This window comes from Thunnus thynnus, chromosome 4, assembly GCF_963924715.1.
Source record: "Thunnus thynnus chromosome 4, fThuThy2.1, whole genome shotgun sequence".
NCBI lineage: Eukaryota > Metazoa > Chordata > Actinopteri > Scombriformes > Scombridae > Thunnus > Thunnus thynnus.
In genome coordinates, this window is record NC_089520.1 from 9,903,656 (window position 1) to 9,975,744 (window position 72,089).

A 72,089-nucleotide genomic window follows, 5' to 3' on the forward strand; every position below is an offset into this window, starting at 1 on the left:
ATTTTATACTTTATTAAATGTTACATGTGTGCAAGGCATGGGGTGCAATATAAACTGCAGCATCCAACCATGTTTGGCACTGTCCTGTAGACATTAGCTTCCATATTGATTGTTATGTCTGACATCAATCTCTGCTGACTATATGAACAGTAAATTGATACTAATGCTTATTATCTCACAGTAATACAATATAAATCATTGTAAATAACAATTCAGATACCGACCCTGTGGACTTCTGACACACGTTAACTCAAGCGTGACCCGAACAACAGCACATGAACGAACCGTGCTGTTGATGAACAAGGGGGGATTTTGTTACTATCATCTTTTCATTTTATTATTGCATCTTTCAACATCCTACTTCAGATAAATGTACAGAATATATATTTTCTGTATATAAAAGAATAGAATTTGAGGGTAATTGACTCCGCCAGCCTGCCAGCCTGTGTTTCGGTGCAGTGGATGAGCAGTTTGCCATAAGCATGCATTGATGCTCACGGCTGCCCACAGCTACATTGTCCCCGATTCACCTCTCACCCTCTCTGCTTTGAATGATATTTCAGTGCTGCTGCTAAAAATTATGACCAGGCAGTGTGGGTTTTTTAGCATTTTGTCAGGCACAAAAGTGGCAAATACTGATGCTGCATTCATACAGTGTGTGTATTTGTACACAGAGCATAATATTTATTTTGTCATTTATTTATTTCATGTCATTTATTTTGTTCACTGGGGCTGGTTTGAAACAAGCAGCAACTACCACAGCTTGAGGCTGAAGCCAATGCGGAAGTAACTGAAAGTGCAATGTCACCGACAGCTGCTACATGCTCCAATTGACTCCCATTCAAATAGCATCAACTTCTCTCTAGAAATACTAAGTCAATCATGTTTTTCAACAACTATGGTCTTAATCACTAAATTCAGACCCTCTAATGAGTATAAAATAGGATTTGATGTTGGCTGTGTGGGAGTTGATTGACAGCTGTAATTGATAGTTCAGTCACCTATTGATCTTGAAATATTTCAGTAAGGTTCATGTTAATTGATCATGATTCCTGGCCTGGCCTGCGTAATTTAGCTAAAGTAGCTAATGTTATCCCAAGTTACACTGCTCTGTGTTTCAGTCAAACTGACTCCAGTGCTAACCAATGGGTGACATCACACATCAAATGGTTACATATGAAGTCGGGTGATAAAGAATAATTATATCAAAATGGCTAAAAATCTTAACAATATGCATGTTGTCTTCCACAATGTCTTTTTTTCATATTACCAAAGTCAGTTTTTTATTTTATTTTATTGTTCTATATATAATGGCAGTGGCATTAATGAACTTATTAATAATACTAAACAGCCAGCTATTGCTTAGAGCCAAGAATGAATCGTGATCAATAGTTCATGAGAATTGTGTGTCTTTGAAGCCATGTTTGACATGGCGCTTTCAATACATATATATTTTTTGAAATATGTACTTTGTAAATTTACTAGAGAGGGAAAAGGGCCTGACAAAAAGAGGTTTTGTTACAAGCTTGGAGTAGGAGAACATATTGTGAGAATAGGTGTGAAGGTGAAAAGAAAGAAGAGGGGTGAAAAACACCAATCCGGACTCTCAACGAAATCCCTACTTCTCCAAACTCAGACAAAGATTCTGCTTGTCAGTTACACAGACAGAGAGAAGCATGAGGCGTGGCTCCTTTTGAACTTTGCAACCCGACCCCGCCACTGTCCGCTCCTACCTAAACCCTAATCCCACTGTAAACCATCAGGCCATTATTCATTCAAAGTTTCCTCTCTGAGGGTTGGCTTACTTTCAGCTCTGTCCTGCAAGCTTCCTGTGTTTGTAGGTCAGGAACAGACAGTAATCGGAGACAGTAGGCAAATAAATCATTTATTCTTTCACACAATACACCTATTTTATCCATTTCATTATTTATTACCTGGTGATCATTGATCAGTGTCTGACATATAATAGAAGACACTATAATTTAGCATTCACTCTTATTTTTTTATCAGTTACTTAGATAGTGGTATTTTATCTTGTGCTATAAGTCATTTTATGTGAGAAGTAACACTTTTTTAGACTTCTGACACAAAAATCTTGCTTGTTATAGTAAGTCAAATATATACTTTCTCCCCAACATAATGGGACATTTTTTGGCTACATTTAAGATATAGCTGTAATCAATCAATTAAACATTAACGTATATAATATAATTTTTCAGTCACAGAAGCTTAGCCATGCCTGATGACCCTAACACTGTTTAATGGCATTACACTACACGTACTCCAATGATGACATGGATGTCATGATTGATATAATTATTTAACCTATCACAATGGACGATGGATGTGAAAGTCACAGACTGGTTCACAAGGCCACAGTGCTATGGACGTTTTTTTTCTTTTTAACTGCCAGGTCCAGTTAGTTGATACATGGAAACAGAGGCAAGGCAGCCACACTGAGGGCCATGCTTCCCAGCATCCCTCCCTCTCCCTGTTCCCGCCTCGGCGTCCAAGAGCTCGGGCCTCCGGCTGTGTAGCCATGACAACCAAATGAGGTAAATGGTTGCAGGAGAATCCTCATCACGACCACCACCCTCACATGCCTCTTTTAAGTGGTGCACTAACGTTGTATGTGTAAATCTTTCTTGCTTGCTATTCCCCCGTCCAATGTGACGATCCCTGTTTGGAATTGCAAATATCTACACAAATGTTTTTTGGGTTTTTTTTAGCTCATTTTTCTCTGCTGTGTGCCATGATTCTGCTTTCTTTCTAGCCAACATTACATGCCCTGTGGGTGAGGGATGTTTTCATCCTGTGATTCTTTGACTACAAATTTCTTAAAAAAAAAAAAAGAAATTGTTAGACTGCCTCATATACTCACAATAAGACATGACAAGGAGAAATGAATCATCAGCATGAGGGATAAAGAAGCACAAACCTCTGTCAACCAAAATAGTAACTCCTCCATGCAATGCCTATTAGCTAAAGAATTTGGTGGAACTGGATTGTATGTCAATTCCTTTTTGTCTGACTTATCTTTCCATCATATTGCACAGAGATTGTCCAAATGCACACAGCTCAGAATGAACACAATTGTCTGTGAGCACACTGGATACCTTGAAGTCTCAAATTTTTCTAACACCCTTTCCAAAAATAGTCCAGCCATTTGCATACCTGCAGTGTGATAACAGTGCTGCTGTGTGAAACAACACACTGTGCTGTGTTTACAGATGAGCCTCTCTCATTTGCTGCTTTGACAAGACAAAATCTGTCAACTCAGAAAATAAAAAGGGAAGAGGTTCACGGTTATTATTGAGTCATTATCACTTTGCAGTAGGTACTGGTTTGCTACACAGTAATAAATTGCTGTAAAAACACAGCCAAATTCTAACAGTAAGGTACCTGTCTTTCTAAATACGGTAAATACTGTAAATTTTTATGCTTTTTGGAACCAAAATCCAGAACCGACATTAGGTTAGTGTAAGATTTGATGGTAAAATACACTATTTTTATTTTCACCACTGCAGTAATGGAGGGACGGAAGCTAAATGCAACCATCAACATCATGTAATCATTGTTCATCCCCCTTTGTAGAATCAAATCATAAAGTCAGTAACAACATATTGAGAAAACAGAATTACATTTGTGCATCTGGTTACCCAATTAGGGATTATGTTTAATTTTTGGTAACATTAAATTGGTAATCCTAGCAAGCACCTAGCAGGCACAAGAGAGCATTTTCAGGTCGAATGTTTGAATTACTGGTATATAAACATTATTTTCACTGCTGCTTGCAAGTCTAGTTTAAAGATTACATTTGGATGACTGTTTTCTCTTGAGCTACATATCAGTGAATGCTATTGTTAGACCCCGCCTGATCTATACCTACACCTTGTTTATCCCACTCGCATTTCATAATTAATAATAGCCTGCTGTGTTACTTTAGTGTTACTTTATATAGGTTCATCTTAGCTCAACCCAAGTGTGTTTCTATGCTGTGGCTAGGTTGCTGCAAAGATAATGTAGATTGTTGCTGGCAAGCTGTACTAAAACCTTGGACATAATAGGTGATTTCCAGGCAACATTGTTTACTCATACAAGTGTTACATGTTGTTTTCAGGTACTTCATTGTGATTAATGCTGAGAGGGGAAGACAGGAAAGCTCACAGTGAATCCTCGTGACCACTCCTCTGAGGAACTTGACGTCAATTCATAAAGGTATGTTAGGTATCCTTGTTTAAAATGTTTCTCTCTGCCATTCAACTGGCCATTCAATTGAATAAGAATCACATTTCCACTGTTGTTACATTCTCTACATGTAGGCCAGCACTTGATTAAAAGAAAGCATTACTGGTCTTCCACCTTAAATATTATTAGCCGCCCTTGGAGGTTGGTCTAAACAGGTGTACAATACGTATGATGGATGTTGACATACAGAGGCCTATATTGCATTAATAGTAAATGATCATCCTGCTACTTCATCTGATTTCTCACACTTAAATAGAGACCCTTAACAAATACAGACTAGAGGACAGAAAAAAAAATTTTATTTTTATTTATTTTTTTTACCAAACATCAATATACAGCTACACATATGGTCTGTTTGACATTTTGAAATGCATTCATCTGCAGCAACAATGTCACACTCTCCTCCGTCACTTAATTTAAATTTGAGCCATTCTGACATTTATCTGACAAAACATAACATTGATTTTGGTATTTTAAGCTATGTCAAGACAAATTGTATGAAAAGCAGCCACCAGTGTCTCTGCTTTCCAGGATGAGCGATGCCAGAAATGACTTTGGGGACTGGCTGAGTAAATAAATGCTTTATTCTCAAAGGTTTAATAGAAAAATAGACATGAATCTGAACTGTATACTGTAGGTAACTCAACAGTGCATGCTCTAATGTGCTGATATTTGTTACTTAATAAAATGGGTAAGAGAAAGGAAATTGTCATGCGAACATATGCTTCAAGCTAACAGCTAAGCTAACATAAGAATTTGTTAATATACAGTAACTACACAGTAGTTGGACATGATAATGATATGTATAAAAACTCCCCCTCTCTGATTCCTTGACTAAGGTCTGCACCTACAGATATCAGTTAAGAAAGCAGTTTAACATCTGTTAAAGGAGAAAACAACTCAACCTAATGAATCCACTTATGCTATTCTTGTGAGCCGTCAAATGTTTAAGTTTGATTTCTGAATATGTGAACCTGCTCCTCTCATGGCAACAAATGGAAACCCGCTATTTGGACTTACACTGGTTTTGTACTTTTTGTTAACTTCCTAAATTTTCTTCACATCCTAAATATCACAAAAATATTCAAATTTTCTCTATGTGTGAACTTAAAACTGTAGGAACTCTAACTCTGGATATGAGCAATATTAGGTCTTGTTCGCTATTATTGACCGAGCTGTCATAAGAAATAGGAATGGCAGACTTAAAGTATGAAATTTAGTGGCACTCCTCCTTAGGGCCGTACTTTATCCCATGTTACAATTGACTGTTCACTGAGCCCCACCCTCTTAGTTAGTGTTGCTACACCTGTCATGGATTTCATACACATACGTATGCAGTTTACAGTGATAGCAGTGGCAGATTTACCACTCAAAATCTGTTGCATTTTTTTAAACAGTTGTTCTTAGATTCCACACAGTAGTAATCAAAATCAGGCTTGTTATTAATGGACAATCACTGTTAAGGGGAGGGGTTTAGCCAGCCCATCCTCACAAGAAAAATGACAGTATTTGGTCTAAAATTCAGGCCAGCAAAACGATCTATAGATATGTTTACACCATCTAGTAATAATGACCTGGGGAAGTGTTATAGTTCAGGTAACGTCAATATAAGGTGACTTAATAAGATGATTTTTGCCTTGTGGACTTTGCTGCAGGAGACCACTGTTCCAACTCGTGGCTTGAAACTTCCCATTTCCAACAGCAAGTGTCATGTTTCCAACTGCGAGTCGAGACATTTTTTTAACATAACGTCATGGTCTTTACTGTTACCATGATGATGAAGGTTGTATAACTTTAAGGAAGTATAAACCATGTTTCAAGTGATCATTTTACCCCAAATCATGATCTTTCCATTACCCTAGTCAAGTGGTTTTGTGCCTTAACCTAACCAGATCTTAGCCACATAATTATTTTTTTACAGACTGTAATAGTTTTGGAAAACGGCATAAACATCAGACCAGCATATCTGGGAACTTTGGCTTGCAACACATCCCCACCCCCTTTGGAGGTAAAACAAGTGACAAATGACTCACCCTAGACTTTAATGTAAAATTATTAATTAATTTGTATGTATACATATTTGTATGTATATGTATATTTAATAATTAATTTGATCCATCTTCAGTCATGTCCCATTGGGTCATGTCCTTTCAGGCCGCTAATGTCAGCCTTACAACAAATGACTTTTCAGGCGATTTCACTGTTGTCATCTCGATCATTTGATGAGAGGTGGTCATAAAACTCAGCCCAAGCTGTCTTAAGTCAGTCTTTTTCTCGTCTTGACGTACCGATACAATCGAACATGGTTAATATTATTGGAAGGTAAATGCGCTCTCTCCAGCACCAAACAGTTAACAGCAAACCAGGTAGTCACTGGTAACGGCCAAAAAAACTCTTCAGATACCGTCACACACATAATAGACAGTGAATTAACAGTGTTATGAGTGTGTGTTTAATTCAGCGTGTATCTGATCCACAAACCAACACTTAATTTAGTGAGAAATCTTAATTTTTGAAACAGTTCGCCACTCATTCCCATGGTGCTCTCCCACTAAAATAGCACAGCTAACCAATGGAGGCTGGTAATGAGTTGAGGCAACAAAATGTAAAGTCTGCACAGAAATACTGCTGTATCAAATTTTGCATGTCAAACAATAAAAAAAACCCTCCAGTTTACAATTTCCTTAATTTCCTCAAAGAGCAAAAGACAGTAAAAAAAGAGATCTGTGGCTTCAGGCCATCCACTGAGATTATGAAAATGGTCAGCTGTTGGTCACTTCATCATGGGTTATAGTGACGTTAAAGTCTACAGTTATAATATTAAAAGTCAAAGTCGTGAATGTTGATCCTGCATTGAAAGGAAATCTCAATTTAATGTTAGCTTGTAACAGCTAGCTCGCTAGCACTGGCTGCAGCAAGCTGGCTTGTTTGTTGAAACATAGGTACCAAAAATAACGGCTTTACCTGCTTATTCTCTGAAGTGATTTTATGTCAGTAATCATAATAATCCAAATTCAAAGTGTGCCTAAATGCTGAATTAACCTCTGCTCAGATGAAATTGTGACCTAACATGCTAAGGTAAACATATGGTCTCATTTCTGGTTGCTGGCGTTTCTGTGTGACTGATGTGTTTCTTCTGCTCTCAACCTCGTTAATTTAGATATATTCTTCATTGCAGCGGCTAATTACCCTCTGTACATTTAAATGTACACTAGTACTGCTCAAGCACTCATAGCTTTCTCCTTTTAGCAATTTTCTTGCACGCTATTTAGTTAGCTATAGTTACTTTGGCTTAGCAGTTAGTGATGACACTCATCAACCCCTATTTCTTAACTTTTTTCTATAATAACGATACTGATGATCCTTATTTTATGCTTTTAAATTGGCAAAGACCTCGGAATTTGCATTTACCACCAGTCAAATTAGAGGTACTGTTTTCACCCAAAAAGGGGTGGGGCCATGACGCAAGGGCAAAGTACCCGGATGTGCTGCTCTCATCTAAAGGCCGCTCTGGAGGTTCTCTGTCAATCAAATCAATTTTTATTTATATAGCGCCAAATCACAACAAAAGTCATCTCGGGGGAAATTTTCACATAGAGCAGGTCGAGACCATACACACTTGGCGACAGCGGCAAAGAAAAACTTCCCTTTAACGGGTAGAAACTTCAAGCAGAACCAGGCTCTTGGTGGGCGGCCATTTGCCTTCACCGGTTGGGTTGAGAAAGAGAAAGGAAGAGGGAAAGGGGGGGACAGAGTCTCAACAATCATAACCATAACAATAACAGTCTTTCTTACTACCGCTGCTAGATGGCATAAACATAACTATGGGTCATTTTTTGCCAGTTGAATTTTAGACCTATTCTGTCTTTAATTATGAGGATGCACTGGGTTCAGTCAATTAGCCGTTACAAATGAACATTAATTTCCTGTGGGCATGTGACTTCAAGGTGTCCCACATTACTTGAATTCTGGCAAATACAAGACATCCATACAGTAGATATCTTACACTGTTTAGATGGATGTAACATTTTCAACACAACATGTGACATCACATAATTAATGAAAATATACTGTGACAATACAGGCTGGTACCAATGATATGACACATCCTTTAAAAGAGTGTACAAGGATTGCATTAGTTTCCTGGGAAAGTTGTCATGCTTTTATTGATGCTGCTACTAACGGAAAAATAACAAAATAAGGCCACATTATTTTCTTGTCATTTCTGCAACACGTGCTTGTTCTAAAGGGACACAGGCATTCGGAATTCCTTTTTATCTTTTGTTAACCACACAGAAAGGATGACTCTATTTGCTCTTGGCTCTTTTTCTATCCTTCACTTGTTTGCATTTAGAGGCTTGACATTCTTTCTGCTTCATATCTCAATTTCGCTGAATTATTCATGCTTTACAAGAATGTGAGAAGCAATGTAACATACCTTAGCTTTCAGGGGGAAAAAATACAAATAGTCCTGCTTTGATCATTTAAAATCGTAATGATGGAGGATTTAAACATACAGAATGCAAATAACAATCAGAAACCCATAGAATTTATTATTTATGATATTTATTATTATTATTTATCTATTTAAATCAGACTGTACTGTACTGTGCTGTCGCTCTTGTGAATGCAAATGCTGTTGATACAGTAAGAGTTGTGACTTTTCCTGGATATTAAATCAGTAGCTTTACTAAAAGACACCAGAGGAGCTTTAGTAAGAGGACAACAAGATGACTGTGACTTCATGATGTATTTATTTGTTTAGTGAGTTATCCATTTCTGAGATCCAGATGTCTATTTATTCCTCAAGAAACTTGCCCACCACCCTCATACAGTAGATTGTTATGAAGTGGCCCCACCTGTTATAATATAGGTTAAAGACTGCTGTATGTATAAAGCGAAGTAAGAATGCTGACAAGAAGAAAATGTAAGTCTTTGGAGACCATAACTTTATGACCAAGTACAATATGTGTATACAGAGTGTGATTTGGCTATAGTGCTGTCCTCTGTTAAGGAGCTATCCCTTCCTTACTAAATAATACATCATCCACAATAAAGTCTGTGTATGCAATCTATTCCTCACCTAAACCTAATCTTTGGCAGATGAAGACAAAACCAGTCTACATGTTGTAATTAGGGGTTTGCCAAAATTAGGTCCACCATTTAAAGTGCATTATTTGACACATAGTTCTATGTAGACTCTATTTTAATACCATATTTGCCCTAATTTTCCAAGATTATACTGTAGATAATTTATGGATATCTTTCTACACAGTTCACAGTTATCAATCTAAGGAGAATACAGTATAGTATATTCTCTTGATTTATATGCTTCTTTGACTGTACATTTTTTTATTTTGTACATAAATTTGCGATTATATAATAAATATACTGCTGAAAGAATGTGTAGACTCACTGGAAACTCATCCTGCTTCAGCTACCTAACATTTCGCCATTATACAAATCCTTCTTTTTTGACTGACACGTCTGCTACTGTCTAATTTTATATGCAGAAGGAACAACAGTATTTGCCTTCACTGGTGCTTGTGAACCACTTTTGAATGTTAGTGAGTGAGGCTGTCCAAAAAAGACATTGTAAATGGCAGGATATGCCAGCATATCATGTTATGGGCAGTACTGAGGTCACTGGTCAATGACATCCTTTTTTATGGGATCAAGTATTCTGCCCTACACAGTTAATTCCTCATTTAAAGTCATCTGAAAAGGTCACGCTAACTTTGATGTTACTTTACAATATTTCAGACTCCAGGGTTGGATGTGTTGAGAATTTATTGGCTTGTGTAAGACTAATGTGACAGCACTGCAGCAACACTTCCTTTTTAAAAATCTTTTTCTCTTTCATTATAAAGGTTAGCCTTACTTTATTTATGTAAGCCTATAACATTGAGTCAAGTGCCAATGGCCATAAAAGATGCCCTCTCAGCCAAAAATACTCTCTACAATATCATTTTGCGAGTGGAGCAGGACACTCACTAATTCTTTATTGGGACTTTGGCTCATTCCTTGGGAATGTCCTTTATTACCGTATTTTAGATGTCCATGTGCAAAGAAAGCAACTGCAACCGTACCAGGGCAAGATCCTACCGTAAAACAGTCCTGGATATTCACCAAGGAGGAAGCAGCATAAAACTTGTCACATCTAGCACACACTGTCTGCGGTGTCCTCTTATTGTTTGAAGTACCGGGACCAGATGGGCCCTGAAAAGTAAATCCTTCTCATTCCTCACTCTCTTCCTCATCCCCCTTGGTGCCTTTACTCCAACGCTGGAAGCAATGAACAGTTGAAGCCAGGAAGAAGCTTGTCATGATGGCCACAACAGACACTGAGATGCCAGAGAAAATGATGATGAGCAGGTCTGTTAGAGTCAGGGTGGCCTGGCACTCACGGAAGCTGTCCTTCGAGAGCTGGGTCAGGGACACGCGTCTGCCATCCATGGGGAGGGAGCACTCCATGCCTTCCACTCCTGCATCAAAACAGGAAATAAGATTAGACAGATTTACTAAGGAGGCTGAAGCAGAGGTTCAGTGAATGATGCCATGTTTATGGTCTTCTGGACAAAGATATTCACATTGTAGTCATTCAGAAATTACATCATTTAGCAGAGTAAGCAGACATTATGGTGTATTATTGTGCAGTATGCACAAATGTCAGCAATTATTCTTTCAATTAATAGGTGTATCGTTAACAAATGGATCTCTAGAATCCAAAAGGATATAGACAGATTAAAGGTGTTTGTGATTTTCCCATTAGACTCATGGCTCATACAGCCCACACATCTTACACCTATGAGGGTGGTCTGAAACTATCGTAGAGACAGAGTGCACTTCTTAGTTACCTTGTTTGTAAGCATTCAGCTATTTGATTCAGATAATACTGTGTTGTTGAACATCTAAATTCAACAGGGCAATGTAATGAAAGAGTGGGAGCTGATTTAATAACTGTAAGGTCGATCAGAAGTCTTCGTTTATGAGTTGACGTTGCACTGTGTATACAGTACACCCACCCACAGCATAACTGTAGGTTCACTGTGGGAATAAAGTCGAAATACTAAGATAATGTGAAGCACTGTACAGTATGCTGTTAACTATATATCTATCTACTGTACAGAACACATCATTATTTATTAGTGACGCTCTATTTTTGTTCTTCAGTGTGGTGTAAACTGTTGTGGATGGTGGCTTTTCTTTACAAGCCCTTGCATCTTTGATAAAATTAAATAACAACCATTCAAATAACTTAAATGATTTAATGCCACTTGCAAAAGGCAAACCTCTGAGAATACATTTCTTTATTAAATGTGGCACCTGGTTACATCTCAGAAATCTGCTGATAATATCAGTGAAGGGCATCGTCTGAGACAGGGGCACCTTGACCAAACTCATCTCAAGATATGGCATGATAAATCAGTGAGTGCTGCTCTCCGCGTCTCTGTCATTTTCACATAGTTTATTGTTCAGACATCAGTTAAATGGAAAAGGACACTGACGATGGCTTAATGGATTTCAACGGTACAAGTCTTCCTCTCCAACTTATGATGACTGATGAGAACAGCCCTGGATCATTAAGGTCAGTTTTATCATGTATATGTTAAATACTGGTGACTGATACTGAAACTGCAGTAGAAGGTGTTCAGTTTCACATGCTTAGAGACTCAAGTTGTTGTACTTACAACTTTGTTAACTGTTCAGGTTAATTTTACACTTGTTAATCAGACAAGACAGTTCCAAGTCTATGGATGATACATATCTCATTACTGTCATATCCATAACACTACAAACACTTAAGGCAATAAGATATGCCTTTGTAGTCAGTAAGTTACCTTCATATTGGTGGTGCAGTAGAAAAAACAAGACATATTGATGTGGATGTTAGCTTCTAGGTGGGTAGTATAAAGCCTTGCAATGTGGGTGGCTACTTTCCACTGATATTGCACATGCAAATGCACACACTTGGCAGTACATCAGTTCTGGGTTTTTGCTCAACAGTCAGCACAATTTGCACTATGCTTTGTTATCATATAAATGCACAGCTCGTCTTGGCTACAGTTATGTTCATTTATTAAGCCACTTTAATTCTAAGTGAAATCTGCTATTCTTTGTTGATATTCAATATTTAAAATTTAAATGTGGCATTACCTATTATAGAAATATGAATAATTCAAATTGAACAGAAAACACGATTAACAATGAAATAATAAAAATTCTGAAATGATGTACTTGTGTTTGATAAGTAAAACCTTGCTGTATATTAACAAATAGTTGTAAAGAAAATAACTTGAACCAGCTCAGTGTTATGTAACAATGGAAACAGAAATAATAGAAAAATTAGTGATGGAATGGAGTCCATGCTCCTCCGATTGACTCTCTACAGTATTAATTAGGTTTGTAGCTGAACTCTAAAGGAGCTTGATAAAATTTACTGACACTAATCCCTTAATACAAGATACAGATGCTCACATTTCCTCTAACATTCAATTAGTAGAGGATACAAGACGTCACACACACACACACACACACACACACACACACACACACACACACACACACACATTAAAAAGCCAAAATTACAGGGCAACCAAAAGGCAGCAAGTATGTTGTTGTTTTTAATTGCTTTGAATGTATACAATGGATTTGACACACGTCATCATTAATCTGATGAGGGTCTGTGTGACCAAAAGCATTCGTTAATATTACAGTAATTGTGATGGAGATGAGTGTGTGGATGTTTTGATCTCTTTTGATGTATTATTTTTTGTATCCAGCACCTTTTGGACTTAATGTATGTGTGGTAGTTCTGCAACTTCATGCAAGACTTACAGTGTCTATAACCTGTGTATCATAATTCAGGCTCTTTTATCTATTTTTGTGTCTTGCCCCTATCAGAGCATACACAGGTCCTAACCAGGATTACCACAGTCAGAGAGCATCCAACAAATGTTTTCCGGATAAGCTCTGCAGAAAACTCGAGTAGCCTGGATGATCAGATAAACTGAGTCACAGGCAAACCCAGTAACAAGAATGAGGCTTCAACCTGACAAGGAGCCAATACCAACAATCTAGCCAAGGAGGAGCAGACTGTTTCCTTGCATGTTTAATTCCAAGACATGTCTGAGTGTGTGTGAGAATCACATATCACAACAAATGGATAGCCCGTTGCATGTGAGAAACCTGCTCATTCACATTGTCTGAGCAAAATAAACGTCTACTGGCCTTACAAACAAGTGCACAACATGTTTAGAGGTGGTTAATATTATTGGTGACAATTATGAGCTGGAAATGTTTTATTTTGTCAAAAAAAAATCCAATATTCTCAGAATTGTGTTGCATAACTAACCATATGGCTCACACTTTAATAGCAGCAGTTCAGTTATAAAAGTACAGTTTGACTCAGCAGGGCTTTTAAAGGAGGAATTATTTTACTGTAACATTTCCAACTGTTCTCACTGCATTTTGTGAATGGCAATAATGCGAGCTTGAACTATAAAAACATGCAAGATGTGACTTGTGAAATCCTGTGAAATAAAATTACTATTGCTTTCTTTTAATGGTACACGGCAGCAGATGAGATCCACACACAGTTTACAAGTCCAGGAAGGCAAAAATAGAAAATCCTCTTCAAAACATTTATTGCAGCTCACCACATTTTGCAAAAAAAAGTCCCTGTAATGTGCTTTTGAGATGGATTTTGTACAAAATCTCTTCCAATGCCTGACTGTTAAATGATACAACATAAACACTAGAGAAATAAATGTGCAAATAAAGCATTTAGAGACAGGCAGACACAGACAGAATGCACTGACCTTTTGTGTTATTGTGACACACTTTACTAAAAACCAAGAAAACTTTGAATAAATCTGAAAATCCAATATATTGGAGAAGCTGTCCTGTGTGTTTGTGCCTGAGATAAATGAATCATATTTATATTCACAGTGTACTTATTGCATGGCAAAGTAACCCATCACCCCAGAGACTTAGCCTTTGTCTTTGAGACAGTTCTGTCTGGTCTTGCCTGTCCTAGATGCTTGATTAATAACATCTGAGACTGAAATTATCCTGGTGAACACATGGCCCCTGCAGGAGTTACATGATTATCACATTTATCATCATCATAGCAGAGTTAGTGAACAGGTTAATGGTGGACAGAGACAACAACGTTTGGTTATTTTTATTAGTATTTCCAACAATACTTTTGTTAGTTGTTCTTCATATTAGTCTGAGCATCAAAACCTACTCTGAAGTGTATATGCTTATATATTCTGTCTGCTATTTTAATACAAATATGAATTGCGTGTACCGTATAATAAAGTACTGGATTTGCAAGGAGAGATAGCTTTTGGGTGGACATAGTTGCAGTTAAGATCTAATGTTACACAACATGAAGCACAGACTTATTACACAGCCTGACAAAAAGGAGAATTACTGAACAGCTGCGGCATTTGGCCAAAAGTGGAATCTTCTGGAACAAACATAATGATTTCTCAGTATCGCATGTTTGTTTGTGACAACATGTGCACTTCTTTCACTGAAAGATGGTGTCCAGATTTAAAGTGAATGTGGCCTCAGTTTAGAGATGTAGGAAATCAAAACATTGTTGACTGGGAATAGCTCTCTACATTACAATTCTGTTAACAAATATCAACTACTACACCTTACAAACTCCAAAAGCTTTGAAAATGAAACACTTATGTCAAGTTCACATCATATTATACACACTGATTATGAGCAGCCGAGTGGGAAAGCCTATTCATAATATATAGATGAATTGTTGACAGTTACAATATCTCCCACTTGGCAGACACCACCATCAAACAGTTAACAAATTGGTGCCAAAATGGCTCCAATAAAATCCATCATTAATACTTATTCAACTATAAAGAACAGAGCTATACACTGTTTGTTGGCTTCATATTTCACTTGTTAACAAATAGCTATAAATATGTGTGTGTGCACTCCCAAATCACAATAAAATGAGATTTTCTCATCTTCTCATTCTACTGACATGGCGTGAAAGCAGCATCACCATAGTGAGCAGCTAAAAGTCACTAATTACCAACTGACTAATACTGAAATACTTCAGTAGGCTATGTCATTTTTTGCTGAGATGCTAGCTAGCTAGCCATTGATTAGCTCTAAACAGGATACTTCAGTACCTTTTAGTCATATTTCTATTACAGGTATGGGCCTCCAAATTGCAGTGACAGAAAACAAAAAAGAGATAAATGTAAACTGAAAGACAAATGGTAGTGAATGTTACCTTGTAAAATTGCACACATTTATTTCCTTTAAACAAGCTCCAGGTTTTGCCACCAACAATCAATAACAATAAAAATTTTGGAAGCCACTTTTAATTTAGATACTTGTCAGCTGTTTGCACTCAGTGGGCTGTGTGTAATGGACGTTGTATTGCCGCTTCATCACCACATGTTCACATCACTCGTTTGAACATGTTGCTTATGTGTTAGAGTTTAAACACTGACATTAAAATGTTGCTTAAAATTTCAATACATGACATTCAGCCTATAGATGTGATTTGTGTCGTTTACTCGATAAAGTTGGGGGGAAAAAAAGAAAGCTGACAGCTCACAAAACTCAGATCAAACTGTCAAACTAGGCAGTGTTAATTGAATATGGATCAAGATTCTGTTACTGCATTACCTATTTCTCACCTCAAATGCATATATTTAACATATTTTAGCGTACTTGTTTAGCTGTAATTTGAGAAAGTTTGTGACCTGGCCACCATCTTGGAAACAGACATGGAGGACACGGAGGGACTCACATGCACTAACATGCACGAGCAGTTGGTGCGGCTACCAAAACAAAGAAGAGAGAGGCTCGGATAACAACACACACAGAGGGAGTGTGACTTCATTCACTGCTCAGGTCGCCATTACTTCACTATATCTTTACATAGCACATAGTTGTGACATCCAGCGAGGCTCAATGTCATTTATTGCACCTTTAATTATTATACTGGTAAGATCTAGAGAACGGATTATTAGGGATGGGAATTTTATTTGATGTTGTTGAACTCATTACACAAAGAGATATAAAAGGCAGCGAGATAATAAGAGACAGAACAAAGATAGTTCACTGTATGGGGGTGTGGGAGAGAAACTAACTTTGTTTTGTACTTATTCAGGATTATTCTGTTCAGCAATAATATACTACAGGTCCAGAATAGAGTTTCTAAGTGTCCAAGAATTCTATGAATGAGTCAAATGCAGTCGGTGGCATGCTTTTATGTGTTTAGTAGAGTGTGTTTGTATGAAAAGGGTATATATTAGATGTTCCACTTAAACTTATATTAACAAAAGCTGTACTTACTCAGTGGCAGAGAAAACTGATATTTAACAATCGATTTTCAAAACCTATAACTGAGCAAATGAATAAAGGAAAAAGAAAAATACTGAGAGGTTAAAATATGAATATAATAAGAATAGAATATAATTAAGAATTTAGTAAGATTTTTTATATGCTCAGCAAGAATCATAGTGGATGATATGACTAATTTCATTTTTGATGAAAACTACAGCGGGTTAGCTTTGGAAATGGATAGACTGATAATCATTTTTTAGTCCATAAATGACTTCAAACACTATTATGACCTCACATTAAAGGTGGCTGGTGCAGGCTACTGCACAATAATGCAGCACAAATCATGCCCTTACACTATCAGGTATGTCAGCCCACACAGCTATGTTGCATTCCTGGCACAGACAGTTGATGGATTACATTTAGGATTACAGCCAGCCATGAGGATAGGCTATCTGCTGTCTCAGCCGTGATTGATCCACCTAGCTGTGACAGTCTGATATCGGCAGCTTGTTTCGCCTCCCTCCTTCAACACCACGCTGTCTGTCCAGATTGATCTCTGCACCATGCAAAGGAAAAATCACCGCAATCTTGCATCCTCAGACTCCTATACAAGTTAGTAAGTCTGCATTTGTCCCTAAAACAATGATGTCTAGACACTCTACATAGGAAATCCAGTGGAGATAATGACTCACATAACTGTCCCCTCCCTACTTTATTAAATGAGATGAATGTGCTACTCAAGTCCAATAACTGGTAAATGTAAAAAACAACCAGGCAGATATAATTACAGAGAGATGGAAGAAACATTCAGTTGCAATCACAGAAAAAGGAAATCTGAAGGAAAGATTATGAGAGGTTCATACAAGGAGAGGGCAAGAGTAGGAGCCGGAGAGAGAAACAGTGTGGAGAATGTGTGAAATGAATGCACAAAATGACAAGCATTCATGTGACAGTGGGGTGAGGGTGAATCATTCAGGAGGGGATTCCTCCTGCGTGGAGACTCACTGACATCACTGTACCATGGGTATATTCAAAGTGTTTCATCACAAAAGCACACATGCACAACCAGGATTTTTTTTTTTATATTCACACATACAAGAGATGATAGTTATATGTGAACACTGTTAGATGCCCTTTTAATGCTTTTCTTTCATAATTAAAAGCAGTTTGTGTTCACAGTTTATTATGATGAAACAGCTAAATACATAGGTCAAGTTTGTGTTTCACAGTCGACCACACACAGGCCCGCAGAAAAGTATTAATGCATGATGCTGCACACCGCCGGTGATATAAAGCTTTTGGCTTCTCACCTTTTATTTCTGACACTTGGCAAAATGTCTCTTTCTGCTTCTGTACATGCGGCAGCTGATGCTATCACACTGTGTAATTCTGTCCATCTTTTTCACACTCGGCTCTCCCTTGCCAGCACTATCTCTCTCACATCCCAACTTTAAATAAACATGAAATTAGGCCAAGATAAAAGAAGCTGTCAGCCTGTGGTAATGGAATAGATATTTTTTCATCACATACCCATTAGCAGCAAAGATAGCGAGTAATGTCTAGTTGGGCGCTATATCATCATGCGTGTGCTATGTAGTGCCGGTCAGTGGCATCATAGTTTCAGAGCTGATCATGCCCTTTGGTAACAGGTCTCTGCAGAGCAACTCGATAGGCTACGAAGGAAAATTCAGACTTTGACCCTGTCACATGAACTGCTAGTTTGTAGTGAAACTGTTCAGGTCATGGCTAGTGTTGATAGCAATACCACGATGGACCTCAATCTCCCATGGGAGTTGGCCTGCCCTGCCCTGTAGGCAGCTCTGGCTCCAATTACCCTGGCCAATGTGCCGTAGAACTGTGTCACTCTGAATTATACATGGCCTTTGTTCATCTTTAACCCAAGAGCACTGGAGACAGCAGTGGATCATGTTTACACTCATCCTTCCATTAAAACATTTATTAACCTGATTGGTGGCTAATAGAAACATACAAATAGTCCCCAAAAACTAATGCCAAAGGGAGCAGATAATTATTACATCATGTGTGTCTGTCTGGTTGCTTCTCAGTACAAAAAACACTATTGCACTATATTTCTGTGGAAGATATTGAATCAGTCAGATTCACAACCATGTGGAAAGAAATCTATTTTTTTCTATCCAAAGAAAGAAAAATCAGAATTTTGAGCATTTTCCACCCACTCATCATGATGACCTGCAGTAATCAAAGTTATGCAAACAGAAAAGTGTGCTGCTTTGAGAGATCAAAATCACCGGGGAAATCAAGATGTAAAAAATGGAATGGGAATTGGGTTTACAGCATGGGCTCTGCAGCTGCTACATTATGCAGGCCATCACAGAGCGAACCATAGATATGTCAGGATGACTGAAAATAGCAGCACATTTTTTTTGTCACGATTTATTGACAAATTTTAAATTAGTTTAAGATTATTTATTCTGCCGATGCTTTATTTTACAGTTTGCTGAGAGTGGTAGTTTAGGGTGGTGATATCATCAGCCTTATTGATGATATTGAGCAATCAGCTTGCATATATTAGCTGATTACCAACACCTTTACCTCCTCTTGGTGATGGTTTTAACCTCAATGTTCTGTTTCTCTTTAACAGCTAAAAAAACATACTCAGCATTGTTTTATCACCTTGATACTTAAGGAATTGCTCATATAGGTTATTTTAAACTGAGAAATGTTTCAGAAGCCCTTTACAGAAAAACTATACATTACTTCTATTTGGGGTATGAGAGACCAGTGCTGTAATCAAGCAATTAAATTTAATTTGTTCTACATCTGTGACAGTACATTTTTACGCAGTAGTATCCTTACAAGTCCCAAAAACATGTGTGCAGGAGTCCAGTTGGATTTCTAGTAAACATGCTTACGTCTACTTTGCTCTCGTGCTTTTTGAATATCAGTGGGATTGGTTTTAAGAGAGACCACGCTCACAACTTTTCAGCTCTTTAGCTGATTTGTTTCATGATGAAAGAGACATAAGGATGCAATGAGCAATTTCTGTCTTTATAATTGAGTTTCTCTATGATGAATGAAATATTAAGTTGAAACACCCACACTGATGATGGCTGTTAGAGTTGATACATATTGAAAAGCTTATCAAGTCAACCTCATTCACTAATGACTGTCCATCTGTTATTGTGCAACCACTTCTAATACAGCGATCCGGAGAATAGGTCAACACATTTTTTCTGTGATCGAGAGAGCTCAGTCATTATGTTAATTAGGTCTGGCTCTGTGATGCCTGTATGTTTGCACCAGCTTTTTGTGAATCTAACTCGTTATAATCCTCCCTGCTACTTTGTGTTTGTTCAACAGTAGATTTTATATCCATAAAGTTTCAGTGTGACACAGTGCTGGAAACAGAAACATCCACAGGAAATATCAGTCAGCTGTCAAAACCGACTGCTCTGAGGATGGGTGGTAAACACTTTTTAGATTTTGAAAAAAATCCAAAACTTGGTCGGTTGGTTGGTATAAACTTCTGTCATTGACAGGCAGAATAGTCCTTTAAAAATGTGATTAATACAAATACAAGCACTGACACATCCAAACACAGAACTGCAACCATGATGAATCCAATTTTTTAAACTGTACATTCCTCTATCAGTCATCTTAAATAGCTGTATGTGTCACACTTCGTTTTGACCGTCTTGCAGTAAGAACATTAAAGCATTTTTCTATAAATTATACACAAAGGAAAACAAAGACTTGGAGGATATTTTAAGTTCAGTGAAACAACCTTTTGTCCTCTGACCAGTTACAGAACTAATTTGCATTTCCTTAGAGGAGAGGGAGCTAAGATGACAAACAATTGTTATTCCTTTTGCCAAAACGTTATTTGTCATCCAAACTTCCAGCAGGCTATAATTAGCATTACAAAGTACATTCCAGACAGCTTTTATTGGCCAATAATAAACAAAATTATACTCTAATATCAAAATGTAGAACACTTCATATACCTAATACAGATAAGCATGTATGTATGTGTGTGTTTTTCTCTGGATCATAAAGCAAATACTCAATGATGGGGATGTAAGAGCTGCATATGAGGTAAGATAGATATTACTAACTCAATTTGAGTGCATATGCACTGGGGCCAGTTGGTAGCCATGCCAGCAGCTTGGCCAGGCCTTTGGCTTCTTCTTTGTTGTTGATGTCTGTCTGGCCAGCACTGCTAATGCAATTCATTATGCCTTGCAGTTGACAACACTTAGAACCCGTGATTAATGCATTTGCAGCCTCCTACTAGGGGGAATCAGGTATTCTTGCCAGTTTGTCAACTTTGCTTCCTCACAGGCCCAAACTTATCTGTTTTTGGGGCAAATGCAGAAAGAACGGAGAGGAAAGCGAGAGCAGTATCGATAGCACAGAACACCGTGGCCTAAATGTATATAAGGAGTTTGCTTTTGTGAGTTGTCAGCAGTTTGCGACATCCAGTCTGTGTTTTGGGGGAGTTGAATTAAAGCTTTTGCCAGCTATAAACAATTAGTGTTTGAGTCAGACTTTTACTTTTTTAATTTGAAAATATAAAAATAACAGTTTTTGCTTAAAAAAAAAAAAAAGAAGCACATTTACAATATCACATGTTATGATATCCATAATGTCTAAGACGTTGCATTTGGTTAGATTAACTGTTTTAGTTACTAGCTTTGCCTGAATCTTAGATTTGATTTATGATGCCTGTAATCCTTTTCACACATTGCAGAAGATTTGGGCAACTGCAGTTCAGTCTTTGGACAAATGTTGTAAACAGGTCAACATTTCACACTCCAGCAACCTTGGAACACTGACAGAAATAAATGTGCCCGCTCCTTAACCGCACACATTTATACACAAACACCCTGTATCCGAACATTATGTACTGTAGAATATGCCCTACACACATATGTATATACTATATGTCACATACTGTGTGTCACATCTTAAATTCTCACATAAAGCCAAAATCATGTAATGTGTCAAACCCACACTTTGATGTGAATACGATAACAGCACAAGCTACTAGTCATGTGTGGCTGAAATGTCAGATCTGTTTATTTTTGCCTCCTCGGCTCCCACGTGCTGGCTTGCACAAGATAACTGCTGTCTGTGTCCTCTGTATTGTTAAGGACACCAATAGTACTATACATACAGTTGACCTTCAGCCAAAACATTTATTGTTCCCGCTGAATAAAACATGATTATGATTTGTCTCAGAATAAATGGATTCTGACAGGTGTAGTAGATATTCTGTATGGTCTACTGGATTACATGAACACAGATTTAAACAATTGTGTTTTGTGTGTGTTAACAAGGACATATACTGCAACCACTATCAGAGGCCAGCGACTTTGGCTGTTGAGACCAATCAACTCCATCTAAGTAGATCTTACCCACGATACATCTGAAGGGACATGGTGATATCATTGTCTTGTGTTGTTCCTCAGATGCGCATGCACACATTGAGACTGCCTCACACACACACACACACACACACACACACACACAACCCAAAACTTCAGCCCTGTTACCTAACTCAAAGCTCCAGGCTGAATCACAGTGATAGACAATGTCTATAGTATGGGCCCTCAAAAGACAGAGCAATAAATATTGCTTACTTCCATTGGTGTAGGACACTTTTTTGATAATATTGCTGAATTACAGTGTCCACCAAAATGGCAAGTCTTATATAAATAAGTATTATATAAATATAAGCCTTAAATTGATCTATCTCACTACCACGCAGGATAGAGGACGGTGCTTTGTTTATGTGGTGATATTCCATGTGTAACAAGGAAAACTGCAAGCTAAAATGATTGATATGAGTTGTTGTAATTTCTTGTTCCACATTGGAGGATGCTGCGTTTTGAGTAGGAGTCTCATTCTGAATTTTGACATTAATCAAATTTCAAAACAAATCATCCTTGTAGTCCTCACTTTCACGAGTGCTATTGTCTCATATTACACAATCAGTCTCACACATTATATGCTATGGGGGTGGAGGAAGAAAGGGATAAAATTAGAACGAGGGAGAGGGAGGGGGGGTTCCCTCTTCTACAGGGAAAACATAAATAGACCAGAGTGGTGTTATGGCAATGGATTTGCCATAATACTGTTGTGTATGTTGTGCTCGGATACGCTTTATTTGGGTCAAGCACATGAAAAGAAAATGCTTCCTAGATTTTCTTACTCACCGTTTGGAAGCTTGTGACTGTTCTCCATCAGCCATGAGAACAGGTTGGCAAAGTTGCAGTTGCACACCCAGGGGTTGCCCTCTAGCCTCACCACCCGCAAGGAGGGCAACTGACTCAGTGCCCCCACCTTTAGGGTGGACAGGGCGTTACGCTCCAGTTCCAGTTCTCTTAGAGAGGTGAGGCCCAGGAAAGCATCCTCATTCACCATGCTCAGATATGGGTTGTTGCCAAGGCGTAGTTTGATCAGGCTCCGGGACTCCCCAAATGTCCCCTTAGGGATTTCAGTCAAATTGTTGCTGCCCAGGTCCAGGAAGACCAGCCTGGAGGAGGTGCTGAGAGTCCCCGGTTCTATGTGGGATAGGGAGTTGTTTCGGAGGTCCAGGTAGACCAAGTCACTGTACAGAACCAGGAAGTCCGAGGGGATGCGGGGTATCCAGTTGTCAGCCAGCAAAAGCCTGCGCACATCCAAGGGGATCTCATCGGGTAGACGGGTCAGCCCGCGGCCACTGCAGTCCACAGTGTGAGGATCTGGGCACAGGCAGGTTGCTGGGCAGTTTTCCCCCCGGGTCCATAAGACAGAGGATAGCAAGATGAGGATAAGTTGGAGCAAGCAGACACATGGCAACATGGTCATGGGGGTGAAATGAGTTAGGGGGGAAAGAGTCTCAGGGTATGGACAAATAGGAGAGGAAGGGTGGGGGCAGAGAACAGGGTGAGGGTCAGAGGGCAGGAGATCAGGACAAGGGAGGGGAAGGGGAGAGTGAAAGGGGGCGGACGGGGATCAATCCTCGTGAAGGAACATCCTGCTGTTGTGGAGATGGAAATCTGGAAGGGCTCAGGAATTGGGAGGCGGCAGAGCAGCGGCAAAAACACTTTTCCAGGAGATCATGTAGCAAGCTGCTTGGATTGAATAGCAGACCGCCTGCTTTGAAGAGGCAAAGAGAGGGAGATAGTAAGGAGTAGGGAGCGGGAGAGCAAGAAAGACAGAGCTTAACAGAGAGGGGAGGGTAGCTTAAGAGAGGTAAATAGACACGAGCAAGCTGGGACTGATGAGAAGCCGGGGGCACAGACAAGGGAGAAGGGGGTTGAGGAGGGGGCTCTGTCCGCCACGCTACCCCACAGTTGATCTGGCGGCAGTGACAGACAAAGGCAATAAGGTCTCTGACACAAAAGGATATATGGAGCTGTGATTCAAGCATGACAAGCAAGGAGTAACATCGTTGCATCCCTCCATTAGTCCCAGGTCTCTGTGTAGAAAAGCCTGACGGTCTGAAACGAGAGAGAGAGAAGCCCACAGAACATCGCTCAAGTGTGTGGTAAGGTTATCCCCCCTTATTATTCCCTCTCTGAGCTCCCAATGTCCAGCAACATGCTGTGAAAAGACAGCACAGCTCAATGTTACACTGTCCAGCACGATATCAAGGCTGTGTTGCTGTGCAGAGAGAATCCAAATGTCCAGGCAGGAGCTTCATGCACGTAGATCGCAGTGCTGAGCTGCACACAGCCATGCCAATCCAATGTCTGCCTCTGAATCTACCACGGTTTATCTCATGCCCTCTCCCCTCTCCTTATTTCCAGGGAGGCGTGCCTGAGCCATGCTGTCAACATGTGATGTCACTTCCTATAGTGTAAAGAAATGACTATGAGCTATATCTAGAGGAAAAAAAAAACAGAAACATAGAAGTCATATAGTTATAACACAGCTTTATTTCTGAGTGTGTCCTGAAAAATATTTTTTGGAGGAAATTGTCTTTAGAAATGTTACATTCTTCTTGTTATCTCTGCACCTTTTCACTTGATCTGTAATCTGTTAACAATAACAAGCCCTTAGTTTGACATTAAGCCTCGCTGGTTTGACAGTTTTAGAGAACATCTTGTGAAACAGAGGCAGGATTACACAGCCTCTCTGTCACTGAATCTTCATTAGTTGTCTACAAATAGAAAACTGTGACCTTTTAGAATATGCAGCATTAACCTTCATCCATAAATATTTACTAACTATTGCTGGCATTGTGGGAACTATTTTGTTCCTACAATGCCGGCATTAGCACACTGAGTTCTGGTGTAGGTTAATAATGTTAATGACATTTGATATGCCATCTCTATATGAATCAATTTGCCTTCTCTCATTCATACATTTAGATAACTGCTCTATTTTGGATAATAAAATGGAGGTTCCATGAGTCTCAAACCATAATGGAGAGAAGCCGATTATTTCAGTATGTGTATTGAATTGCCTAAATGGGATTTGCTCCAACAGGTAAATGTAATTAGACCAAGGGTGTTGCAGGGGGGACGGTGAATTAGACCTGTAGATGCAGCAGAAGCGTGAAATTTTGAAAGAAAGTAATGCTGTCATGGATGTTAATTGTGTATTTCCAATTCATTTTCACAATGGACATTTAATACATTAAGACATGTTTGCATACATATTGCACGCACACCTGCACGTCATAATAACCAAGCAGCAGGCTATAACATCTATCTCACTTCATCACAAGTAATCTAATAATACAATTCCTTGCTCGAGGCATCCACTGAAGTCAGATGAGTCTGCAGCATCAACAGTGATGATGACTTTGTGCCACAGGGAAAGGAACAGATTTTTCATCAAAAAAGGGAGATTTTGTCAGCATAGATGAGCTGAAAATCACTAAAAGCTGAGGCAACTTTAATGGTTCCCTGTAAACACATTTCAAATTTACATCTTACTATGATCATTCATTTTGTGGTGCTGCTGTTTTATATGCAGTGTTTAAATATTTGCTGGAAGGTTTGATGCTTTTTTTTTTCCAAAAATCCTTTTCATGCAGTTTCTTACAGAGAAAAGCAGTGATGCAATGGGTTTTCTTTCTGATGTGCCACTGTGAAAAAAAAGCCTCTTATAAAACAGAAAAAATATATAATTATAAATAGCAACTTGAATTTCTGCCTGTCCTCATCATCACTGGTGCTGCTATAGAGACTCAGCTCTGATCAATGTGTTCGCTTTGTTGATTAGCAAAGGTTTATATCTGCAGTAAATCTAATATGAGATATATCTTTTGAATTTGAATCAACATTCTTTGGTTGCTTTTTGTTGTTTGTTTTTCAATATATATCTTTAAATGATGATACACTAAAGTATGGGTCGATGCAGATTATATACTAGTAAAGTATTTGCAAAAAATATATTGTATATATTAGATAGTCTTGGATATATAGATTTTGATGTTACTTATCATATGGCAACATGGCAACATCACCTGGCTTCCTAATCTTTACATATCAAAGCGGGAAATTAATTGTGATTAATAAGATTAATGATGGCTGAATCCAATTGGTTTTATTGCAAATACATAACCCTGCATGATGGGTCACCAATATGGCTTCCTCGGACATTTTGAATGGAAGTAAGCCATTGTTAATGGTATCAGTTACACCTGTGCTTTTCCTGTTTTCCTGCTATCACAAGTCAAAATGTCTCCTTCCTCTTTGGCATGGTTAGGATTAGTGTTGTACATACTAACTTCTCTTTTCATTTCAGACCTGTCGTTCCACACCTGTCCACCAGTTGTCACAGTATCCCGCCTCAGCTAATCACCTGACCCAGTCACCTACCTGCCCAGCTGTTCATTAACAATCAGCTACAACAGAGCGGCTAAATTATCAGTCACTGTCTGCCAGATTGTCTAATGTTTCTTATCACCCCTTTCAGAAAGCAGATTCTCACTATTCTCACTGAGACTCCAGGCTGCCGTGTAGTTCAATACATTCACTGATAAACCTGAGACTTACTGAATTACATTGAATAATTACCATATAAAAGTTAGTTTTCAGTTTCACCTCTCCCGCTGTCTTGATCGCACATACATGTCCTTTCTCTCACCTCTCACTCTCTCTCTCTCTAAATTCTTCGAAGGGTCAGTTAGATTATATTCAAACATTGATATCATTGAGTTAATTTCATTTCCTGGTAGCAACACAAGTTCACCAAAGCAGCGTGAGCACCTGAGCCACATCCAACCAACCCTGGATGGGAGGAGGGTCGTAAAAGAGGGTTGACTGACGTGGGTTGGCTCACACAGATTATGGAGTTTGACACTGTGTCGGCGTGAATGGGGTATTAATGTGCTGGTCTTTAATGTGTCCTTCTGATTCATTAGCCTGGCCTGACTGCCCTCTCATTTCTGATTTAAAGCTGCCTTATGACCTAGTAAAGACTCTTTTTACCACACTTGTTCTGTCTCCTGAGTCTGCTTTTTGGCACCAGATCTGTTATCCAGTGTTACAACACTCTGGGATATAATGTCCATCCTATATCCTATTGCAATAGACTTCTTCACAGCAGACATTTTGGCATATCAAAGCAGAAAAAGAACAGTCTATTAAGGTAGCAATGAGTTTTAACTGATCACTTAAATATGCTAAGGGTGCAAGCAACAGCTGCGGATCGTTGTTTTGCATATTAATTGAATCCTGAACGAAATTAAGAAAATGAAGCTGGACATGCATTATGTTCTACTGTGAGTTTAATCATGTGGTAATGTCCTGTCGTCATCATAGATCTTGTTAAGTGACTAATACTTGAGCTGATATTAGTCATTCAATTGTAGTTGCTGGCTGTTTTTTTTTATTGCTGTATTTTTACTTATGAGGACAGTCATAGCTGCAAGGAAATGCTTTCCTCCAAAAAAGGTGCATATTAAGGAAGATAACACATTTCCCCTGCCCTGTTTCCGTCAGCTGATTAATTGTTAAGCAGCTCAGATGAAATGGACTTAGAGATACTTAAAATGGAGATGGCTCACATTGAAATGCAACTAGAGCACTGCCACTGGCGGATATAATGGCCACTGTGTTGCTGAGGGAAGTGGTGCAGATGTCCAATTCCCAAATATGATCCTGTAAGTCTCTTGACAGCAGTTATTCAGTGTTTAAAGGCCTGAAAATATGTTTGTATGGTGGTGGTAGACCTTTTGGCTAGTTTCTAGCAAGTTCCACTTCGAAAACTTTATTATAAGGTAGACTAAATGTTACACTGCTACGCTAAGCCAGGCTTGTGATAATTCCTAAATATCTAAGGCTAGCAAGCCCATGACCTAGTGCCTGGGGTGTTGCATTAGACATGAAAAATGTGACCTAGATTTACCTGGGTGAATGTGAACTTTCCTACTTAGGGTGTGTGTGTGTGTGTGTTTGTGTGTGGTTGACTCACCACCAGGCCACTGTTTGCTTGCTTCCCGCAACCAGCTCACTCGGACCAGGCGAACTCTCTGGAGTCGTTCTGTTGATCCAGTTTTGATGTGGATGCACTCAACTCAAACCCAAAAACCTCTAGCAACAGATGCCACCCCCCCCCCCCCCCCCCCCACCCCCTCAGTCTTCCTAAACCACGCCCACTTCAAAAAGACATTCACCAAAATAAACTGCTAAAGCTTAACCATCACACTAATCATTTTGTCAACATTGCTTGTATCTATTTTATGACAGATTGCAATCATTCATTTTTACAACACTGGTGGCTGATCATGAATTAAAATGGAAAATATACCCTTCATATGCTCTCTTTATTTTTTAATCATCAAAAATACAAAAAATTTGATTTGATTTTTAGGCATTTTGAGTTTATATGGTAGTGAAAGTAAATATACACACTTGACATGCAGGAAGGGGAGATTAGGATGATATGCAACATAAGCCCCCTCCTGAAATCATACCAGACATATCAATTTATTTTAACATTATTTTCACACTGCTGTCATGTTACCAGACCATCATGTCTGAAATCCGAGAGCAAATATTTGCTTTTCATTAGCTAGTGTGCAAACAACTTTAACATTGTATAGTAAGAATTAGCTAACCAGACTCTCTAAACACTAACTTCAACTGCAGCACAACTTGTCTTAATCCTAAAACAAAGTTGTTTAACTTGCATTACAGTTAGCTAACCTCCTCAGGTGACACTAGTGAAAAGTAGTGTCCAATTTGTTGTCACATTAACAAATTCATTGTGGAGTGACATGACTGTATACTCTATGATGACACTTGTCCATATGAATAAAAATTACCTCCAGGGCGAATGAGGTGCACAAATGCAGCATAAGTACCACACAGTCAAGGCAGCTTTAGTTTTAGTTCAATCAGTTTACTTGTTTAAATTACAAATAAGTGTTTTGTTTTGTTTTTTTCCAAAAAAAAATAGTCAAACCAGATTTTATAGTTTTAGTGGTTTGAATATTTATTTGTAAGCCCTTTTTGGTTTTGGTCAGTCCCCTAAAGTCAAAGTACCACTTTGACTTTGCTTGGCTTCCTGTGACTTTCTGAAATCCATCATGCTTGCACACATGGTTGACCATGGTGGGTGCTGAAGTTATGGGTGTCTCATTAATGTGGCTTTCACCTGGGACACAGCTGACAATAAAGCAGCAGCAATGTGATTCTGCTGCAGTAAACGTTATAAATCTTTTTACCTACAGCAGTTTTATAGCTATGGCCCATTCTGTTGTGGTATCACTGTATGCATGGCGTTATTATTCTGGGTATAAGCCTTGTCCTTGCAATGTCTTTTTTGTTGTTGTTTGTTTATTTGTTTGTTTGTTTTTTCACCAACCTGCTCAGGGACTGTAGATGAAAATGATCACTTGGATAATCTGGCACTTTCAAGTCATAATAATGTCAATTAATTTGCATCCTTGGTGGATGAATGGAAAGATAAAGTAAATAATATTGGGATATCCCAAATATATTCAGTATTAGTCAGTATGTAAACAAACTACAAGCCTTTTAAATGTTTTAGGATTTTCTAAAATATTTATGAAGACAATTAAAGTGAGATTTATTGTTGCATTCACTGGAGCAAAAAGGCACTGAAGAGCATTATGGATTTACAGCTCCTATGCTCCTATGACGGAGAAATAAACACGTACCTTTTTAAATAAGGATCTTGTCATCTAAATCCTGCTTGAATTTGTTTACCTCTACTATATAGGTTCAGGATGAAGAGATATTACTTTGAGAGCAATGTCACCCCACTAATTTAGACAGAGAAGATTTTTTATGTAGATTTAAAATTACTTCGTGGCTCCAAAGCTTCCAGAGGTGGGAAGACTGAAATTTCCCTGTTGGTTTTCCATCACTTTGCTCTCTACTAACCTTGAAAGCCTGTAAAAAAAAAAACAAATATATTGAGAGTCCACTAGAGGAATGGTCAGAGCTTTACTTTCTCAACAGCTGCCTGCACAAATTGATTTTCAAATCTTTCTAGCAATGACAAGCAACTGAAGCGTTAAATGAAGTGTTCTGTAAATGTAACATGAGGGGGAGACGAGCCGGTGTTTGAGGGTTTAGTGACCTTGTCAGTGGAGACAAAACATTAGTCATGGTTAACTGTACTGATGTCTTGCCAGGTTACTTGATGGATTAAAGCACAATCAGAGAAGCATCAAGAATTAACTGCGTGACTTATGAATCAAACTTGCAAACTATGGTTTCTGCAATTGTAACCAGATGAAAAATATCATTAAATAAAAAAAATAATTGAAATTTCAGAAGTTTGCCTCCAATAATACACTGAGAGCAAGTTTTAAACAAACTGATGATTCATATAGATGAAATTAAAAAGATTTTATGTAAAATAAATAAATAAATAAATAAATAAATAAAAGATTTCATGGGGCAGAGGTTTGCTACTGCTGTTGGAGGGTCAGAGTTAGGGCATCTAGGCATCTGAGATTAGGCTGAAAGGTTCTTTTGGCATCATGGTAGCCTTGTGCATAGCATATACCAACATCCCCTTTTTGATTCTGAACAAGGATCTTTGTTGTATGTCATCCTGCTCTCCCTCTCCCATGTCTGTATCTTCTATGTGAACTGTGCAATGAAGACAAAAAAAACGACCCAAAAACCTGTTTGTTTCAAACTCTACTCTTCATGTAACTATTGCTTCAATGGCATTTCCATGACTATACTCAACATGCAGCTACAGTAGTTCTACAGAATCATACTTACACATAGTAAAGCGTTGTTGTGTAGGTTTACAAGAGATACCACCTCACTAATGGGGACTTGTTTACTTCTTCCTACTTCCCTGGATTAGTGTATAAGATCCCACACTGCAAGAGTTTAGATTTTCATTATGACTGTATGCAGTTACACATACAGATATGCCTTCGTATATGTATCATGTCATGCGTCTCAGTAAATCTGAAAATGCTGCTCATTACCATCTCAAAATGTTTTTTACAGAAGGTGATAGTTGCCATCACAGCTTACTCCCTCTCTTACTGCTAAAATTAACCAAGTGTCCAACTGCAGCTGCATATGGAGGCAAATTAAACCCATGCCAGATAGAGATTAGATGAGAAATTGGATAGGCCTGTCTGATTTGCAGTAAATGAAAGAGAGGTTGCAAGAGGAAACACATGGAAGGATTAGTTTAGGTTTATAAGGCAGGGTTCACGAAACTAATCTTCACAGGACTTTTGGCGAGTGAAAAGTTCACTTTATTGCATAACACCTATGGATAAATAGATTGTTGTTATCATAATGGATTTGGTAGTTGCATCAGTGCAGGGATTTCCCTTCCCATTAAATGGGTGACAGATACATTGCATCTCAATATTCATACAGATTAAGCTTGAGATGGCCTTGATGACCAATCATACTTCTCCATTCACATTCATTTGTTAATTATTTCATTTCTGTTCCTTACCCACCTATGGTCTTGGGTCATTGTGAAAGAGGAAGAAGTGTAAGCAAGGAGTGAAATGCTAACAAAATGGAAAGAAGAAAAAAAAAAACAACCCTGCAGGTTATTTTTTATGTGTCACAACCATTATAAGTCAACAGTTGTGCTCCCAGCGCGCTGAGTAAATGTGGGCCCTCAGTAGGTGGGCCTTCCCCATGGATAAGCCAGTGTGAGAGCAGAGGAGCTAAGCACTCTCCTGCTGCAATTAAACAACAGCCCATCAATAAATGATGAATGTCAAACACAGCATGATGTTTGGCCTGGTAAGCAGACTCGTATCCTATGTAGATTCATGGTCACAGCAGGGCAGGAAACAAGGGATGGTATGGTGGAAACACAGTGAGAGGAGACAAGAGGATGTTAAGGGGACCCTGCTGCAAATGTCACTTTGTCCCTTTCAACACTTCTCAGAGTGTGACGGTGGACACTGAAGATGCAGCAGCAGCTGTCATTTCTTAAGCCATCCGCTGACATTTGGGATTCTGGGCAGCTTGCCCTATGCCGGCACAGGAAGCGGGATGGAGGACAGGGGTGTAAGCCAAGGGCATAGTGGAAGGGATGGCTCAAGACGATCGCTGTGGCAAGCATCATCACAGTAGCACCAGAGAGTATAACTGTAATTATACACCGTATTTTCCACTTTAAGGTAGAACTTGAACTCTACAACTTTGCCTGAACTGACCTTACAAAGGGTATTCGAAAGGCCAGAACACCTAAGAACAATTTAACAAAGTATCAACTAATATTTCATGCCCTCCAACGAAATGTGTCACCAAGTCACTTACATAACTGATTCTGTAGCAGCAGAAATCAATGATATTGATATCACAGGACTAACTGGCCTTTCACAACTTTGGGTTCCTTATCGTGTAAACTTTTCCAGCTGGAGATGAGTGAGCTGAGTCAGAGTTACATTGTTTTAAAATCTCTCTGAGTGTGGTCAAAGCCACACTAAATGGGTAGAGTTGCTGCTCACTCCAGCAATAAAAAACATTCTGCCCACTTAGATTACACTCTCACTGTGCAAAACACTGTTGACAGGCAGTCTTTAAAATCTGCTTTTCAAAGTAACGTGAACCTCCAGCCACATGGAGAGGATGTGGGGTATCTAACAAAGCTCATCGTGGGTGAATTTTCCGATACTGACAAATAACGTACATGTACTGTACATGCTGCTCGTATGGGTTCAGTTAAAAGTCCTTCTAAGAAAAACAACAGAATCAGTCGTCTCAGCAAATGCCCCAAAACAACATATGTTTGCATTCAAGTGATAGAGCCCTCTAGCAGCCGTAACAGTAAAGCAGACACAACACAAGAGACAACTGTTTCCCACCAGCAATGGTTTCTTTTAACCATGACCATGACCTAACCTAGTTGTTTTATGTGCCGAAGCCTATCCCAACCTTCATTATAGTGTTGTATGATATGAAGTGATATGTAAGTGATGTACGTCATCCTGTAGATATGGGCGCCGGATCAGAAAACATCTTTATATGTCATTCAGAAGGGCAGTTACAAAATATGTATTTTAATTTGGAGACACATACTTAATATGGTATTTTAACATGAAGATGCATATTTCATTACAAACAGTTCAATGTGCCACATCTCAAAGAATGCAGAGTCAAACAGGTTTGAAGAAGCAGAGTGCGTCTTCATTAGAAACTGAACTATTTGTAACAATTTGTCCTTTTCTGTGAGCGCCGACCTCTGTCTGTGCAGTGGCTGAAGCGCAAGAGATTCCTTCAACTACGCATATTTCATTATTTATTTTATGTATGTTAGAACTTTTACTGACAAATGTGCTTGTAACAATAATGTATTGTTTCTCCCTAAAGAGAAAATATCTTGGAGCACATTTGTCAAGACAAACTCACTTGTTTGCAGAATTTTATAAAAATTAAATGACATTATGTTTAGACGTACATGAAAATGCAACGAACACGAGTTAAATCATATAATTTTGTGTGCAGATTTAAGAGCTTTTAAGACTGTCTGAGTGAGGTTCTGGATGAAGAACTGGATAATGCTTTAGTGCTGTCATTAGAGGGATAGAAAGGTTGTGTGTAACTCTTAATAGGAATTAAGTCCTGTGTACTCTAAATATATTTAATGAGAATATGCACAGAAACTCTCACCATCTGCTCATCTTGTCACTCTCTGCTTTGAAGTGAAAGCACCCATGGGTGTTTACTGTAAATGACTGTCTGATAAACTTTGACATTATTGCTTTCTGATGTGTCTGCAATATGTTGGACTTAAGAGTGACATGATCTCATTTCCCTTTTAGGAGAGCCATTAGGCACCAGTTCATACTGTGCCACTGTATATGAGTGAAATCCATCAGAACCACATGACAAGAGATTCCCAGATCCAGATATATAACGATTATCAGTAGAAACACAGTGACACAGCAGATATCCTCCTGTTCCACCGAATTAAGTTATTTTTAGTAAAGCCCTGCCTCTGGTGTTTGTCAAGTCCATGTGAAAGCACGTAGTTATTAGCCAAAGTAAGTTTAGAGCCTGAATGATAACATGTCCTTTGAGCAGTCACATACAGTTGTAGCTGAGGCACCACAGCTACAAAAACAATCTTCCCTTCGCTTGACATCATGTCTGATGTCATTCTGTGTTTGTCCCACAGTTCAGGACACAAAACATCAACGATGAATTGCGTGACAAGAGGATTTTCAGAGACTGCCAGCTGTATGCCTCTGTGTCATTAAAAAACTAAAAATCTGGAGTGGATGTGTATAAAACACCACAGATATTTGCTGAGACTTCATATTTGTATGTGGCTGTTTAAACTTTTGAGATTTTGATATATGATATAAACAAACCCCTCCTTTTCCCTTCCCTCCTCCATCCAACCCTGAGGTGGGTAAATGTAAAATGTTTACCCATCATAACAGTCTCGGTTTAGGCTATGAAATATTTATTTTGCAGTGTTTTATAACCACAAGAATAAAACAAACCTATATTATATAGTATATGCTACATACCGAAAAAGCTTCTTTCCCATCTAAGAGTCAGTTTTTTCCAAAAATGCAAAACCATGTCAACTTTTACATTTCACAGAATGACAGATAGACCCTTAACGTGGTTGTGTACTTTTTCAGACATACCTGTCAGATGGTAATATATTCCCATTAAAGCCCCTTCCCCTGCACCTTCCTGACATCAGATAAGGGTGGGCTGTGCACGGCCATTTCTGTAACTTTCCGAAACGGACAAGCTGACATTCACACCCTCTTCACACAGTTATTGGCCAGCTGTGCGGAGGTGAGAAAGGGTTTAACACAATTATTTATGTCACCTTTCATGTGAACAGATGAGTGCAACTCTATGAGTGCCTAAAATATGCACTGTTATATTTAAACAATATCGCATCTCCCTCCTCTCTTTGTGACGGTCGGCTTTTCATTCACCTTGGAGTGAAGCCATTTGGAACAACTATTAACACATTTAATTCCTGACATGTTCGGACAACACGTCATAAGAACCAGCTCTGAGCAACCATAAATAAAGCTTTAATCACATTCTCATCCCGGTTAGATTACAAGATTTCATTTCCAGTATAAAACTCTAAAATCTTCCCTGTATATTAGAAAACAATGCTGGTAAAAGTGCATCCTATTAATTAAAGGTACCCTGTAGAGTTTATGACCACTAGAAGCACTATAGAGCAATGTTTTTATCATCTGGTCTGTATTTTGTCAAAAACTAAAAAGATAACAAGACAAAGTGGATGTGTTAAAAATAAATGCAATTAATAAAACAGAATTTGACCAACCTAAACTCTACCTCTAAAAAAAAATAAACTGAAGACTTAACTAACATATCTACAAAACAACATCAAACACCATTACAGTGGGTGCACCAACCAAAAACCTAGTTTGTTGAAAACCTCAACTTGTCCTAATTCTGCCACACACTCCTTAAATTCTACAACAAATGTAAGAAAGGACAACAGAGAAATGTCTCAGGCAGAAGGACAGATTGTCTGGCTTGAGTTCTCCTCTTTTGTAGGGGGTTCTGCTCGGTGATTGGCTCCACAAATTCAAAGCGCCCAATGAAGCGCTGAACCAGGAGCTCACAGTGGAAACTAATCAGCTGATGGGGACCAGACAAAAGAAAAACACAACACAAAGAACTAAAACATTCTTCATTTTACTGGATACCATATGGAGTTTCCACACCTTGAGAACCAATGTTTTGGAGTGTGTCTGCGGTCCTTTTATACAGTGATGTTATGAAATGTCACTGTGAGATTAAAGCTGTCACTGGTCATTGTTGCTTCAGCCACTGTTCCCCTGTCAGCTGTCAGTGGTTTCTGTGCGTCAGGAGGGAACGGGACCATGACTGAAGCCTCACAAACTCATCCAAAGCTCTGTGCACTGGATTGACAGACAGTTGTAAACACCCTCGAGCAACAGCAATGGAGGATGATGTGCAAACATGTGCAGACTTACACAAAAAAAATCACAATCCACTGTCAGCTATCAGTGAAGAGTGCTGATTTGGGACACAAGACGAGTTTTTAAGAATTTACATTTATGAAATCATGGCCGGATTAAAATCACTTTTAATTATTTCACTTGTGCAATTCAAGCATCAATCTTTGGTGTGAAATGCCATATCGTGAGGAATGATTCATTAGAAATTGCAAGCTGTTTTTATTAGGGAATCTGTCAAAAGTTAATTGAACCTAACCTTGGCTGCACACAGGATGCCTTATTACTCGCTATCAATCCATCAAAAGGTCTCAATCCATCATACTTGGCCAGCTGGCTGTTTGAGAGTGAGTGCAAGAAATCAGAATACAGTGGTGTGAAGAGAAACAGCCATATAAACATACAGTAGTAGCTCCATCCTTCTGCTCAGAGGATGAGCTCTGATTAACCGTGGCTTCCTAACTGTGTCATCTCCCAGCATGAGAAAAAGCAGGTGAGAAAAAGAGGAAACAAGGAAGAAAGTGACAGGGACACAAAGAGAGAGAAGTGCTGAGATAAATGTAAACATCTGAGAATGAGAGAGAACAAATCCTAAATATACAGCCCCCATAAAACTGAGAGTAATTCAAACCATGGATGCACAAATTTGTTACAAATGTTCCCTCGCTTTTTTCCTGCTCACGTTGTTTGCCACTTGACGAGGAATGTGCCCTGTCAACCCAGGACTCTCCTCTGACTTGTCAACAACCAAAGCACACCTCCCAAGCCTTGCCAACTGCCAGGGCAAATGAGATGGTCGGTTGATCTTGTGAAGGGTTTGTATTACCCCGCATGCAACAGAGAAGCTCTACTGCCTCTTTCACTGCGCTATTGAGGGAAGTGTTTATGTGCCGATCAGGGTTTAACTGTGCCCTCAAATGCCTGAATTTGTGTAACTTTCTCACCACCAGATTTAGCTGCCATCTGTACGGTGTCAGCAGCTCAGCATCAACATGTTCTGTCATGTCATCGTTAACAGTAGCAAGCATACAGCAAGTTCTTTGGAGTTTAATTGGAAAATGTGTTGCAGTCACCATTTATTTGCTATTTCTAAACATAAATATGTCCACCTATGATGATGAGGATTTGCACTTTTAATTTAACACACTTTTAATAATATTCTTCTTACTAATATTCTTAATATTCTATACATTTCAAAATGCATTTATTACTGATTTAATGGTGCGTTCAGACAGAGTACAAAGCGAATTTTTTCACCTCGCATCATTTGCGTATATTTGAGCGCTGGACCGTATATTTGCCCCAGACAGCAACTGTACATTAGCTGTAAGCTAGCTAGCAAAAGACGGAGCGGTGTGTCTGTGTGTTTGTGTTCAGTTCGGCTTCAGTCCGAACTCAGAACTCACCAGAGACTCCAGTTCTTGCTGTTATTTCTCTCCAGGCTCTCTCATCATAAAGCCTGGGATACAGCAGTTTTTTAGTCAAGATGAAGCAAATTTCTTTCCGTTGACTTTGTATGTAATCACGCCACGTCTAAAAGTTCACTTTGCAGTCTGTCTATGCACAATAAGAAGAAAAGTGAGAAAGTTTGGGGGAATTTCATGCATTTTCACTTAGAGAGTTTTTCTGGCAATAAACGATATAAACGATTGAAAGCAATCAGTCTATGTGGTGCTTTCAGCCTAATTGCTTCCGTGTCTCTAGATTGGATCCAGGACTGGCATCCTACACCTAAAACCCACAAGTAGCAAACTGGCATTGCTTTCTGCCAGTGTCCCTTTTATTATTATTACACCATTCAAATTGATGATTGCAATTTGAGCTTAGTTGCAGAGATATTAACAAAGGGACTCAGCATTAATCTTTATCACAATGAAAATTACATTCGGTACAATGTGATCAAAATCCTTGTTTGGTAACCTCCACCCACACACGCTTTCCTCAGAGACTCATCTAATCTTATTTATCTCTGGTGCAATCCCTTTAATTTTGGGACACAAAGATGAGTGTCCAAGCTACAGTGTCACATCAGTCATTCATTGTCTCTGTCTCTCTCTTTCCTCTCTCTAACTCACATTCACTCTAATATACACACACACACCACACACACCACACACATGCATACACACACACACACACAATAGATTTGCAGAGGAACAGAAACCAAGGACAGCCTCTTACACCCAGCAGCCCTCAGGCTTTGTGGAGCAGTGCTAGTGGAAAGGGCAATGTGACTGGCATTCCAAGTGAAGTCTCTGCCTTTGCCCTCGGTCTGGCTACTGTGAGCATGTTAGAGACAAAAAAAAAAAAAAAAAAAAGATATATAAGTGCTGCTCATGATGGCAAACAATACTACAGGAGGCACAGATGGACCCATGAGGCTAAGATTAAAAGAACATCTGTTTCTCATGTAACTCTCTGGCTAGAAAACAAGACTACTGAACTGCTGTTCTAAGCAAGACTCAGGCCTTCAAACATTATGTAGACAAAAGTTATACATGTTTTACAGGAATATAGACGATGAACACAGTCTTAATATATAATTTGTCTTATACATATTTTGTCCATACATTGTTGTACATCCAGCTACCATGACAGCAGTCAAATTAAATCAAGCTAATAATAGATAGTGTCACTCTGTACAGTAAAAACATTGTTTTGAGAAGCTAATCATTAAATTACTGTATAACAATGTTATATATTACATGGGCATTCGTGTGATAAATCTCTAATGAATAAACTGAGTAAAAATTTTGAGATTTACTTGAAGGAACATTTAAAATATGCCAATTGTGGATATTTGCTGTTGTCTCATTGATAAAACCACAGTCTTATTGTTTTGATTATAGGAAGGTCTATTAGCATTTACATGCAAGAAAAGAAACAAACAAAAGCTGTTAACCTTGAGACTGTCCTCACACTAAAAACACTGGTTGTTTCTTCAAGAATCTTAAAGGATAAAACTGTTGTTATTCTTATTGTCAATTAATCCCATGAAAAGACCAAAACCCAACAATGCATTAGTCTTTCTGTTAATAACTTCCCTACCCTGTCAGTTTTAAGCCCATCGATTCCTTCTGAAGATGGCTCACAAATATAAACCTTCATTTTTTTTAAATAGCAGTACATTTCTTTTAACAGCTATGCACTGTGATTTTTAGCTAACACTACCCAACGATGCCTAAATAGAGCATTTATTGGGGGACTAATTTCAGCTGTGGATTTATACACATATGGTGCTTTAGTGAGTATTTCCAGCAGCAGGATGGTGAAGGACTGACTCAAAATAAACTATAGTGCCCATGTTCATTGGAGTGAAAGAACATGTCACCCATTACAACGATGAGGCTTTTAAATGTGTTTCTAAGTTTTTGAACAGTGGAGCTCTATAGCCCAGAGGAATAAACTACATCATGCTTTGGCTACACACACAAAACTTTTCAGTGTGTGAAGAGACTTGCAAAATGTCAGCCCCAGAGACCTGAGTTTGCATCATATCCCATCTCCTCTGACAACAGTTGACATTGTTTTCTTTTAACCGTGAAAACAACCTTTACCTAACCTTAACCTTAACATTTATTCACCTAAACCTGGTGTGTCGTTGTGTTACCAATGGTAACCTAAGGAGGGATCATTTTGGGATGCTCTGACCTATTTTGTTATTTAGGTATGAGGATTTATTGGAGACTTCCATAATGTTTCTTGTGCTATTCCAGTAGAGTGTTTTCTTCTGTCTGTACAAAGAGTGTTTGTGAATTTAATGTAACTGTAAATAATGCCTTTTTGTGTGTGTGTGTTACAGTATGGAAATAGCTGAGAGAGCTAAATCTGTACAGGTCTGACATGCTTTTTGAAAATGGTCCATTGGTTAAATGATTTGAGAGCGCAGTATACAGTATATACCTCATGAATAATGCAGTAACCTTTTACATCGGCGCGTAGAGAACGGTTTAGCACAAGGTTCATCTGTTTTACTCTGACTGAGGATCTGCTGGGAAAGTGGGTCTAAAATCCTCCATGGGTTGAACACAAAACACTGCAGAGAGCCCATTGTGAAGATGTCACACATTTGGCCCACTCAGTGACGGCAGAAGTCCCCGGGGTTCAGACACATGCAAAAATAGATCTGCTTTGATTGACAGGCTGAAATACAACCAGGGATTTTCATTGAGAGCTGTGATTCACATATTCGCTGAAGAATGTGTGTGAATGTTCTGTGAATATAGGCATTTTTAAAGACAAACACAGTCACAGAAGCTAGCTGTATCACACGTATAGCTTTCATGTGAGGGCACATAAACATGGTAAATGAATTGTAATCTGCTGATGCAGGGACATGGAACGTCACATAAAGCCTAATGACCTTGTCATCTGCCAGAGGGATGGTTTGATTGACGGGCCTTTTCTTTCTGACAGCTGCCTCCCAGAACCCAGCAGCTGAAGTAAAATAATGGCTCTCCTGGATTGGAACAAGAAACGTCCAGGCGTATTTCATCATCACGCAGCAAGTTTTGGGGATGTGAGGACAGTAGTTCACACGTTGCCGGTTTGGACCAGTCACCACTCGCATCACAAGAAACCAGAATTGTGTTTTGACAGGCTAAAGGGAAATCACAGCTATTACATCAGTCAGAGGTCAGCTCCTCCTAGTCATATCTAGCTACATCTTAGGCCAGTGTTAGCTTTGTTTTAACCAAGCCATACATCATCAGCTATGTTTTGATTTCTCACTTAAGCTGCAGATATGAAGCCATTTCCCATGAGCTTGAAGCAGGCCAATCCTATAGTGTTTCAGTTTTTGTCACAGGCCTGTCAGCACAAATGAAATGCCGAGATAACGGTGGTATTTCCAAGCAATTCAAATGTCAATCATCAAGATTTCTCTAAATGGTGTTTTGCAGCACTTAGGCATTCTCAAACATCTTTGGCATGAGACTGTTTTGTCATGTCCACAGCTGCACACCACACATCATCACTAATGTGTCCCCGGCACAAGCTCAGGGGTCAAGAGGTCCAGCTGAGAGATGGCTTGAAATGATGACATCATTAGTTCTGTGCCACTGGGCAGCATGATGGCAGGCAGGGTGGCACTGCAGGGTGGAAGGACAAAAATAACACTAGTGTAAATTTCTGCCTTCTCCTCTCGGCCAACGGAAACATGCTAGCATTCTCCATCTAGCACTTCGCTCTCATGTTGTGTCTGGCAGTGGACACTCAGCCTGATCTCACCAAATATATTTGGTTGTGTCCAAGGGGGATGTTGAAATCCAAGGTTAACAGTGTTTGTGTTGGCAGCTTTATGAGATATTTGCTTCTGTTTCATGTCTGTCCAAAGAAGATGACAGGGCGATCTACGTGAGGGCACTCAGACAGAATACGTAATTTCATTCAAAGGCACATTAACTTTGAGACAGCTAATGAAAGAGATGGAAACAGAGAGACAGACAATTTCAATTGGTGCCAGTTGAAACGGGCGGAGATAGTTGCCAAGGAGATAAGTCCTGTGAGCATGAAGTGTGACTCTGCGTCACTGATTTTTTTATTTTTTGTTTTTTTAATTCCTCCCTCCTGTCCTCGATGTACTTCAGTCATTCCTTCCATGTTGCTACGTCAGACATCATGTTTCAGCGTCACCTCTCACCATCACCAAGGAGACGTAGGTGGGGGCTTTGCCTGTTTGCCTGTTTTCCAAGATCACCATCAAAGTCATAGCTTCATGTGTGATGAGTGGAGGAGAATATTTCTGACTGTCACCAAAGACGTCCCCCTCCTGTTCACAGCTAGTCAGCAAGTGTAAGGATGTTCTGTCAGCACATGCCGCTCTGAGCGTGCACACACACACACACACATACACACAGGCGCGCATGCACACACACGCACGCACACACACACTTTAGGAGGGTGATGACATTTGAGCTTTGCGCGGCATGTCACCATTTACCCAAATCTGCCATGAAAGCCATATTTTGAAGTGGTGGATGGATACGGAGTGACATTTAGAGATTCTGACAGAATTAGTTGATGGGTCTTGCATGAAAACACTTTGTTGAGTTGTGCTCACATACACAGAAACACTTCACAATTGCATGCATAAATAAATATATGCACGTCCTCCCCCCCGCTGTCCTGTGCCGCAGAGTTACGCAAGCAAGGACACAAACTTCTTTGACCCTAGGTTTCCATGAATACTGTCACTGAAAAATCCATATTATATTAAATGGATAATTTCTATTTGAGGAAAGCAAAAAAGCATCAAAACTTAACAATTGAGAGTGAAATTCATATCCATGCAGGTCCACCACATTACAATATCCCCTGTTACATGACCTTGTACTGTAGGTTACAATGCACATGTCTTTTAGTACGTCCTAGTCAATACCATGTTTATATTTATCACAATTGATCTTGGATGTAGTTTTGAACTTGGTGATCAATTTGAACTGTAATATGGTGTTTATTAAAGGGACACTTCCATAAAAAAAAAAGAATGATCAGAATTGAAACACCACAGGCTGAGATCAACTGTCAAGCTTTAAAATCCTGGATCTGACATTTGCCTTAATGCAATTTGATAATGTCTTTCAATAGATCCTCTCTGCCTGTTGACATCTTTTAAACTCCATGAATCTAATTTTCAACGACTCTGAGGCCAAAATTTATGGGAAAAAATGAGTGTTTATGTCACTGGCTTAATGTGGATATAAGCTACTCGACAAACACTATTTGGGACATTAAGATAAAAGACGATGTGAGGTAATACAATAATTAATTAAATAATTAAAATACAGCCACCAAGCATCTGTCACCATATGTATTTACGCTCGTTCAACATGAAAAATGTTAATGAAACAACTCTAAACTATACAGAAATGTGTCTGCGGAAGATGTGGACGATGCAGAGAAACTTTTCCTGTGGACATTGGAGTTGCGACAAAGCTGAAGCCGAAGAAGTGCAGCTCGAACATGTCGCGGCTGGATCCTGTGGACGTTACACTTAACTTTCTGTAACAAAGTTTTGTAGCATCCAAGCTCAGACCAACATTCCTCAGGTGATGTCACTTGAGTAAGTTTCTCAGACATTGCAAAGTTCCTCCAAAGCTTTATAAAAGTGTTTTTTTTTTTTTTACAGGTTGTGTAGTACACAGCGTGACTGGTAAATTGAGTTTAAATTCAAAGTGCAGGTGAAGCACATTTTCAAAGCTGCATTTTTGCACCTAAATGTGTAAAACAGTGATGACCCTCCGCGAGACATTTGCTGATTCCAAACGTACAAACATGTGGTGTGACAGAAAATGTCAAGACACGCGCTGCAGGGACAGGACTGAAAACAAAGGACAGGGAGGGCTGCAGCAGAGAGCCTCATTAGGAGAAAGTCAGTGAACTACAGGATGAGACACTGCACACGACAGGACATGAAACGTCTAACCCCTGCTGCTCTCTCCTCGAAAAGCCCCGTTATTTGAACTCCAATGAAGAAAAAACTCAGTTCAGAGAGACAAATGTCCCCATCAGTTCTCCTCCGATCTAATGGATGTCTCCAAGGGAGCAGCAGCAAGGAGTATCTCAGTCATTCATTCCTCTTTCCCTTATCATTCACAACACCTTCTTGCCTGGCAAATGTCAGTGTGTCATAGCTTAAGACTCTGCAGTGCATGTGTGTGTTGCGTATGTGTGTGAGTGCGTGTGAGTGAGTAGGGGGGCATTGAGAAATCTGAGTGCGAGATGGATTGAAGCGGTGATGTGGAGGCAGCAGGATAGCGAGGGTAGAGAGGACAGCTACCGTGAAACGTCTCCCTCTGCCCCTATTAGTCAAAGCAATTCAATCTATCATCCTCCCCTCTGCTCCTCGCCCCCTCGACTCAGTTGTCACTCTGCCCTCAAGAGTGTGATGGATAGACTCCACTTGCTGTTTATTCCAGCGCCATGAAAGAAGCAGTCACTCCTTCAACAAATATTGTAATTGTTTGTTTTAACTTACTTGGAGTAACAGGCGAGTGGGTTCAGCGCAGCAGCACACATTTAAAAAGTCAGTATTCCTGTTTTTTATAGATTAAAGTACATAGATTGTTTTTCAGAGTATTAATGAGCTGTACAAAACTTTAAAACAAAATTAATTTGCACAGATTTGAATTTATGTGTTCATTTATGAGTCAGTCATTAACTAAAAAATTATTTTTAAGAACTACAAGTTAAAACATTTATCCTTTTAAAGGGTGATCTAACATAGTGGTAGCATTAGTTAAATAAATATACACAACCCAATAAGTACTGATTTGGTAATTTGGTAAATTAAAAAAAAATTTATTAATTTATGTTAAAACTGGGCTAAATCTAGTTGAAAAGTGACCTTTTTTAGACATTCAGGCTACATATAACAATCGCTTCAACAGCATTTAAATGAATACTGAAACAGGTCTAACTTATGGTGTACTGTATTATTCTTATATGCACAAATGATCAATAATCTGGCTCATCAGATAGATTGCGTGTCAGAAATTTTGGTTCCATGTTGCAGTTTAAGCAGTTCTGTGATATCGCTTCTGTCAAAAGATCCATTTCAAACTGAGTTGGTTTTAATATTATAGTAGCACAAACCATATTGTCTGTATCTTCTGATCTGTGGGTTCATATTCGTCCTTTTTGTTTCTTTTCCACACAGTCCAAAGGAAGTAGTCTGTCTAGTTTGAATAAAACTTTATTTAAATGGTCAGAACAACAAAACTGAGGAATCCATGTTTACATTCAGACCTTTTGATTAACCTGTACAGTGTAAGCACTTGCTGAAAGCACAATTAAAACATGTTGAATGATTTAACACAATGTACAAGATTAATAAAACTGTACAGTGCCTGCGCAGCTTAAAAACACATAAGTTATGATCCAAATGTGATGATATATTTTGATGAGCAAATCACCAAATCAATGCAACACGGGAAGTCTTAATTTTAGAAAAATACCAGCAATTATCCGTGTCCTCATAACGATGTATATGGTATCAAATGTACAGTATGTTGCTATCTTTTGCTCTTTGTTAAGCATCATACATTATGTGAGCGCAACAAAGTCGTAACTGAGAGGCTAAAAGTAAAAGATCATGTGTACAACTTATTCAGCTCACATGTTAGCCACCACATACCCATACAGACGAGATCAAAGGCCTTCTGGGCAGTCAGTAAATAATATCCTGCACATCATCACATAATGTCACTCATCTGTAGTCAATCATGAGCAGACGGACCAGTGTGACTGCCATGTTAATAATGTCTTCCAATCAATCATTTGTGGATATGTAGTGATAACTGCTCGCGTAATGTCACATGGGAGGAGATTAAAGGTGAGCTATGACCTTTCCTGGATTACAGACAGACTCGGTGATCTGTTGGGACTCAAGGACACACCTCGCTGCATCTTTAAATATTCCTTCAGTGTCTCTACCTAAGCAGAGAGTGCAGAGGGAGAAGATATTACCTCGCTGCTGCTGCTACTGCCGCTGCTGCCGCTGACATTTATCAGCCTGCTTTGACTGATGTTCCATATGCCCATTGTTTCTCCTCGAAGCCCAATTTCAGTTTCATTTCATTTGTTGACAAATTTCATCAGCTCAGACAAGACAAGCTAGCTGTGAAGTTGTCTGTTTAAACCATTCAGGTAGAAATGTTCGGACTCCCTTTGCTCACTCTCACAAAATAGAGGAAAATTGCAAGTTGTCTAGACAGGATAAGACCTTGGAGGGGTGTTTGTCCTCCGGAGCGTGACATGAACTGACCAGTTGTCAAACACTGCCCCCCTGTGGTGAAATGTGTCCACCGTGCTGCAGAAAATCCACTTAAGGCTCTTATCGTTCTGTTTTCCTCCTCTGCAGTCAGCATATCTATTGTGCATTATCCCATCTATTCATTTAAACTTTATGTTTACTTAAAATATTCAAACCCAAGTCTGCATGCTGCACCCTGATATCAAAAGGAAATATTCAAGATGTTTTTGTCATATTTTTGTACATATTTCCCCACATTCAGCCTGACATATTAGGTATCTTTGAAAACTGTTGGAGCTTCACTAGAATTTAAAATACAGCTCTGTGGGTTTGGACAATGTTTGGCTGCACAGTATGACTTTGTAATGACTGACCCAGCTGCAGGCCACAGCTTGTTTACCAAAAAACAGTTTGTTTGTCTGGAAGTCGGATATTCAGAAAGCTCTCGTCTGAAATTTCTGCCATAAGATAAAAACATTTTTTGTACCTCAAAGCATGAAATTAATGACAAAACACGTCAACCCACAGTAGATGTTTTTTTATCGTGAATATGGCCTGAAGTGCAACATGCTTGAAAGACAGCACAGCAACAGCCATTTCTGGCCTCCACAGGAATTATGTTTGGGTGTAAGAAGTTCTACAGTTTATTGTTGTGTGCTTTACAGATCTGAAATCGATCCACAGGGCGACAAGAATGACCTGCTGCTCCTCATGGTTTCAGCCAAGAATGTGAACAACATTGACAGGTTGTTCAAAGAAGGCTGAAGTGTATCTTTGTTTTTCATGAACCTTTCTAGCAAAGTAAAAATAACCAATTTGATTTCCAACTTTAAAAAATGTTTCTAAGGTAAGCCAGGAAAGCAGCAGAGAGAACGAATAATGAGAAAAGCCTCAAGGCGCTATGTAAATGATCCACCTTGCTGGATTTTCTTCAACAAGCCACAGGCTGGATTTACGGGGTAATCCCCAGAACGCCTGCATGGAGGACAAATGAAGTGAAATTTGGTTCCAGTCAGAATGAAGTGCAGAAGAATCCACCTCGAAATGCATCACAGCATGTGGTTACTTGATAGATGTGTTATTTGGTAAAGGATTTGCTGACTGCTAACGGTAATGTCCTTCACAGAGATGCGCTATTACAAAAACATCTGCCTATATGTAAATTTAGAGCTGCTCTATTCAATAGTTTCATATAAACAATAGATCACCTCTGCGGTTCTTCTCTGTTCTATGGAGCGTTTCATCATCTGTAAGCTCATTGTATTTATGATCTGTATTTTGTTTTACAGTCTGCAATTCTCATCACTTTCATCAGCGTCATTTCCAGCCGCAGCAGACAGCTGTTTTCAGCTAAAAGGCTCTGATAAACCCATTATACACTCCCTGCCCAGAACCAGGCAAGGTTAGGTGCTAAATGGTGAACAGAGTGGAGCATTTAGCAGCTAAAGAGCCAGACGTTCCCTCAGGTGTGTGAGGACAAAACAAGAATAAAAGAAGAGTGAATGTTGGAATTGCATTCATCAGGTGGACACAAACATGACTGCTAATGCTAATGTTGACCTGTGTCTGCTGGATGTGTTTATAAGAACATGTTTGCAATATCAACTTTATATGGTGATAATCTGTCAGTGTTTTTATTATTTTTAATGTGTGATGGTAACACTTACTACTGATTGTGAAGGCCATTTGATATAAACTCTGTCTTTGTTACCAAGGGCAAAGTGACATTCAGGACTGCTGAGTTCTTGTATGTAACTATTTCCATCAGTAGGGGGCTCACTGCACACACAAAAATGCACCCAATGAATTTCTTCCAGCTCCACCCTTACTCACTGTTGACTGAGACCTCTGAGCTCCCTCTGCTGGAGACAAGGGAGAAAGTCTCTGAGGATTTATCAATAACCATTTATACAGGGCAGTGGAGGGCCCATAATCAATAGTCTGGTTTAAATTCCACAAACTTGTTCATTAATATATCAGTTAGATCAGCTCAAAGGACTGAGCTTCACTAATTTCTGCCAATTTCGGTTTGGTGTGCCACTTTCTGCCACAATTTCTGTTTATGGAAATATCATGGTTTATGAGCATTTTTAATTTAATTGACAGATTGTGTGTGTGTGTGTGTGTGTGTGTGTGTGTGTGTGTGTGTGTGTGTGTGTGTGTGTGTGTGTGTGTATGTAGATGTCACATTCCTCAATAATCCCTAAAAATTACTGAATGTTTTCCTACCTGAGAGTGAAGAATTACTAAAACAGCATTTTTCATGTTTTCCACCATGAAAAAAAGCTTCAGATTATAAAAATGATTTGAGATCCTGCTTCTTCTTCTAACCCTTTAACCTTAAATGTTCTACCAGTGAGGAATTGTTTATTAGCAACAAGGACAAGGACTTACCCCAACCTTCATCTTTACCTGTCAGTCACACGTTCACACACTGACATGTGACCTCCACTTTATTGATTGCCTCTTCCTTTATTATCTGTAGCACTTTGTTATGCTTCAATGTCTCTAAAACGAGAGATCTTAAAGGCATTGACTACTAAAATGTTATTCAAAAACTACAACACTTAAATAAAACCTATGCCATTTTTATTGATATTCATTCTTTCCATACCCACTACTCCCATCAAGCATTGAGGTCCTGGAGTCTGCAGTTTTTCATTCCAGCATGTGATTTCACTTGCACACATTCATCCACAGAGGGGACGTGTAATCACTGAAATCAGCTGCTGTGGTGATTGGATGGAATGAAAACCTGTCGACTGTTCGGCTCTCAGCAGCACATGGTGATGAACAACTGCACCACGCTACCCTATGCTCCTATTTCTTGCATCTGTCTTTTCGTATATTGCATCTCCTTGTATGAAATACTGTAGTTTGAAAATGGAAAAAGTTGTATTATTATTTTTTATTATTATTACCAAGATGTACAGAGGAAAGAAAAATACCTCTGCCTTTCTAGTTGATAATGTTTGAATGAGTTGAGCCTGAAAAAGTGTACATCTGGCAATTATACTGAAATGTGTCAATTGTGAGAACAAGAGGAAGAAGCATAATATAATGTTATATTTCCACCACTAGATGTCATGCAAGATCTATTCTTTTTTAAAGCTTTGGAGACTCACCCAAGATTTTTTAATCACACAAACTCAAATTTTTTTGCAAAATATAAACATATAAATCCTAGTTTTTGACAGAGTCTGTAAATAGTTTTTTAAATCATATTTTTTTCAGATGGTTTAAAAGATTTTTTTCAATATAATACAGTAATCTATATAAATACAAATGTGAAAATGTGATATACAGAAGCAGTTTGGTTTAAAGTGCCCTATAGACCAGACACATGCCTCTCTTTCCCCTCTAAGCCACGGTCTCTCTGAGAGTCTTGCCTCCGTGCTTTACACCCTCCCACTGCTGGAGGCAAAGATGGAGCTCAGCCTAAAACCCAGTGAGCGTTTCACTGCGAGAGGGTAAGATATCCCCTTTGGTTCTGCCCGACACGATGTGGCATCTGTGGGTTGTGTAACTCAAGTGGAAGGGAATTAAGAAGAAAAGTGGTTCAGGGACTCTAAAAGCAGTCACCAAGAGTTCACATGTCGCTCTGTATCGCAATGAAAATGTTCAATCTGCACTTTGATGTTTGTGCTCTGCAGCCAGATTAGTTTCTGATGACCATAGTTATTATGAACGTAGACATTTGTAACACAAATGTCATTGTGTCGGTGCATGTTTTACAGACAGGTTATTTGTGCACTTTATTATCACAGAGAGCTGTCATTTCAAACATGAACAATCGTAGTAATCAGTGATTAAGATAATTGTCTTTACAATTAGCTCTACAGGCATATAAAATTAAGGAATTAGGACGCATTTTCCAGTTTTTGAGTGAGAAACTTCTCATTTTCTTATCATTAACACTAGTCACAAAGCTGTCTCCTGTCCTTGAATAAAGGGCTCTGTTTTAAAGTTACTGCGAGCTCCCTGCCAAGCTAGAACAGTGTACAGTTTGGATCAAACATGGTTTTTATTTACAACCAAGGTCCCTGCAAGGTCCACATTAACCTTTCATTCTTATTTACTGTAACTGCTGGGCTGTATTAGGCAGAGCCTGAATCCAGTTAGAGTTGGATGTAATTCTCCGTTCGCCCAAGCCCAGATGTCCAGATTTCTTGGATGCATTAATTCATCAATCCAAGCAAAGGGTCTTTTAGCAGTCTGTGCTGCATTAGCCACTGTCTCGTAACTCTCTTAAAATCTGGCTCCTGGGGTTGAACTTTTAAGCTTCTTGCCAATTAAGGGCAATTGTATGGTAAGCAGATCCATTCCTTCTGTGCCCGGAGGAGTTGCTATGTCTTATTTCATTCTAATTCCACTCTCCATCATGTTTCAGAGCTGGACATGATGGAAATGACTTGTGACAGTTCTGACCCATTTGGAGGACTTTTCTACACAACATGAGCCGGTGAACTCTTCCTCACTCGCTCACATTGGCCCTATAATGTCCTCGGTGGCCACGTTCAGTTTTTCATCTCACAGCCACCGTGATGGAAAATTTGCTGTGACCTCCTGCCTCCAAAACTGTCTGGTGAACGTGGACATTTGCTGCAACACAGACGAGCAACCACAGCACCAACCTTATGGACGGTTGTCAAACCTGAAAAACATATGCTGTAGGTCTAATATATGCCTTTAAGTATATTGGTACAGGCATACTTTATAGATTCTTTCACTTATTTCTTCATTAAAGGTTAATAAATGTGTATTTTTACATAAATAAGTTTGTTTTTTTAATGGTTTATAAATTGTTACTACTTGTTTATTGACGTTAATAAGCATTTATTAATTACACCAGTAATAAGGCATTTGTGAGAGCAGTGTTTAAATTAGAAAGGCTATAAAAAACAAATCATGTTGGTTGGTGTTTATCTTCCTCCAGCAACTTTCCTTTTAGTTTTACCTGTTTTTAAATTCATCAGGACCCCTGCGACACACCAATCCACCATCTAACTTCTGGGAAAGGGCTGCATAACATCTGGACCAAATTCCATCAATTAAAAACTTATTAACATTTCTAACTGCTGACTTTATGTTTTATTAGAAAGTGAAAAACCCGTTATTATCCAGTTACTCATTTTGGTTTGTTTGGTCCAGATGTTTTCCAGAAGTGGTAAAACTGGCGGTAAACCATCATAAATAAGTAATTGGTTTACCACCAATTACTGCTATTTCCCTTCAAACAGTGGGTTTGAGGGTGTTGCTGGAGCATTAATAAACAGCTTAGTGTTTTGGAGATTTTTTCGTGTTTAATTTCCTCCGAGAGATTACGTAGTGGTGTATAAATGGATCGATGGATGGAAATTCTTTGAACGTGTGAAACATTTTCACACATTCTAGAGGATGAATTTAAAAAATACACATCATCTTCATTTCCTGGAATTACATTTCATAAACAAAAGAAAATGCAGGTCATACTAAATTATTTTATTAAAACGGTAAGTAAAATCAGTAAATCATCTTTGAGACACATGTAAAACATTATGACTATAGTTTGTTTGTCATTGATTTTATTCTGTATTTGTTTATAACACACTTCAGGCTCAAAGAAGAGTAAAAATGATATGAACACAGGGCCGTAGCTATGAATTATGAGTCCTATGCGTATTAGACGACTGCAGGCACCTTTACACATCATTCCACAAATAATAAAACATCTTTATCTTCTGACCTACAACTGAAATACACCTTTTATTGGACAGATTCCTAAATGAAAGTTTTTGGCTGCTCCTGGTAGCTGCATGAACCTGAAAATTCTGCTACTGTTTGACATGTAATCAGTCACATAACGCTCCCGTAATCCCCCCTCACACCCTCTTTTCCTCCCTCCATTGTACATTATGATCGTCAGGGCTCAGATGACAACCCTCTCCCAGTTTGTTCCCATGCTTGCCCGTGCTGGGCCCAGAGTCATCAAGGTGTAAGGGGAGGTGAAAGGGTCGGTGGGGGACTTACGGGTGGTCGAGACTAGCAGTAGAAAGCCGTGCCAGCGGGGTCCCCCTCCACTGAACTCCTGAACCCCTCCTCTCCTGCTCATAGGATAAACCTTTTAACACACGCGCCTTTTTCCACCGGGTCACGCTGAGGTCTCCAGCCTTTCACGCGTCGGCCGCTAATGAGGTCTCAAAATCTCAGAGCAAGGTGAAGGGAGCCTGACTTCCACTCAAGAAACTGAGCTGTGGAGAGACGGCAGCACTGTTGGTCAAATCACTTCTGACATAAAACCACAGAACAATGTGCAGAAGTCTGGCTCTGGGGATACACTGAGAGAAGTGATGCTAGCTCAAATGTTCAAATTTGACCTCAAAAATGATCTATGCAAGAAATTGCGTCTGCTTTTTTTTTTTTTTTTTTTGGTAAGTCCAATATTATGTGTACTTTATGCAATGTTGAATTTGTGGAATGTGATGAAATGGATATATACCACTCATTATTTACACTAGGAATTTGTATTTGAAAATTGTGCTGTAAGCAATAATGTTCCACAGTGGGAATTTTTTTTTTTAACCCGACCAGCTTTGATGATAAATCCACTGAGCCGTGCACCATGTTTCAGTATTTTTTTAAATGTTTTTTTTTTTTTATTGTATATACTTACAGAACTTAAAAGAGTTTTGATTATTTCTTAAGTAAATTTTCTAAGCATAATTTGCATATGAGCTGGAAAACATCCTGCTTGATACTGATTGATTTATTTAACATTTTTAAATAAAAAAATATATATAATTCATAGTTTTCATATACTATGGTTCTTAATACTAATAGTAATGATAAAAAAATAAATGGTAGAGTACTATTATATATATATATATATATATACATATATATATATATATATATATATATATACACATACAATATTCAATAATCAGCATCATTATCATCATCACTTAATTTAAAAAACTATTTGCATGCATAAGTGTTGTAGTAAAACTAGAGTATACATCTATTAATTCATTAATAAATTCAGCAAATTACAGTATATTTTTATTTATAGTTGCCTTTCAAGTAATATTTAAATGTCAGGTATTCACGTTTGATATAGTTTATTAGTTGGCCATTTTTTAATCCTGTACAAACAATGAAAAACTTTACTAAATAAACTTTAGTCACCATTACTTTGCTTTATGTCAGAAATAGTGGTTGCCCCATTTCTTTTATGGTTGCAATACTACATAATGAACTCTCGGTAATTTACAGTTAGAATATTAAAAAAATCAAATTAAGAGAGCAGTAATCAAAAACTCATTACTGTTTTATAACAGATCTTATTTTTTTATTGAGGAGAGTCAAGTTGGGCTTTCCATTTTTAGAAAATAAACCAATGACAATATTACAAATAATGAAATTGTTACATCATTCACAGGGTTACAGTCAATATACATTTATACAGAAATACAGGGTCTCCCACATCAGTCACAGTGGTCTGAACCGGCACTGGTCTACAATGTGGGCTTTGACGGACCGGGGGGAACACATGGAGATCCCCCGCCTGAACTAACCAACAGCCAGAATGGTAGTAGGGGGGTCCTGGGGCAGGGAGGGAGGGGGGAAACAAAGGGAACATTGGGTCATAAAGGGGAACACAGGTGGCAGGGTTGCTGTAGTGGTAGAAAAGTTTGTCCAACAGAGGGAAAGACAGGCGAGATCTGAGCAGCAGCCAGTATTTGTCCATCAGCAGCCTGCTGAAGTGTCCTGGACACTGGAGCTCTGCCCGCTGCAGCATTCACAGACTATTTGGACCTGAAAACGTCGATCCCACGGGCTACATTTGACCACCAAAGCAGTAGAGGGCGCTCTGGTGCTTTGTGCTGTAGCCATTAAACAGGAGCCATTTTCTGTCAGCCACAACAGGAGGCAGACCTCTGCTCTGACCATGCTGTAGTTGAGGGGCTACAAAGCTGGCACAGCTCATGTTTATGCACACTATCATGTAACTGTAACACTGAGACTTAACGGTTTTCCTCTGTCCTTCAAAAAATTGGCACACGATGAGGGCAGGGCTGACTGGTTTTACTTTGCTTCACAGATGTAGGAGGAGAAAGTACAGTATGTTTTGCTCAAAGTTGCAGTAGGCAAACGTGTGAAATCGTCATGAGCGTTACAACCACGTGGAATCTACTTCGATTTTCAGAGGAAAACTGTAAAAAGGTCTCTAACTACAGAAGCTGGAATCTGATGGCATATTTTTGGTGCTGTAAAATTTACAATAAAACTACATATGTAAAGTTAAACAATGCATACTGTTTCTGAAAAGTGTAACAGTAGAGAACAACTGCTTTCAGAGGGAAATAAGCAACTGAATTAACAGCACAAATGCCTCTCTGTATTCACAAATCTTGTATTGACAAACAGTGGATTTAAATTTCCCCCGTGATCCAATATTAAAATATATCTGACTGCACTCCTGTACTGTGAAAACCATTGACAGTAATGGATGATAATTTCACTTAAATGCAATATTCAGTCTGATTTAAAGGAGGTGCTAAAAGAATAATCACCATGCTGGGTAAAAATATATATTACAGTAGAAGTATTCCCACCATAAAAAATGTACCAGATGAATTAGTAACTTGGTTTCTATACATTTTTTAATAGTCTAACATTGGACACAAGAGCTTTTTTTTTACAGCTTGGGCCTCGGTTTAAAGTAGCCGGCCTGCTGTCTAAAAGGATGTCAAAATCACTTGAAACACTTGACATAAGTGCAGCAATTTCTTCTCCAATGATCTTTGCTCTTCTTGAACTGCGACAATACTTCTTTTTTTTTGTGCCATCAAAATCATAAGATACATAAATACTTCATGCAGTGCTTTCAAACACTCCACATTCAACCAAAAGGTCTTCTTAAACTCCTTGAGATGAAATGGAAAACAAAACCTTTAAGGGCAGACGTACTTACTTCTAGACGTAGAATAGTGCTGAAGCTGATTTTACGCTGCATACGGTCTTGCCACGAAGAGAATGCTTTTTGTCTAACTCCTTCTGAAGGGTTAGTAGTTCCTTGAACCATAGTTCAGGGATAATTGCTTGATTAATAACTCAAAGTCTTGGCAGCGTCGATGTTGAAGCATCTGAATGAGCTTTAATGGGGCTGGAGCAAAAAACTCCCCAGCCTTGTGTATACTTTAGATTCATTGCTTGAACAACATTAAGTATTTTTCCTGATGACGGAATATTTGCCGTACCATGCAAAGGCATACAGCCTCACTAAATAAAACTGATGAGCTGGTAAGTATTGAGAAATGGAAAAGGAAGACAGTCTAAAGCTCGGTTGAAAAAGCAAACTGCATGTTGGCATCAGTGGCATTTAGGTCACAGCATCCCTTCTCACTCGCTTTTTGCAGTTATGACTAACAGCTCATGATTCTCCTCCTCCAGTTTCATATGTTATAAAAGCTTCCAAGGAGATATTCGTTCTGATGTGTTGCACTGCAGATGAAAATAACCAAGGAGAGGATTATAGAGCAGAAAGAGAATAAAAATCCTTCCACTCCTGGCCCTAAATTCTCTGGGCAGCCAGGGATAATGACAGGTAGGATCACAGGGGTTCGGAAACTTGAAGTTTCCAACATTTTCTAACCGGGGCTTTGGTGCTAAAGCTGTGTAGTGACGCCACAAAAACTCACGTAATGATGTGAGGATTTGGTACAAGCGAACATGGAAGCATTGTCCAATCTGGAGGAATTTTTTTTTTTCTTCACATACTCAGTGGCATGCAGCATCAGGACAAGACATAAAACAACTGCCCCACTGATGAGTGTCAGTTTGCCCACCGCTGTTGATGTCTTTAAACTCTCCAAGACAAGACCAGACAACTGCTGAAAGCCGACTGTGTGGAGATCAGTGGGAGCGGCAGACAGGTGGCTGACAGGCATGTATGTGATCAAGGGAAAGAGAGAGGGAATCAGTGCCTGGACAGAGTGGCTGTGATCGGGGTGCGGCCGCCCCGCTGTGACCGGACACATCTGACCGATGGCTCACAGCTGGACACTCATGTCTGGCTGTCAGGTCTCGGAGCGGAGCCCAGTAGGAGCTCTGCACTGCTGATATCATTTTCTGGCTGTATACATGAACTCCTGCCTGATTCTCCGGGGAATCACAACATTGCTACAAACTCCATCCCCCACCCCTCCCCCATCACCTTTACACCAGGTTACCGACGACAACACAAACAATGATTGACAGCTCTGTACTCATGAGACAGTGTTTTTCACAGGAAACCATACAATAAATGTATATACCGTCTATAAGATGAAATCAAAACCTGTTACAGAAAAATGCTGTTTATCTACATGGTTTTGTGCACCAACATGATTCATGTTTCAAAAAGAAAAAAAAAAAAAAAATCAAAGCATTGATGGAAGATCCAGAGTGTTTGTTGGAGTCAAACAGTAGACTCAGTGCAGAAAAAAATCTAAAAGTAATAATAATAACAATTCAATAATATCCATACAGAAATTGCAATAATATAACACATTGCATTTTTGTTTTCAATTCAACAAACGCCTGATTGTAAAGCCTATTCATGACTGCGTGTGTAAAGTAAGTGTGGTATCAAAACTTTAATACTTTAAACATAAAAATGTTTTTTCAAAAGGAAAACTGGAAGAAGAAGAAACACAGAATATAATGCAGCCACATTATACTCCGTAACGTGTGTCAAATCCAAGCTCTTACCAAACAGACTTCTAGTAATTGCAGCAAATCAAAGCACTGTGAAATTAACCACTCACTCAGCATGCTATCAAACACGAGACCCGACGCTTCAGGAGCGACTGCTTTGTGCACGTGGTATGCGTGTGCAACATGCGCACGTATGCACAGACGGCATTGGAGATGAATAATATGAGGGACGATGCTATCGCAGGAGATTCTGTCTGTATGTGCACGATGATGTAAACAGTAGAACCTGTTTCTTCTTGTCTGAATCTGAGTGGGAAGTTGGTTTACGTTTTTTATTTTTCCCCAAGCTTTTTTTTTTTTTCTCCACAAAATAAGGAAATCCTCCCTGTAGTCAATTCTTCTGCTTCTGAACTGAGTAATTGTTTCTGAGTCATCACGTTACGGCAGGTCGAGTGCATCTGATATGTACAGTACAGGATCATGACTGCGGTGCAAGAAGGGAAGAGTTCTATTTGGCAGGCTGTGAATATTTCACTGTGGAAACAAAATAATCATTTGTCTATAGTGAGAGGAAGCATGGTGAGAGGGAATCTTCATCACAAAAATTTCACACAATATAGAAAATTACTTGCAATGAGAAAAAAAAAAAAAGTTTGTTTTTTTTCTTGAGTGTTGATTTCTTGGTGTGAATTGTCAGTCTGAATGTTTTTGACATCAGTCTATGCCAAAACCATTTCATGGTTTTTTATTTTATTTTTCTCTCCTGGTGAAACAGTTGGGAGTGCAAGTCGGGTCCTTCAGTCTCCTCTGCAGTTTGCCTTTCAAAAAAGGCCACAGAGTACACTGTGTTTCCTCATAATGTTCAAAATTAAAAACGACAAAGACAATATCCACACCTTGTTGAGGATGGGCTCGTCTCCTCAACTCTTCCTTGTTTTCTTTTTTTTTTTTTTTTGCCCTTTTAAAGGGTAGCTTTCCTACTCAGTTCGTCTAGTGTACAACCTTATATCATCTATAAATTTAGATAAACTCCTTGCCTTTTCTCAGTTTTTCTTTTTTTTTTCTTTAAAAAAATTCTTTACAAAATTATCAGAACAAACAAACCAAAAAAATAAATGTTCAGCATCAAATGAAAATTGGTGGAAGATTGAAAAATGTGTTGCTAGTCACTTCTAACCTCCCATGTTTCTGGCTCCAAAAGTGGGTCGGCTGTGGGCCGTCTGATGCCTCATTACATGGACTTTGTTTCCAGAACTCTCCATAGCTGATCCCAAGGATGGAGGGAGAGTTAGGGTGAGGGGACAAGAGGAAGAGAGAGGGAAGTGGAGAGGGGAACGGGGGATGAATGGTAGTCTGGTGGGAAGACCAGACACACTGTCACGCGAAAAAACATCCACTCCATCCTCCGCACCCAGAGCCCTGCATCCTGACCGTCTTTTTTTTTTTTCCCTCTGCTCTGCTCGGGAGGGTCAAACCTCCACTGACTGGATCTGGTTCATCTGTGCCCGCATCATCTGGACGCTGTTGAGGATCTTCTTTTGATGGCCTGCTAACGTCACACCAACCCTCAGGATGTCACTGCGATGAGAGGCAGAAGCAGATGTTAGACTGACGTTACCACAGACGAACACTCTCTCAGAATCCATCTGCCTATCTATCTAAAATGCATTAAAAATGATGGCATGGCATTGGTTAAAAGTAAGAAATTGGAAATAAAAGCATAAAAACCCTTTGTCGCATTATAACATATAGAAGCAGAAAACAGTAGGGAGGATATATAAAACAGATGACAGTAAGCAACACATGCATGGATCATTTTGCTGAGAAACAGCTGCGTCTTCATCAATCTTGAAGACCAGAAAGCTTATATAATCACAGAAAAATGCTTGAATGCCAGTTTGGTGTGTTTTTCTGTGACGAACTTCCTGATTTCTGTGGTAAACCCCACCCATCTCATACAAAACGAATGCTGTGAATTTCAAATTCACAATATTCACAGAACCCAAGTCTTTTACAGACAATATTAATCGCAGAAGTCAAATTGTTACAAACAAAGCGTGAAAATAAACAGCATGTTGCTCTTTATAAGAAGGCAGTGGCATCAGCTCATGGAAACTACACTTATTCAATCTTGTTGCACAGAATCTTATCCATGAAACAATTAATTTCCTCTCTCCTAATGCTGAATCTCAACAGTGTTAGAGCCAATTCAGTATGTTTATTCAGTTTGTTATATGCATCAGTGCTTCTCCTATGTTCCTCTGGGGTGGAGGTGGCAGCCTTTGGGACTCAGCAGCCACACATTTCTCTGTTTTCTGTTTTTCTGTTTAGCGTTGTCAGGTTAGGCTAACCCATTGTTGCTAACTTCGGGGCTAACCCCCCTCACTTTTCCAGCTGTTGGGGAAACAACAGATGTGACTTTTCTTTGTCTAGAGAAGCTGCAGCATTTATTAACTGACACATTGTAGCCTATAGTGTAAATTTACTGCCAGACTGACAACTTACTGCTAACCTTTTCCTGCTGCTCGCACTCGCTCAACCACTCACTCGCTACGCACACACATGACGCACTGCCCTAATCCTTAAAAGGAGCTACGCTACTCAGAGTTTCCCAGGCAATGACACAGAGGTTGACTCACATTTCGGGACAGTGCTGCACAGAGATGCCCCCAAATGAATGGATATTTGGCTTTTTTGGCATTAAAAGAAAGATTATTTTGGCCTGGTGGGGGTTCTTGCCAGGCCTGTACAATTATAGGGGAAACACTTTGTATTGTCGGCCCCTGCTAGTTAGGCTACTCAGTGACGCCCACAGGATAGTGAACCCTTATTAAAAGGAAGTAAGGCCTACATGAGGGAGGGATTTAGAATAGGAAGCCTGAATGAGGACGGCAGCAAACAGTTTCTTGACCACCATTGATTCCTGAGCCAAGTAAAGTTTTGTTAGACCAAGAACCTGTTGGTCACATAGGAATAAAAAAAAAAAAGAATAAAGAAAGAAATGAAGAAGAATATTATTATAAAGCTTTTGTAGGATTACACTGCTACTTTGAACTCACATCTAGACTGATTCTCACACACCGGCATCTACTGTGAAGCTTATTGCTGCTTTTCAGTTATATTTACAAGGACAGTAGTTCCTATTTCTTTTGTTGTGGATTATAAAACGCTGTGAGGAATTTGTTTGTTTGTATGAACTAGAACGTGCGTCTGAACTCCCTCACCGTCTCCGCGCTGGCTGGAGAAAAAAGGTAGGACTAGGCGCTATTATAAACAGTAATCATACTTATTAGATTACACACAACCACCTGTTTTGTTCAAACAAATTAAAGATCTCTGTGGTTTAATCTCTAACTTGTGATAGACAGGAAATTATTTTTATCTTTTGCGCTACAGGTGGCATTCTTAACATGATTATATCTTGCATGGTAGGATGATTTTTTTCTAATTTCTTTGGCTAATCAACACCATATTCCAATGTTTCTTCTCAGTAGGTAAATGGAGGTCAAAGAGAGGTCTGCTAAACACATGGCAGAGAATAAAGGGCACTGTTATGGCTTCAAGCTATTGTGCTCACTGCTCAGCAACTGAAATATTATGATCTGCTAATTGCATACAGTGCAGCTAGCGTCTTTTATAACGAGCCAGAGGCAGAGTCTGGTGCTTGTTCAGGTTTGCTTATCAGACCCAGAATGACAAGAATAATCAGCACTTACTCCATGGTCATCTGGGACACCACATCAAAAGTGGAAAAGTCGGCGTTGGCAAAGTTGTCTTTGTACTGGCCCATCTTGATGGCATCCAGCCACTCGTCCACAGTGCTGAAGCTGGAGAAGTCTGGGATGCTGCGGTCCAGGAGAGGGAGATGAACACTGAGGGGGACACAAGCAGGATTCATTAAGAATAATGATAATACAAAGAGACAGTTGTAACATCATAGCCAGTACAGACCACCTGTGTGTGATTCAAACATGAATTATTACATTACATTTTCAAAAGGCTAGACAGAACTTCAGAGAAGCCTACTGCCCTTATCCATGAACCAATATTTTCCAAACTGATCTCTCATAAAGTGTATTTTCCAAATGAAGTGATAGGCTTCAGGGAGCCAATATATCCACTCAGTGTCTGTGGAAAATCTGGCCCTCGGTTCTGCACTCCACCACAAATGAAAGTACAGACGGGGATAATGGAAATCAGTAAACCCTGGCTCTCAAAGGAAACTAACACCCAGAGCAGAAACGCTTCAAAATGTTTTGTTTTGAAAATTGCACAACTGCTTCAATCCAGGACTCGCCTAAAGCATTCGTGGGAAGGATTTGATCTATCAAACCAAAAGGCTTTAATTTACATAACCGCTCGGCGCCAGGAGAAACAAGAGACACTGTGTTCGGCAAAAGTGAACTGTGCCACGGATGGCACTGAAGAAGGAGCATGAATTTCCTGTTAGAAAGCGGAAAGCCTTGACGTAGAGAGAAAATCAGATGCATTATATTGTCCTAGATGTTATCCACATCAATGTGAAATGACGCTAAAACCAAAGGTCTGTCTTGTGGGATGCCTACAGAGATGATACGCTGATACCGCATAGATGCATTGATAAAACACACATGCAGATACCGCACAGACAGTGAAAGACAGAACACAGAGATGGAAAAGACAGATTTAACACCAGACTACCATATATTATGACTACGAGTTTAACTGACTGAAAGACACTGCAAACAAGCAAATCACATACAACAAATCTGATCATCCCTCCTACCACTCACCCTGAAGATAACGGGGTCATGGCCTTTAGCGTGTTGGGATTACGGATCATCTTGTCGAGGTTGTTGACGATCTGGCTGAACTTGGGCCGGTTGTTGCGGTCCTTCTGCCAGCAGTCCAACATTAGCTGGTGCAGCGCGCTGGGACAGTCCATGGGTGGGGGCAGTCGGTAATCCTGCTCTATGGCATTGATGACCTGCAGGGGGAGACACAGATCTTTAAGGGTTGCTATGAAGTTCTAAAAAAAGAGGAAGTGGATTGATGGAAAAAGGATAGCGTATGATCCGATGTATAGATGTCATGAGTACATGTTGGTTACTGAGTTTTTGGATGATATCCTCAACTGTGATGACTTTCACATCATCTCACTGATATGAAGTAAATATTGGCATTACTGCTGTCTCCTCTGATGAACACATAACAAGAGCATCTGTGCCTCTCACCATGTGGTGACAACAACTGTTGTAGCCATTACTGTGTGTTATCGCCTACCAGTCAAATCTGTTCAATTATAGTTATTGCTTAAAAATAAATGTATAAAGATATATTTGTGTACAAATCACCACATTAGTTCTGCATGTGAAGAGTTGTTAAACACCACTTAGGTCATTGAGAACATAAACCTTATGCCAACAACTTCACATTTCCACCTGAACTCTGCCAGCGGTGACCTCATTTCTGGCTTTTACAAAGTATTTAACACTCTCTCTCCATAAAGCCACTTTAAAGATATCCCTGACTTAGGCCAGTGATGATGCTGGTCGGGGGGCACACAGAGGTGGTGCACGGTTAACAGAGTGGAACAACCTGGAGGACACTTGTGACGAGGACGCACAATCCCCTGCTCATTATCAGGGCCATTAAAGGAGCTCCATTCAGACCCAGATTAATCTCATTCATGAGACCCCCAAACGAGGACCCCGATGGAGCAGAAACACTATCTGGAGCTGCTAATAAGATAACCGTTGAGGTCCTCAGTCCCTCTTAGCACATTAGTGTTCTCACTTTCAATTTGAAACTATTTTCATTATCTCTCTCCCCATAATTTGCTCTCTCCTCCGCTACCCAGAGGGAGATAGGAAATGGAGGCTCCAGTCAAGAGCAGAATTTGTCCACTGAGCACTGCCGTGCATTTCAAATGATCTGATTATGTCTCTGTGGTGAGTGTGGGGGAATTTTCATATAAAACCCATGTGTGAAAGCCGCTGTTTAGCTAAGGGAAAGCAGATACAATGACAAAATGTATCTCTGAGGGGTTTGAGGCTGTAATGAAACTCTTGAAGTAAAAGTGACCGTGTATAGTGACGCACTGTTTCAAAAGCAAGATGCTTGAGAACGAAAATTACAAAAAACAAAAAGCAATTACAATAATGACTATAGACCAGTTAAATACATACATCTTGATTAGTCATGTCCCAGTAAGGCCTCTCTCCGTAGGACATGACTTCCCACATGACGATCCCGTAGCTCCACACATCACTAGCAGAGGTGAACTTCCTGTACTGGATAGCTTCAGGGGCAGTCCATCGGATAGGGATCTTCCCTCCCTGTGAAAACAAAGGGCACAACCTCAGTGAGGGAAGCGAGACCGAAACCTAACCGTCACAGTGTCCTGGCTCCGGAGAGAAACAACGTTCACTGCAACAATGCAGACGGTAATCCAAACTGGGAGGTGGATATCACAAAACCCCTGGGAGTGAAGTGTGGTATATGAAATACTGGATGAGGAGGAAGGGAAGAACAGGTGAAGGGGTGATGTTTGTCTTGATAGGGAGAAGAGTGTGGGAGTGCAGTGCAGTGTGTACGTCAGACCTAGGTTAAATAAAACCTTCGAAGAATTGGATTATCGACCTGGCAGCTCAGATAGTGTTGGGCAAGTTCTCACTCACAAAATAACATATTAAACTCACTTAAGCTAAACTATATAAAACTTTCTAGCATTTATTTATCCATGTATGGTAAAAACTTTTCCCAATTATACCCAATATTGCTCTCTACAAATGTAAAAATCGTTTATCTGTGAAGACTGACCCACATTTACTGAGTGAGTCTCACTGTGTGTTGTGAGGAGGATTTGAAGGTTTCTCACCAGGGCACTAGTGTAGGTGGGATCTGATGTATCATCCTCCAGGAAGCGCGAGAGGCCGAAGTCCGACACCTTGCACACGAGGTTGCTGTTGACCAGGATGTTGCGGGCAGCAAGGTCGCGGTGCACGTAGTTCATGTCGGCGAGGTACTTCATCCCTGAAGCGATGCCTCGTAGCATACCAACAAGTTGGATCACAGTAAACTGCCCATCATTTTGCTGTAAAACAGACATATTGTGTTATGATATAAGTGCATGGAGTGGTTCAGAAATAGGAGGCGTTCCTAGAAACTCTGGGTCACCTGACAATAATCGACCCTCAGTACTTTCTCATGCCATCAGGATGGATTTTAATATTCTAATTTCCAAAGATCCAAAAAGATAATGGACTCCATTATTTGATTTGACTATCAAATGTGGGTTTTTGGGGCTTGTTGATTATTCTTCTGCTTTGCATCAACCTTGCCCTTTCTTATCTAGACCTTCCGATATTTCTTTGTTAGTGTGCTGCATTAGTGTTAGGATGTAAAAAAAGACCGGGCTGAAGGGCTGAAAGCAACAGTTTTGTTAGGGATTGTCTCATTTTTCTACAAACAAAACCTTCTGCAATCAGAATTTGAAAGATGCTATAATCACATTAAAATTCTACAAATAGGGACTAAAAAGGTTTTTGTTTCACTCAGTAATATTCTATGATTTTCTCTCTTGCAATTGTTGGTTGGTGGAACTCATCATCCATGCGCCCCATATTAACAATGTTACAAAACTGATTCACACTTCACACTTGACTCATTTTAGTCAAATCCCAATTATCATCATTATTATCATGATTATTTAATTTCAGATCTACTTGAAACCCAACCCATATGAATTTCATGTAGAAAAGTTACTTTGAAGTATCAGTTTCTCTGAAAAAGCCCTGCAGGACACTAACAGAGAGGTTTGGGTTGTGCTCAAATGGTCTGTGCAGGGCTGGGCCAGGCTAAGCTGGGTCTAGCTGGCTGTCTACAGCTGTTCCCCTCCACGGTTTGGTAAAGGGCTTTACCCCATGCATGGGGAGCGTCTGGAGCAGTGGTGCAGCTGTGCCTCCAACTGCGCACACCTGCACTCTCTCCACCACCCACCACGACGCCCGGAGAACAGAAGATTCCAGAGAATGGCGCATGGGAGTGCAGGGCTGGGTGTGGACAGACGGAAAGACCAAGAGAGGGAATTGGAAGGGCAGGCAAGCAGGGCCCTGAGCACAGCCATATTAACTGTCTGCATGACTGCTCCACTACCCTATTTCTCTTTCAAAACACTTTGCTGCTCATTAGCCAAGCGGATGCTTCTCCTCACGTCAAGCTGCTCCTCCTCGTGTACCACAGCAATTAAGCAGAATGCATTATTCATGAAACCTTTCTCACAAATACACATTGCCACCTAATCTGTGTGCTGTGTTTGCATATACTTTAATTGGAAAGATTCCTCCAAAGTCTTTGGGGTCGGGTTAGCTGGAAAAAGTATCCAGGAATTTGTAGAAATGTTTAACTCAAGGTCCAGTGTGATTTATGTGAAAATAATATTTTAAATCAAAGACTTTCATTCTCTTTACTTTCTCTGCTTATGGTTGAATCCAGATACCAGTCGGCTCTGTTTAATCTGTCCTCTCTACTCCCTCGCTCTCTCCACCTTGCAGGTTTTTCTGCAGGAGCAGCAGAGCAGACAATCCTTCACCAGCAGCTGAGTACAAACTGCAGTGACCATTTTAAACAACCACTCAGCAATCACCTCAGAGAAGACACAAACCATGTTCAGAGGCTTTGACACTGTCAGCAATTGTTGTCATAAACTGTCACCGTGAGGTGCCGCAGAGGTTCCCTGTTGTTTTGAATACAATGTGCTGTCAAATATGTTTAGCAAACATCTACATACACACAAACACCCTTCACCGCAAGATCAAATTCCAAAAACAGCTGATGCTTTGTGTCTTAGAGGTCAGAGGCAGAATGCAAATAAAGACTCCAAACTCAGTCTGAATAGTGCGCTGACCGAAGCTTGCATGTGTCTTTTTCTTGAGGATAATTTTGATATAGTTTTGCAATAGCAAGCTTAAATTGTCTCAGTGTTGTTACAGTATTAAACTGGTGGAGATGATATTGTTTAAAAAGTGGAGAATATTTTCAAGCAATTTAATAATGCATCTTCAATTAATTTACATGGAATTAAATAGTTATTACTTACTGCATGCATAATTTACTACACATTTGTATCCCAAAACAACAACTTTGTGATGCTTTTGTATTGTCTAACAAAGCACAACAGACTTTTTTACTTTGGGAAAGGTAATGACTAAATTATAATCTAGTATTCTTACTTTACTTACACTGACATTCTTTCTGTGTCACCTCAAATAGAGAGTTCCCATCACTTAAAAGTTTTACTAAAAATAAGCCTTCTCTTAGCAGACATCATATATCCCCAATTTCCACAAATCAGAGAATTTCCTTTTCTGCTCATTCCAAAAATGCAAAGTAATTAGGGTGGATGAAAGCATACAAAAAGAGCGATATTAGCTGAAAACATGTTTTTATTTCACTAACATCCCTAGACAGATGCTGAAGGGCTGCGTGACATTTCATCACGTAGCCAACTTCATTTTTAAACATCGGACATCTCATTTTAAGTCTTGCAAAGTATTTGAATTATTTATGCAGGTCATAAATGAGGGGCCATGGACGGTTCTCTGTTATATCCTTCTCTGGTTTGATTATGAAAATTAAAAATTCCATGAACTTGTGAGCACTGCATATTTCTTGTCAGGGAGCCGGAGGGAGGGGGGGGGGGGGGTTGTGTAATTCCTATATGCATTCAAAGACAGCACTGCATAATCAGCAGTGGAGTAAATGTGGAGTGAATACAAAACAAAAGCAAGGCAAACATCAAAGAGCAATACATCTCCTGGACTCAGTAACAAGCAAGATCCTAATATTCTGTAGGTAATCATAAAAAAGACTGACTGAATTGTAGAGCGACTGCATAGAGATGAGAACACTGACTGTGAACACTATTTGAACTTAACAAAAGTGAGTAAAAGTGAACAAAACAACTAATGTTCACTTGTATTGAGATTACTGTGCATGCAGGAGAGTTCTGTTCTGTTGCTTATATTTAATTTCATAACATCAATCCTGTTGTGATATTAACATTATGTCCTGTATGTTAGGGACTCTGCTTGTGTGTGTGTATGTGTATTTTTACATGTGAAGTCACATGTTTTTAACTTTTCCAGTGATGTGCACTTTAATCAAACCTAAGTTGAAGTTGAAGTGAGTATGTGTATGTCTGTGTGCAACAGATGCTTCTTTGCCAGAGATAGTGTCTAAATAACCAAAGTTATGTACTACGAGAGCTGAATGATTAATTCTTTTTATTTTTAAAAGAGTGAAATTTTCAAAAAGAATAAAGAGCTGTGATTAGGAGAAAGTTTATATTGACAGCTGCTGATTTCACAGCCTTAATGACAAGCAACAGACTGTATTTAATTAGTGTTAGTTCTGAGTTTGCCAAACAACAAAAAAGAAATTTTGGCTGTTCTCTGGTTAATAATGTGCTCTCTGCATGGTGGGGTCTGTACATTTACCAAAGATGATTGAAAAGGTGATTTTTGATGTTGGTGAAAAGATAAGAAGTGTGTTGTACTGTATCTTTTACTGTTCATTAAAGACCAACACAGTGGCAAGTCTTTTTGTATAGTTTCACACAGGTATCTAGCAGGTAAACACTGGCAGACAGAGTTCTCAGAAACTCCCATTAAACTTTTAAAATGATTATATCATTTTTTAAGCTTATCACAGTAAAAACGCTCAATTGAGACCTCTATTTGGGGCTGTGAAGCAGCTGTGAAGCTGACGTTAACGTCCAGCAGCTACAGTGTTAGCACCATTAGGTGTCATCAGTTTGATGTCAATAAAACATTGTTGGTGTGGCTTACCATAACTGGCCAACTGTGCAACTGAAATCAGTAACTATAATGCTACTGTTGATTGTCATGATCATACTTTAATATGATTAAGTAATGTTAAATATACCACTAATGTAATTTCTTAATAAATATGAGCTAAATTGGTCAGTTTTTCTATAGAACACCGGGCAAATTTACTTTACTCTGACTGATTGGTTTAAAGAAACCTGTGTGGAAATCAAACAACTGCATTAACGTACAGTATCAGATTCTATTCATGCAGAAACAATACAAGTGACCTGCAGTTACATTTATAGAAAGTAACTGCAAATTAAATTAGATATTTCCCTCAAATCATTTGACCCTACGCACTACCTAACTATTCTAGGTGAGACATAGAAACAACAAAAATGATATAAAAATGTAGTTGCTCACTCTGAGGAAGGAGTCCAGAGATCCATTCTCCATGAACTCGGTGATGATCATGACAGGACTGCTCTTAGTGACCACGCCCTCCAGGTGAATGACGTTAGGATGGTCGAACTGGCCCATGATGCTGGCCTCACTGAGGAAGTCCCGCCTTTGCTTTTCTGTGTAGCCAGACTTCAGAGTTTTTATCGCCACAAACATCTCCCTTTTACCTGGGAGCTTCAGGTTGCCGCTGCATACTTCTCCAAACTCTCCTGTGAAGAGGTTACATGGGAAACGCAGTGGTTCTATTAAACTCACAACGACATGGGCAACTAAACTCTAGCAGCATTTCTGCATCCATTTGTATTTAGAAATCAACTAACAACCAAGCTATTTTACAGTGTTGTATTCAATCCACGTTTCAGTCGGATTTTTCCATTACCTGCACCAATGACCTGTTCAATCTTCACACAGGATATATCAATCTCCTTGGCAAACTCCCTCACAGCCTCGTTGGGGTCCTCATATGTGAACGGATCAATATAAATCTTCATTCCTGGAGTCACTTGGAAAAAAGGAAAGAGGGACTATAATATTCTGCTTGTCATGCTTACACTCCTGTGGGCTAGACATTCAAATGCATACAGGCACATTAACAGTCAATTCACCCTGCATTCACACATTCCTGTGCAATTATGCTATTTCTCCTATGACATTCAAGCAGCCGACAAATGTGGAAAGCTGGAGGAGCTAATGTAGTTACTAATAGTGGTTATGACTAGTGCCTTGTGGCTACGGTGTATAGCGATTCAGCCAGCAAGGACATGGTACCTCCAGTCCTCTTAGCGGTGATAAGGCAGGTTAATATATATATCATTTCCTGTGAGTCATAGTGCCATTAACACTCAGGAGAGAAACCCAGGCCCTATATCAGCATCGCTCAGCTCCACTCCAAGAAATAAATTGGCTCTCCTAAGCCCTGATGCCAGGTAAATTGGCTTAAGGTGGCCTTTAAGTGTTCAGGGACTTAAGTGTCCCAAGTTTTAAATCCGATTATTCGGCTCTCACCTCCACATCAGGCCTTCAGGCTATTTGAATGGATACTGAACTCATGCCTGGCCTGATACAGAGCTAGAAGAGCATGCACGCTGCCTAAAAACCTGGCACACCCCGCTGAAGAAATGTGCTGCAGAGATGAACAGATGGAGAGGATCTTACCAGGCAAAACCCCCCATTACTAAAACCCTTCAAACTCTTCCTAAGCTGAAGCGCTGTTCAACAGACCACCCTCATATGATGGCAAAGACCACCAAAAAACAGGGCAGAAGCCTGAACTGTAACTGGTGTGAGGACAGGATGCGCACAGGACACATTGGCTTCTGCTGTTAATAGCTGTGAAATACGCGAGTCTCTCACTGGCACACTTTACTGAATTACATACCGGACATCTTTGCACAGCATGATCATATTATATTGAGAAAGCTATTACCATAAACTTAAAATGGAAATAGATTGGAGTTTTTCTAATCAGGCAGGAGAAGAACGGATTAGCCACAATATCTAAGACAGAGGCCTGGTGAAATTACTTCTCAGCTCTTTCTCACAGATTTATTTTTCTGTTATTGTCATTTAAGCTGTATGCTACTGTACTGTATGAAGAAAGAAAATCATTGAGAAATTCCATTCATTCACCAAGCCTTTTGAATTTTTTAACAATGGCAAATGACTCATGTGGCATTAGCATGCTAATGGAGTTAACGTGAGTGAAGACTGACCTATTTCCACAACAATGGATTTAGTTAACTATGAAATGTGATGATGCACAGAACACACACTTGAACACTGGTTTTGATGTGGTTAAATCCAGACTCCGAGTGAGCAGAGTTAAACAACAGGCAGGATTACTCGTAAGTGGGGGACGGGCAAGTGAAGCGGTGCTGTGCTGGGCCGTAGCCAAGGACACCAGCATGCAAGGTGGTAACCATGGAGACAGGTGTGTGTGAAGCAGCAGAGGGCTGAATGATAGTCATGGAGATGACTGTGTGAGATGGTAGTCATGGAGACAGGTGTGCGTGGCACCGAAGGAGGAACACACGCAGGCAGAGAGGGGTGGTGGTTTACTCACTGTGGCCGCTGGTGTAGTGCTGCAGTTTGTCTGTGTATTCTGAGTCAGCCCTGTCAAAGCCACGCCTCCTGGGGAAAAGACAAAGAACTCTAGCTCTGGTTCAAAGAGAGGGAGCGGGGAGGGGCAGAGACACAGATCAAACACCCCCAGGTCTACCTACGCTGAAGATACACCACCTCAGCACACATGGGGAGACAGGACTTTATAGATAGAGAAGCAGCCAGTTTTTTTATTTTATTAAAAATGTAGCCTTCCATGCAGTCACACCACACAAAGTTGTCTTTGTTTCTAGTGCACTCCAGGTGGGCAGCTGCAGTGATACGAAACTGCTGTATGCATCGTTTTGAAAAGTAAGGGGACATGTAACAAATTTTCTTTGTTTAAAATCTATACAAAAAGGGGGAATATGATTTTAAATTCCTTGTAGGTAGTTGTGGCGAGCACATGAATACAAACATTTTTTAATTCTGAAAGGTTAATGACGCGGACTGTGTGATGCATTGTGGGATAGTTTGGACACATCACAAAAGAATACAAATGAGAATTTTGACCTGGACTCTACCAGACAGCAATAACGTCTTCAAAGTAAACAAAAAAAAAAAAAAATATATATATATATATAGTAAATGCAAAACATTTAAAACAAATCTAATCAAAATTATAATTTCAAATCTGAATCTTCATATACATATACAGTATTTCTGCAATGTCGCATTGAAAAATATTAAACAGAAACCAATTATTGAAGTGCAGTACTTTTCACTGAGAGGTCAAAACAAATTTGTATGACTTTGACTACATGATTTAACCAGGTAAATGTGAGATCTTTTGCATAGAACAATAACATTTCACATTTTAAAAACTGCCATATATGTATATTTTTTTAAAGTTATTTTACCCTTTTGAAGATGGGGATAGTTTTAATTCAACACTGGCTTCACCATGTTTTTTCTATTTTATCAATTTAATGTGCTAGAGCTGTTCTCAGTTGAGGTTATAACTTCTGAGCAGCTTCACAATATTAAACATATTTAAACATCTTCTGAAGTTTAGTGATGGGTTCAATACTTTTTTTATTTCTTTGACTGTCCAACAGTTGTCAAAACTCTCAGTCACGCACTCTTTCATTTTGTCTTGGCCATGATCCCAAACTATCATTTTCCCAAAGCATGACCTACATCAGTAGCCTGTCATGATCCAAGATAGTGATATATTGTGTGTGAAGTGGTGTATCTAAAATTCAAAAAAAATTGAGGGAAGTCTGCTGGCTGAATACATAGACATAAATTAATCTTGTACTTCTGTGAACCAAAATACCTTATAGGAACTGAGTTATAGTTTTAATATGTGGCCCCAGTGGGAACTGAAGTCCTTGGCAGAGTTACAAACATTTGATACCCACTGAGCAGGAGCACCTACAAAACTTCATGATGTTAGCAATGTTGACTTTTATATATTATTTCCGCTGCTGAAAGACTGGAATTTATTAAGAATTAATATCTTTGAACCCAGGTGGTTTTATCTCTACAACCCACATTTATCAAATCGACAGACCTCATGAATAAAAACACAACAAGGAGACATGTCCACTTTGCCAGCTTTATGAAAACTGGGACAGGACTGACTCACCGGTTACAGACAATGATGATGACGACCACAGCAATGAGGAAGACCAGACCAGCGGCTGCAGAGCCGATGATGAGAGGTAGCTTCTCCTGAATGCTGGTGTTGTATTCCTCTGTAGAAAGAAGAAACACGTCCATAAACATATGGCCAAGGACACAGACACACATACACCACACACACACACACACAGTCACAAGCTGAGACACATGGGTTAACATCTGAGCCACTGCATATGGAGGGAGCAATGGGTGACAGACAGACATACGGCTGGGTGAACCAATGAGCATCCTGGCATCTTGACTGGCTGCATGGACCGTTTTCCAAAGCACACTGAATGTGCTCAGAGGCCTGATATGGACAAATCATCTGGCAGAAAGTGTGTGAAGTGTGGAGAGAGAGCATGTTTGGGTGAGACCCAGACTGATTAGGCAGCCAAGATTGGGAATCCACCTACTGAATGAGCACACAGAGGCCAGAGCCAGATCCTTCTCTTGAGCACTACAAATGACACATGACTTCACGATTCCAGCCAGATACATGGGTTAGTGAATTCCTCAGAGCTGTACCCACTTCTGGATAGTATATTGTACTCTCTGATACAAAACTTCTTTAACCACAGAAAGGGAAATCATTTGTTATATTATATTATATATTGAATAAATGTAAAAATCTTTAACAAAAAACACAATTTATTGTGCCAACTGTAGTTTAACTGTTCTTTGA

At 39.4% G+C, this 72,089-nt stretch overlaps 2 protein-coding genes across 6 annotated transcripts in view; both read right to left on the minus strand.

The window, feature by feature from the left end:
* Positions 1–4,525: 4,525 nt before the first annotated feature.
* Positions 4,526–24,448, minus strand: lrrc38b (leucine rich repeat containing 38b). 2 transcript variants are annotated; one of them, XM_067586507.1, is made up of 3 exons: positions 23,966–24,448; positions 22,788–23,425; positions 4,526–10,733 (listed from the first exon to the last, which is right to left on the minus strand). In XM_067586507.1, the coding sequence occupies exons 1-3, from the start codon at positions 24,019–24,021 to the stop codon at positions 10,486–10,488; spliced, it is 942 nt and encodes a 313-aa protein (XP_067442608.1). In that variant the 5' UTR covers positions 24,022–24,448; the 3' UTR covers positions 4,526–10,485. The 2 variants fall into 2 exon arrangements, with proteins under 2 accessions (XP_067442608.1, XP_067442607.1); XM_067586506.1 differs by lacking the exon at positions 23,966–24,448 and having other exon boundaries at positions 22,788–23,898.
* A 31,041-nt stretch (positions 24,449–55,489) lies between these two features.
* ephb2b (eph receptor B2b) overlaps positions 55,490–72,089 on the minus strand; it is a 124,752-nt gene continuing 108,152 nt past the window's right edge. The window contains exons 8-16 of one of the 4 annotated variants that reach the window (XM_067586511.1): positions 71,370–71,478; positions 69,741–69,805; positions 68,058–68,171; positions 67,640–67,887; positions 63,265–63,480; positions 62,573–62,722; positions 61,178–61,371; positions 60,122–60,277; positions 55,490–57,983 (exon numbers count right to left, since the gene is read on the minus strand). In XM_067586511.1, coding sequence (XP_067442612.1) covers positions 57,875–57,983; positions 60,122–60,277; positions 61,178–61,371; positions 62,573–62,722; positions 63,265–63,480; positions 67,640–67,887; positions 68,058–68,171; positions 69,741–69,805; positions 71,370–71,478 — 1,361 coding nt within the window. In that variant the 3' untranslated portion in view covers positions 55,490–57,874. Of the gene's footprint in view, positions 57,984–60,121; positions 60,278–61,177; positions 61,372–62,572; positions 62,723–63,264; positions 63,481–67,639; positions 67,888–68,057; positions 68,181–69,740; positions 69,809–71,369; positions 71,479–72,089 lie in introns of all 4 variants that reach the window. The other 3 variants (XM_067586509.1, XM_067586510.1, XM_067586508.1) reach the window with 3 other exon arrangements.

Excerpts from the sequence above, each read along its gene's own strand:
- lrrc38b (XM_067586507.1), bottom strand. The coding sequence starts at position 24,021 with ATGGAGGGATGCAACGATGTTACTCCTTGCTTGTCATGCTTGAATCAC. Across the intron at positions 23,426-23,965 it reads TGCTTGAATCACAGCTCCAT|CCCCATGACCATGTTGCCAT; the intron begins ATATCCTTTTGT and ends AACTCATTTCAC. Across the intron at positions 10,734-22,787 it reads CAGTCACAAGCTTCCAAACG|GAGTGGAAGGCATGGAGTGC; the intron begins GTGAGTAAGAAA and ends GTTTTGATGCAG.